Genomic DNA, 71256 nt, shown 5'->3' with positions numbered 1-71256 from the left:
TGCCGATCGTATCGAACGTCTCGTAAACATGACGGAGAGGGCTGCCAAACGGCGACCAGGGCACGCGGTTCGCCACTGACGGCCGAGGTGAAGATCGATACAGGTCAGATTGCAGCCGAGTTCGTAACACGTCGAGAGGGGACGTGACGATCGAGGTCACGATTCCGCCGCTCCTGAACCATGTCAGCTCTCTCTTGGTAAAATGGGTTTCGTGAGCTTACGCGCCGGCCAGGAGATGTACCCAAGGATCCGTTTGGCGGCTCTGAGAATTGATTGCTAAAGAGGACAATTGCGGAGGACTTTGCGACGCCGAATTCATCACCGCGGTTGGGGGATCAATGGTTCAAGAAAATCAGGAGGGCTCGTTGGCGCCACGAGCAAAGTGAGTTCGGCTAGGCAAAACAATTTTCCGACAAGTCACTGAAACATGTCCGACATGAACAGATGTCGTCAGTAGTTCGTACCGCTCGGACCTGAGATGGTAACCCTCATTAAAAAAACACACCCTCTAGGGTGAGAAAAAAGAGTAGTGCCCATCAGTTCCGTTCGCCCAACCCCTGGCCTCAATTCATCATTTCGTGCCGGTGCCTCTGCAAGAGGTGCAGGTGGTTTGACCACTTGCCCCACAGCTAAAGCAGGTGTATGGTTCGCTGCTAGTGGCCCCAGTCCCGCCGCAGTTCCCGCACCTCTCCTTTCCCGTTCCGTTGCAAGAGCTGCATTGTGCCATCGTGGCTGTACCTGCGAAACGATTAGTCCTCTCGTGAACGAAACGAAAGCGTGAACTCAAGTGTACGTTGCTGAGTCAATTGTGCCTTGCTGAATCTTCTTTAAAAGAGAAGATAGGTATTCGAAACCGGTGAAGCTGAATAGGATGACAGATCTCAACTCGTGTCGCCATGTTTATATATCTGCCGGAACTGAATGTTTCGCCTTTCGGGGCTTGAGGCGATTCTAACGAGTGCTAAAATCTGTGCGCTTTTCCATCGCGAAATCTATCTGTGCCTTGACTTTGCCTGGTGCTGCGGCTCGAACCCAGTACCGTACTGACACGTCACATGCATCCCATGCACCGTACTTAGACACCAGAGTGCGTGAACACCCTGGTGCAGCAGCAACGGGCAGCCGCACGTCGCATGCACTGCGGGTGTTCCAAACTGGGCACAGCCTGTCCTTAGGACTACGCACTCCAAGTGCTTAACAATTGCGCACCAGGGGTGCTCAGAACTGCGCACTCCACGTGCGTGAACTGCGCACCCCTGGTGCTCAGGACTGCGCACTCCTGGTGCCTTAAACTGCGCACCTCGGGACGGTGCGGGGAAGTGACCAAAGCAACAGTCGAATTCTTCACACTCGTTCAACCCAAGTGTACTGCAATTGTCAACATCATGGAAAGTTCCAGAGATCAATGCATCGTATGCTCAGAGCATTTTCAAAATCATGACGCGCTCCGCCAGCATACTCTGAAATTCCAGGTACGACAGAACGGCCACCTACCCGCTGTAATGTGCCGTCTAACTCGGACTACGCAGGTTGAGATCTCGAGATTGTTCGTCAGACTGCAAACACTACTCCTCCACCAGTGGCCGCACCACAGCTGTAGCGATGATGCACACGACACAAGCAACGTTGCTAGTGAATGTGAGACTTCAGATTTCACTGACGACCATTGGAATTGTCCGGATGAGGGCTGCTCGAAGTCTTTTGTACGAGAGCAAGAGCTCTCCCGCCACTATGGAATACGTGTGTAATCCCTTCTTCATTTACATAACCATGGTGACCAACGGTGACCAACCATACCTAGACTGTCCGTGCAGCGAGTATTGCCGTTATTGCAAGAGAACCTTTTCCCGTGCAAATCAGTTTTGGCAACACAAATGTGCGATGAAAGAGCCGACGCGAAGCAATAAAGACATCGTGTCGCAGAAAAAACGCTTGCGGACACTGTCCAAGCGGAAATTGCTTGCCGCCATCGCATCGCAGAAGCGGGCCAATGGTTCGCAGAAGCGGGCCAATGGTTCGCAGAAGCGGGCCAGTGACTCACACAGCACGAACTCGAGGCGCGTTAAAAGGTTGAAACGAGTGACAACTGGTGGCCAAAGTCTTCCTGTAGGCGAAGCCAAAGACCACGGAGGGACCTTGCTTGCGCCACCAAACTTCTGCGAGGTTGCAGAACCCAGCACCACCGGGACTCAACGTGGCGCCTACCAACCACTTGACCAAGCTCCAATTTGGCCTGATATTTCATACGGCACGAACCAAAATGCAGTCAGTAACCCAATGTACACTCCCCTCTGGCCACAGTCTCATATTCCTGCCAACGACTTGGCGACGATACTCGAACCCACTGGTGGTGTCATGCCTGAACTGGACCGCACGTCGATACCGGACCAGGCAATTCAGCAGCTGTTCACTGTCAGACCATCCCGTTTCGTGGACCATAACTCTCTTGAGTCTACCGATGAAGGCCCTCGGCCCTACGTCCCGGTATCTCCAAACCGTATGCGTTTGTAAATCCTTGTCGTATTTGAAAGGCAAGTCTGGGATGGAGGATTGCGCTGGATGCCTATCAGATAACGGTACAACAATGCAAACTGGGAGAAGGCGTACATTCCACCTTTATCCAACTGAATACGTATTGCGCTGCAGCCATTCCTCTTCAACGAAGCCTCTGCAATTTCGAGCAAACCATTGGAGGCTTGGACGCCCTTAAGCTCCTTAGTGTGAGATTTTGCATAAAACTCAGCACTCGATCCGGCACCCCATATGTACACGATTACGCGTCTGGTGGTCTCTGGCGCCGTCGAAAAGGCAAATATATGCCCAGGGTCGGCACTGAAAGGCAAACAGACTTGTGGATTTTCGTGGTCAAGGTACGGTTCGAGAATTAGTCGGATGCACTGTCTCCAGTCAGTAGTGCATGCTCTATCAGTCTTATTCACTTACCGAATTCGAAAGAAGCCGATCAAGAAATACTCCAAACCCGTCAGTGCTATTGAACTGGTCATTCTGATCCAGCGCGGCAAGTGCCTCTCCGGCCGCAGGGTCCTCCGCGTAATAGAGGCCATGCTGTTCAAAAAACTCATGCACATTAGTGTCTGTCACCGCCTCCGACACTGCATGAAGTCTCCAGGGCGTGACATGTTCTAGATTCTCCATGAGTCGCGATGTAAATCGTCGTAGGGAAGAAGAGGGGTTATCTTCAGGTTGGCTTGTCCTGTGGCGTGCATGGTCGAGTCAGCGAGGGGTCGAGGCGTTCCGGCAAAATGGGTGGTCGGAAATATATTTTTCCATACCCTTGCTGCACCTTGTGACACCGAGCGGGCCTAGCACCACAATAAATTGATGCCCGACACAGCATAATTTGCGCAACGAGCAGGCGTGGCCTTTCTCAACCTGACTTGATCCTAAATCCGGTACGACCTGGTTTCCTCCTCTTTCGCATACTCAAATAATATTGACACCACGTAGAAAACCGAAAAAGCAACTCACGCCCCATTCTTCTGAAGATGGCCGAGTGCACTGCTTGCAAAGGCACCGGCTACAACGATCAAGGTTTCATTTGCGGCCGGTGCAAAGGCAAGGGAGAGGTCTGAGGTCAACTTGCAGCCGAGGCTGTTGCTTAACGTGAAGTCGCCACATTCCACTGGCTGTGGCCGACAAGGATACCTGGTGGGAAACGGCTCGGTACCGAAGTGGCGTTGGTGCTCGCTTTTGCGCACCTGGGTGCGCAGTTGTCTCGGCGCCATGCCAAAATAACAACTTGACTGACGTTGATACCTGCACAGTTCTCGAATACATGCACAGTGGCGGATCCTAAATGTTGTCAGACGTACGGTGGGATACCGGCATAAACGGCGTCACGGTAGAAGAATGAGTGCGAGGGCAGTTGCCCAAGTGTATTATCGTGATGTGTTCTGTTCTCGTTCCAGAGCGATGAGGCACCATGGCCGCGTCATAGTGTCAATAGCGGGGAAATTGAGTCTGTCCAACCTTGCATGGAGGAACGAAGTCCGTCCAATCGGCGTCGCATCACATGCTTTAGACCCTGCGCAGGGTGAACCTCGCAATGCTCAGCGCATTTGCAAGTGCAGACGCACGGTAAAACCTCAATTGCACCACCATGAGTGCAGGTGCACACTCGATGCGGTGCACTCCAAATTAAGGTGCAAGACACCTTGCCGCACCAATTAACAGTAGGGACCTCGGGGATTGATCAGACATTCATCATTCATCTATGCTGATCGGCGATTTGCACGGTACTGCCTTTCTTGGTTGGCTGGTTGCCAACCAACCAAGTCATCACAAATGCTGCTCGCCCTTGCGGCGGCTCGCATGAGCAGCATGGAGTGGGCGGCATGCCGCGTGCGGGTATATCGACGTTCAAGCTTGAATCGATGACCGTGCAGCATGATGTGACATGTCCACAGCTCCTCAACCTTGGAAGAGAGTTAATATAAGTCCCTCGCCCTAACCAGGACGGAACTGTGTCCTGGTATGCTACCTATTCATCAGAACCATCAACAGTTCATTCCTACTTCCCTCTGTCTTGGTTTGGACACAGTGTCTTCCTCGCTTCAAGCCACCATCGTAGTTGGTTTCGCTTCGTCGTTGCAAAACACTAGTCACCAACGACAAAACCCGGTCCTTATCCAGCCTGGAGGTCGCGTCATTGTGAGGAATGGATTCAGATAAGTCCAATGAGGGCGTCGGAATGGCTCCAGCTTCACCAATCGGGCAGACAGTCCCCAATGGTCGTCTTGGATCGTCTGAGAGGTAAGCGTTGGAGATATGGGGCGCAACTGGGCAACTAGACCAACGGTCTGAATTGGACCTTGCTAAAGATGGGTCAGGTTTCCTCCTGCGCCGCTCCTCGAAAATGATCGTCGCACAGGGGCTACGCTGACATCTGCGCGGTTTGACGCCAACGAAATTGGCCACATGTCGGCACCACAACCCAACGACGTCCACGCGGTGGTCGAGGCAGCCGCTGGTAGATACACAATTCTTAACGGCGACCCTTCATCAGTGACGCAAAACAACGCAGGCGACGAATCCGCCCGGAGCTGTGGACACGTCACTTTTCTCTCTGAGATTCCAGCGAGTGACATAGGTAGGGAATACCTCGAAGGCCTTTTCGGGCGCAATGTAGCCAGGCCAACGTCTACCGATACTTCAAATTCACGCAACCAAAGGCATTTGCCAGCCGAAGTCCGTGTTAACGGCTATGCGATTGGAGCTGTCCATGATCTGGCCAACCCAGCATCCATTGATCCGTCAAACTCAGGCTGCCCAGCACAATCGCCGGTCGAAGTACTTGTTAACGGGCATTGGATTCGGGCGGTCGGAACTCCCGACCTAGAAGTTGAGCGCGGGTCCGATGAGCTGCTGGCCGGAATTCAATGGCCGCCCTTGGCTACGGATGCTCTCAATGCCGCCATGTTGGAGGAACTGCCGTCTCCACTTTCTTTCTATGGCCGTCAAGGATCCCCCGGTTCATCACATGGTGCTCAAGACATGGCCGCAGCAGCCGGCTTGTTGCAGAGTAGTGCGGTCGAGATACCCGACAGAGCAGCCTACGCCTTAGAGCAACAAACAAGCCGCGAACGAGCCGAAGAATATGTCGGAGAAGATCCGGAAGACTTAACCGAGTAGTTTAACTATATTGACTACTCAAAGCCCCGCTGTCATCTCGATCGGTTATGGCTCGGACCCATACGGGAGACCGCCTGGGCAATGTCCACACTCGAAGGGCCTCGTGGTAAATTTTACTGGGGCAAGTGTCCTCGGGTCAGGAATTCCGTGCGTCACCTTAAACAGGTACAGCCTGTAGGGAAGACACCAAAACCGGCCATCTTAATTTGCTGCTTTAAAAAGGTCCGCTACCTTTTGTGCGCGTCACAGGCCCAGACGCGGTGCCTTCGACGTCATTTTGCGGTTGCCTGAGCTTGCTTCATTTGCCTTATGCTAAGATCCGATCCGGCGAAGCTATAATAAAGCTCCAACACAAAGCGACCTGTCAACTTCACTATAACCCACCTAGTCTAGGAGTAGGTGCTACAGCCCATCTATTAGCAGTGAATTTTAACTGTCCTTCCCGCCTCATTCTGTCCGGGTCGGCATAGATCCGAGCCCCGACAGCGTCGCTAGTCATGCTAAACACGCGGAAAATTAGGTATACCGAGTTCTCCGTTGTGAGCTCAGTCATCTGGATTTCGTCAGTGCTAAACGAAGCGCTAAGGTTCGCACAATGCCGAAACATGACCTACGAAGTTATACTGCCGATCACTCATGAAAAATGGCACCGTACACGGCCCAAATGTACTCTTCACCTCGATATAGTAGTGCACGCCTTGCCGGTCTGTCCACGTACCTGCATCGAGATATTCGTTGTCGATCAGGAGGCGTGTGAATGCACCGTTTATGTCCCTGTATACGATGTCTGTGGTCTCGTCTTGAGCTGCACCAGTCCAAGGCTCAATGTTCGCATGGTCTGCGTGGCCAGCTGGACCCGTCACGAGCCGTCGCATTGTGCTTTGCCAGCACTGTGGTCCAAAATCTTCCAGAAGCGAACTCAATAGCTCATAAACGAATAACTCGCCCGCGGCTCCCACCTTACAGTCTCGCTCAATCGACGTCGCGGACTCACGCCTCAGCCAATCACCGTGTGTGTCCCCAGAAATAGCTTGTAGTGCTGGAACGGGCGGGATGGCGGGCGTTGACAGGCTAGCAACGCCGTACCGTGGCATGGCAGTGGCTCGAGCGCAGGCAACGATGTGTTGGAGTAGCTCGCGGTAGCAGTTGCTCCCACTCGTACCGATCGTGGAGGGAGGGCGATAGGGGGTCTCCCGGTGGCGATGGTGGTGGGACTGGATCTCGATGTATGTGTCGTGGATGAAGCTACTCTCATGGCCGTTGGGGACGCCGGTGTCGTGGGGCGCTCTGGACCCACTTGTGGAGGACGGCGCTGGTGTATTCATGGCAAACTCATTCGCGAGAGTCGATGATGACGTGGAGTAGCTGCGGCTCCTAATAGAGAAAGTGATCGATTCTTCCTGATGCTGCGGCCTGTTTGGTTCTTCGATGGCCGTACCAGTACGGCTTTGGTCAGTCTGCTCCAAAGCAACATCAGGCGTTTCGATGGCAAGGTCGATATCGACGATGCCCTGCATGTCAAGAATACGCTGCATTGCCGACGGCGATCTTGTCCCTAAAACGCCCGTGACAACTTTGACCATAGACTCGGCCATGCTGCCCTCGATCTGCAGCGTAGTGGGATCTGTTGCCATCCACTCCACAAGCTTTTCCGGGAGAGCTGAACCGAAGCAGACATCTTGCGATTCTTCGTCCCGTGGCACGTAAATGTTGAGGATATCGCCCTTGTCATCGATGTAGACCTCGCCCTGCTCCAACTCAACAGTGGTATGGAGGCCGTCCTGGGGCAGAATAAGCGTCGCGGAAATTCCATTGGTTTCCCATGTCTTAGCTTTCAACAGAAGAGCGTAGAATGTCTGAACTTGATCAGAGCTGCGGGCGCGAGGACTCCTGAGATGCGTCGCGATTCTGGTAAGGCAGTCAGTGACCTGGGGACACTCAGAGAGTCATACTGCCTACCGTGTCAGCGCGTGTGCTTTCCGTTTGATGTCCCGGACAGGGTCTGAAACCAGCCATGTTAACTCTGGATTTACAACAGAGTTGTGCCTGACAGCTTTCGACAAGTATCTGTCGCCCAGGTTCATCCATCTCAACAATGGTTCGAGCCTCACGATTTCGACAAGGGTAAAATCGAGCAACCTGACTCTATCTCGAAAGAGATTTTCAAGCGGTCGCCGGTCGACAATAGCGAATTCGACTTCGGCAGAAACAAGACGCACGTCACCACTTGCATACCTGACAGGCAGAATAGGCCTTTCGAGGAGCTTGGCTGGTGTTTGCGTTGGCTTGAGCTTCTCCGTCTCCAGAAGCGTGCAAAGGATGCCCAATGAACTCTTGACGTGCTCCAGTGTGACGTTGGCCCTGTCAGCTGTATATAGCTCGTCGTATATCATGTCAATGGTGACTCTAGACACCCCAAGTGCTGTCACGAAGAAATCTTCCAAGACATCATCGTAGTAGTTGTTCAAGGTGATCCTGTTTCGAATATCGGTCGCGGTGGACCAGAGACACTCGGAGGGCTTGACCCACAAATAATCACCATGGTTTTCTTGGACGAAGATCAGAGCCTCAGATTCAAAGGCGCCCCTGCTCATAGCCGTTAACGTGGTGACGTACTAGATGCAAATCTGATATCTCACCTCAAAGTCCTCAAGTTGATGTCCGTCGCAGCCCACTTGCCTCGATGTTGGTCAAGCCGTTCGTATTGCACACGGACGCGATCAAAGTCGCATCTGTCTGTATACTTTAGGTATCTCAACTCATCTACAAGGTGTTCCCAGCTGAAAGTCTCAACTGCAAGTGTGATGCCGAAAAATTGAGAGGGGGTGTTGAGATTTGCGTTGGTGAAAGCGGCCTGGTACGTAGCTAATAGCGGGTATTTGTCTTCGTAGTCGAGAGGTGCATCGAGTACGCATTGGTCTCTGGACACCCAGACCCCTTCGTTGTCTTCGAATTGCGGGATATATAACAAAAATTTAGAATCAAATAGACTCCTTTGGAATGTTAGCCAAAAGTGACGCCACAGTAAAGGTCGCAGAAGCTTACCGCACTGTTTGACGCGCCGCTGCTGGATCAGGAGCCTCTTCACACCTCGAATGAATCCTAGAGTATACGCCTACAACTCGTGATGCGTTCACCAGTTTACCTCCGCGGTGTGCTTTTTTCATGTAGATAACTATGTCCAGGTAGAAGTGAACGTTGTCGTCTCTGCCTACCCCAAGGCTCGAGCTGAGGAAATCCCAGTCACCAACTTTCACGTTGCTCGTCAGACTCTCACCCAACTCAAGGAATGGGAAACAGTCTTTGCCCAAGAAAGCACCAGACTTTTCTTGAAGGCTGGGAAGCGGCAAATAAGTGTCCCGTAGCGGTTTAAGCACTGCTGTGCCAGTAGCTCCTCCCTGGCACAGTGCGCAGCGGAAGGGGCGGGATGTGATGGTGGGCAGCAAGATGGTGTGAAGCAAGCGAGATGGTGAGAGGGTCAGCTAGGCGCCTATTCTGGCTACCAGGCAACGGCAAGCAAATGCGCAGCGACGCGACCAACACCGTGGCGCTGACGAGGCCTCAACCGCACGAAGAGAATGCCCCTGTTGAAGGGGCTACGTGAGCCACGGCGAGTGCTGACACTTTGCCATCGAAATCTAACGCACTCTTCACGGCGACCGTCTCGGCAGCTTGCTGGGCACGGAGGACACCGATCTACTACCCTCATAGTGGAGCAAGTCATCAGGTCGTCCTGTCAGCCTAGAACAAAGAAAGCACGTCCCGAGTCTCAATATCAGCTCACGTTCCAGCTTCTGCAGAAGCCGGATACCTGGAAAGCGCCTGCAACGATGGGATATAGTTTACCGGCGACTGGTCATCGGTGGGATAGGGGTTACTGGCCACTGAACCGTATGCGCCACGGCGGTTACCAGCGCCCCGTGAAAGGGTGTGACCAGCAGCCCCTCGCAACCAGAAACAAGCGCCTTCAGGTGACTGGTCCCCGTGAGGTACCGACAACACCTCCACATCAGTGGCTGGTAGCGCTGGGTCGCTGGCAACCGTAACATTTGCGTTTGCTGGCAACCGCGGCCACAGGCCTACTGTGGTTGCTGGCACTGAGTCGGCTGGGCGGTGGGGTGTTACCAGCGCCCGGGTGCAGCAGTCGACAGGTGGCTGATACCGCTAGCCCCTGTCAGCCCCTGAAGCCTGCGCCTTTCACCAGCCTCTGCAAGGGTGCTGGCAACCACGTTTATTTTAATGCGGTGCTCAAAGTGCTATCCCGGTGACTCTGCTCATCATCCTCTTCTTGACGCCAGAGACATCATTGAAGATGTGTCGCCAGTCATATGATACGCTGTAGAAAGACAAGGAGCGTATATTTTCCTACTTGGTCGCGCTTAGTGGCGTAGTTCATTGCCCCACGAAGGAAAGCAGCCACCAGCTTCTCCAAACCGCAGTGCACAACCCTAAGAAACGTCATACTGCGTGAGCATCCGAGTCACCAACAGAGCCATCCTTCGCGACCATCGCTTCAGCGGGGCATTGGAGTGAGGCTGGTCCATTCCTGTGACGCAGCAACACCTCGAGGCGGCGATGAAATATGCCTAGCCAAATGAGCGTCTTTGCCTTGCCAAATCAATGGAATCACTCCTGTGGTTGTGGTTTCTACTTCCGGCGCAAGGCCCCACTGCATCCCGTTGGATGTATTCAGCTTGGTGGCTTGCAACTGACGGTCCGGCGGCACAGATGCCAAACGACGAGGAACAGTACCCGCAGAAAATCGAAGGGCCTCGAGTCCAGCTTCTTCAACAGTCTGCTGCCAGATTGGCTTCTCCCCCGGATAACGTTGACTCTCGTTTGGTGTGGATGGGGTTCCAAGCAGAGACTCGCCGCTATCCGTCGACCAATTTGCAGGTGAACAAGGTGGAACTCGCAACGCTCCGCAGGACGAAGGCTCATGTGGGCCATTGCTCTCAGACGCTACGCTTCGTGTTGCGGGCGACGGCAGTTGGGAGGAACCATGGCACTCCTTATTGGAATGTGCTCTGGATATCGTCCGTGTTTGCTTGGCTCTCTTTTCGGTGAGTGAAGCCGCGACCCATTTCTCAGCGTGACGTAGGGCTGCCAAAGGTGACTGTCGGTGTTGTAGCAGAAAAGACATGATATGGGCCGGGCTGAATTCCAGCTCTGGTACTTTCAAGGTGAATTCTGCAGCCAGGTGGTTTATCCCGTCATCCTTTTCCGCGTCGCTGCTTGCTCCTCCATTGCCACGATATATAAATCGAAACAGCTGGGCAATCATGTTTGCATCGGCGAACTGAAACTCGGCCTTCTTGTCAACACGACCGGGACGAATGAGCGCGTCATCAAGGTTCCCGACGTGATTCGTTGTCATGATGAGAATCCGCCCTTCTTGTGATGCCACACCATCGAGTGTGTTTAAGAGGCCAGACATCGTAACCCCCTTTCGCGATATTGCCGACTCGTCTTCAGAATCGTCGCTGTCTGGGAACCGCTTCATCCCAATTGCGTCTATGTCCTCCAATAGGACGACGCATTTCTCTGGCAGCTCGGCAAAGAGGTCCTTCAGTTTCTGGTCGTTGACGCCGGGAACGTTGACGATGTAGATGTCGATTCCTAACTCCCCAGCCACGGAGTAACTGAAGCTGGATTTTCCTGGAACAGGCCTTGATGCCGCCCCATATGTAAAACCTACATACTAAGCTGGGGGTTGCTTTTTCTGGACATTCCAAGTGGGCTAACCCTAGCATTTTTATGGGGGTCATGGTAGGTACAGCACGAGCGAGTCGCAAGCCAGTCCCAATGTCTTGCAAACACCAATGACCAAAAGCAGCCGAAGGAAACGTGTCCTGTCACAATTCGATCTTCCTCACCGACTGCTCTGGATCTGACACGGAGGACTCTCCGCCTTGCACTCCTCCCGGCGTACCAATTGGGATGTTTTAGATGCTTCCTCATCTCTTCGCAAAGTCACGACTCACGACCGCTCCACTTTTTGTCAACGGACTCGATTGGGACGGCTCTAAAAGAAATACTGTGAGCAAGCAAATCGCTGAGCAAAGCACGCCAGTTTTACCTAGGTACAGTACCGTTGATGTCTCGCACTGTAAAGTAGCAGTCCTACACTATATTCTCATACACCTAACTAGAAGCCGCTTTCGGCTGGCCGTGCTTAAACTGCAGTGGATAACTCCATACAACGACTGTAAGCTTGAACAGCTGGTAATCCACAGTACACCGCCATGCAGGCGCCTTATTCTTCACATCTAGATTCCATGATACATCCACCGCCCATAGGATTCTCATCTGTAGGATCAAGACAATTAACCATCCAATTACAACGGTCTTGGCCACACTCGCCGTTACAATCCGGTATTGGTAACTGCCGCGTTGCAATAATTTGATTTCCTGCAACCATAGCCATAGCGGCTCCGGCGAAGACGATAAGGGCGTTTGAGGCTCTCATATTGGTTGTAGTGAGTTCAAAAGTAGATAAGAAAGGTGAAAATAGTAGAGAGCACAGTAACTACAAATATTATCTAGTTAATAAATACCATGTTGATGGAGGAGTAAGGATAACCTCTAGGCAGGATGGCACTGCTTTAATAGCCTTTATGTTGTGGATAATAGATTAATCATTGTGTCTCACCAGGGCTGCATTGGGATCTGCAAGTCTGAGTATCCTGGCTCTCCGAGGGTGGTCTTTGGCTACTCCAGTCTGAGATATAGGTTCATCATACATTTTCCGCCTCATTTAAAGCCCGACGAGGCGCCGATGGTACTTTCCACGACTTCGCTCGCCAACAACCATAGCGGAGCATAACAGACCCGAAGTAAGACACGGCACAGCAAGACACGGCACAGCAAGACACCGCACAGCAAGACACCGCAGCGCGAATATGACTCACGCCTCGATACCCATCCCCAACCCGCCAATCCCTGGCCCTGCCATGGTATCGGTCGATGCGCTTCAATCCTCCGTCAACGAATTCGCGAAAGAACATGGATTTGGTGTTGTCAGGCACAACGGTTCCGGCAGCCGAGTGCGGAAGACCAGATATGGGTTCCAGTGTGATCGATACGGCGAGCCATGCACATCAAGAGGCGCAGGTCTCCGCCAAAGGCGGTCGCGCAAGTACGGCTGTAAGTGGAAGATCATTGCGGAGGCCCTGGAACAGAACGACTACAGGTGGACGCTGCGGGCGTTTGCCGACCCTCAGCACAGCCAACACAACCACGACCGTACCATGAGTCTGTCAGCGCATCCAGTCCATCGGAGACTTACGGACTCTGTCAAGGCCACCATTGAAGCGACCAGCCGATGGGTGGGAATAAGGGCGCGTGATGTCCGTGGCATCGTTCAAGAAAAGCATTTCGGAACGCACTACACAAGAAAGAACATATACAACGCTAGGACACTCTTGCGCCGCGAAAAGCTTGGCGGATTGGTTCCGACAGCCGCCTTGATCAAGCTGTTTGACGAGAGAGGCGTTCCATATATCGTCAAGTGGTCGGAGACAGAGCCTGATCGCCTCGTTGGCCTCCTATTCGCCTTTCCGTATTGTCTCCGAATGTGGAAGCGCTTCCCGGAAATAATGAGCTTCGACAACTCGTACAATACAAACCGCTTCAAGCTACCGCTCTTCCTGGTAACGGGGCAAACGTGCCTGAAATCTGTCTACAACGCCGCATTCGGTTTGATCGATAACGAGCGTCGTGAGGGGTTCCAATTCCTCACTGAAGCGGTCAGAGAACTGACCGAGAGGCATGGGATTCCGCTACCAGACGTTGTGCCGCTTGGGAACCTCGACGCCCCTCGCATCAAGACCGCACTGAAGCATGCTGACATACACAACTGCTGGGCGAGACAAGCGTACCAAGAAGGCCGCTTCAAGGTGGCATATACACCCACAGCCGAAATGCTTGCCGATGGCCTCACGAAGGCATTACCAAGGCAGAGATTCGACCATTTTGTCAAGCAACTAGGCCTTGTTGACGTCAGGCACCTAGTCGATGCACCGCGAGACAAGGTGTCCCATACTGACTAAGAAGGGCAACGGGGAATCAGAGATCCTTGACAAGTGGGAGTGACGAAATCGATCTACAGATTAAATACAGTTCAATCTGGGGGGGTATGTTGCAAGAACGAGCCTCAGGTGTCAAGGCCAACAGCTGCGAATGGCTTCAGGCTGCACAAGTGCCGCCTGTAGGCACGACTCTGTTGCCTACAATGAGTCATGGCCATGGCCTCAATGACACAGGTATAAGAGCAACAGATTCGTGCCAGTATCAGATAGAGAATCAAGCATTCCTTTGCCCACGGTTTTCCTACCTAAGTGTGTGACAAACAATTTAACCCGCACCCGCCACCGCCTCCGATGATGATATTGAGGACTCGTAGAACGACTTTTACCCAGAGACAAAGTGCCGCGATTGTATTGCTGCCATGCAGATTCAAGGGCGCTCTGTACTTATTGGCACTTCCAACGGTTCTTCGGCGGGAACGTTGGTGAGTTAGGCAGGCAAAGTACAGCATTGCTCTGGTTGTGCGTGAAATCGTAGCCGGGGTTGCTGCACCACCCGATATTCCTGGGGCAATTGATATACGGGCCGAACCACTTTACTACGGGGGCCGTCTTCTGGGGGCCGTGTGGCTGAGTCTCCAAATCGGGTAGCTGAACATTCCAGCTGTTGTTCTTCAGCCACGCATTTATTCTTCGGCAGAGGTGCTATAGCGCTCTTGTATAATTGGACTTGCCGTAACATTGCGTATTGCAGAAGGTAAACTAGAGCCATCACGGCCCTTACGCGTGACGTCTATGGTAATCGCGTCCACCTGCAAAGATCTGGAGTTTGGTTCAGATCCGGCTGGCACACGGAAGGCCAGTCCCATGGACGGGCGATTTTCAGCATCCACCAGAACAAGGCCGTCTTCTGTCGTCGCCCTAATTACATTCGCACATGAATACAATCCCCGCGATTTTGCTCGCTTTCAGACCTTGATAGTACTGGGGGCGCTGCGACGGCAGGCTGCACCCTGGAACTCTGCCGTCTCCGTTTCTTCTGACGTTCCTGCCTCTCTTCATCAGAGATGGTTTCCCATTCTGACCGTCGTCTTCGTAAGCTAGGTTGCCTCCGGCAGCCAGCTTGTCGCACACCTGTCTGCTTGCCCGGCCCAAGGTTACGAGACTTGCGAGCGCGCTTTCTGCCTGGACTAGCCTTGCCCACTGCTGCTCGACTACGGCTGGACGGCCGAATTTCCATGCTATCTGGGACAGGCTGTGTCGCATTTTTCGGACGGCCTCGGAGACATGCTGCGATCTTAGGGTCGAGAATTCGGCGGTAGGGATTGTGCGAGGTTGGCTCTCTAAGGTGCCAACGAGGGTGAACGTCCATTTCGTCAAGACCGACCGTCTGACAGACCGACTGAGTCCGTCTGGCAGACCGCAGACCGACAGACCGGCCAAGCCGGTCGGTCTGGGATGGTCTGAGTCGGTCTGGGTGCCATAAATGGGGGCCGTCTTAGCGCCGCCATTGGTCCGCTACAGAGGACTATGGGGCATGGTTGCATTCCAACTACTGTACCGACGCGAAAATGGTGCTCATGAAAATACTCGAGGATTTCAGTGTTTCTCTAAAATGTAGCCTCCATCCAGACTTGTCCATTGCCCAGAGTCGTGGATTAGGCCCTGCGGACAGACTGCAGGCCGCGCGTTGCGGGCCAATTCCAGCGATCCGCCTGCGTTTCTGACTGGTTGGTGAGCCGCGTTCTGCGCCATAGCACCCTGTGCGCTACCCTACCCGGCATTAGTTGGGACACAAAGATAGGTTGTGAATTGTCAACGCCCTCTGAAGGCCAACTTGTGCTTCCTGATAGCTCAAATCTCGAATTTGCAGGCCGAAGACTTTGGTTTCAATTGCCGCAAACTGCGCGTGTCATGCACTTGACCATTCGTAGCTTAATCATGTACCAGCAGCGTCGCGCCAAATCGGCGAACTACATGTTGCCGCCTCGAGCTGCTCGGCATACCAAAGTCTTCGTTTCCACACAAGAGCCACACAGTTGTGTGATCCGCTCAATGGAGACTTTCGTATGATTCTCCTCAATTGGCAGCTACTATCCAAATTGCATTGTGCAATTGGCAGAATCTTGCATGATGTCGATCCAAGTGTTTGACAGCCAGCCCGTCTCATAGCACGGTAGAATCTCGAGATCGGACTGTCAGACCTAGACCGACTGGGCTGATGAAGCCAGACGGACCAAGACCGACAGACCGGGAGCCTCGACGAACCCAGACCGACAGACCGAAGGGTTCGGTCTGGATCGGTCGGTCTGTTATCCACACTGTCTCAAACTGCAGGATTACACTGCGACAGCGGTTCTGGTTGAGCCAGGCATTCCGTAAGGATCGCCCGTTTCACGCATGCTCTACCTACTCTACAATGCGGATCTCGTTGAAGAATGTAATACGCCCGAGGCAACGAAGTGAAAATAGCTGGTCTGGTGTCGGACTTGTCGCGTACCTAATTTCCAGGTTACTGTTAGGGATTAAAAGCGCACATAGTTGCCAGATTAACACGAGCACGTACAGCGCGGAAGAGCATCACAGTGTGTCTTACGTTTGGCTGCATGAGCTCGGTTGCATGGCCGGCATTAATAACCTCCCATAATCTTGGCTTGACCGCGTCTTCGAGCCAACGAGGGGAACTTGTAATCGCGTCTACGCGGCTGCAAATGCGGTGGTAACAGCAGACAAAGGCCGGTACAAGAACAGCGTATGTGGCAGCAGTTTCTTACCTACCGGTTTCTGCAGACGACCCACTCTCTGAAGATCAACGATAGGCAGTGATTGTCAACAGGAAGGAAGTAATCTTGGAGTATGCCATTTGAGATCGTTGTTCATACGGTTCACATTGACTTTGAAGACTATACAGCCAATGTGAGGATTGAAAACCGACCAGGACCCTATCTCTACCCTGGGTCTCTGCTATCCCAACTTGGCCACCCGGCGATTGTACCATGTGCCCAAGTACACGACTAGTGTGACTCGCTGTACACACCAGTATCGGAATCAGGAGAATGTTTACAATTGCCGTAGCCCATCTGAATACGCCACCCTTCCTTAAACTTCAGTTCGCCACTCGCATGGTCACAGCTATACTGTCCGCAGCCACAGGCTTGAGAAAGATGGTACTCGCCGTCGCCGGTGCGATGAAGTGGCTACACGCTTGTCAGTTTCCCATCGAGTAATTAGAAACGCAACTTTCAACCATAGGCAGAACTTACGTCTCCTACCCACTCCGCGATCGTTGCGCAACCAGGCGCAATATCATAGTCGTTGTCGTTACAGACCTGTGGACATGTTACCTCTGTCGCCCCCTTCATGGAGCAACTCTGCAAATCTTACATAAATGGCAGAAGTATTTCCGCAGGTAACTCTGTTGCATTTCTTGGCCTTTATCTTGCATTGGCCCTGCTTTTTAAGATCCTCCCAATATTCATGGAGGTTATCTGGATCAATGCCGCCCTTCAACAAGTATTAGTAATACCACCTTGGATTTCGCCTGCATGATAATCAGGTGTACGAACAATGTATTTGCCCTTATCCTTGAGTGCACATGAAGGATGGTCAACTGGGGTGGCTCCAACGGCTCTAGGCTCGTCTCGGGATTCCACAGCTGCATTTGGAAGAGCATTTGCCACGGCTAGAGTAACAATAAGGAGTGCGGTTGCGGTCTTCATGGTGAGAAATAAGCGTGTTGAGATAGCGTTTTGGAATCAACGTGCTGATGTATTTTTCTTGAGCCTGAATTCATGAGGATGAGCAACCAGCTCTGACATGCGGAAGGAGTGTCAGCTCTTATACCCGCTTGCCTTATAGACTGTTTCTGTTTATTGTTGAGTCCTGGAAGAGATATTGCAGACTTGTCGGTTGACATCAGCGCATCGTTGAACATAGTGACGTCGGGTACATTGTTGATCGTCGAGGATACTGTCAAAGCAGTCGCCAGGAGCCGCTAAAAGTTGTTCTAAGAAAGGAATACCGAATCGACTCAATACGTCATAAGTCAGCATGCTGTAGGCAAGCGTAAGCGCGGCATTCCCTTTAAGGTTGTGATTGACTACCAGTGGATATCTCTCCACTGTATGAGAGGGTCCATGGTGAGATTTCAGCGGGTCGGCGCCACGAAGGATCCTGCATCTGCGGTCAACTAAGGACCTAGAGCAGTATTTGTTGATCTACGTGTATGTTATACGTCACAACCCCACGTCAATCAGCCGCCAGGGAACTGCACGCAATCACGGTGCAGGCCTTTAAATGAAGCTGGCTGGCTGGCTCAGTGATTTTCGGTTTTTAGCTGTTCTCCAGCTGAAGAGAGCTCAGAGGTGGCTCCGCACCCCACACCGGCCAAAGACCGGTCGCCTGCCAGCCACTCCGAGTTCCAGGCTCTTTCCACGACGCATGGCGCCGGGGAGGTCCGTTGGATCCCCGGCCATGCCAACATTGCAGGCAACGAGCAGGCGGACGCTGTAGCGAAGGCGGCCACCTCCTTGCCCGAACCTGCAGATGCTCCCCAACACTCGCTCATTTGCGCATGACTGCCCGGCAGCAGTCCAGAGACGCTTTTGAAGCCTGGTGGGACGCCTCTGCACCCGACCAGTACAAGCCACTGCATCTCAAGCCTACCACCAGCTGCCCACCAGAGCTAGAGCTCCCACGACCACTGCTCCACCTACTGTATTAAGGGTATCTCGTGTTTTCCGGAAACACGCACTTTTCGTCCGAGCACAGTCAGGGGTACGGGTCGGGATGTGGCAGTCACCCTTGTCACTGATCCCCGGGACCCTGCACGGGACCATCCGGGATCAACCGGCTACTGTGCCACTAGATCCCCGAAATAGGCAACAAAATTGGGGTAATTGATTCATTGATTCCCCTGGCAGGGGCTGCCACTTCACATACCGTGCCTGTGGCAAAACTGTCCTTGACATATCGATGTTGTCGGTTGAGGATGGTTCTTGTCTTCGCCCTTCAAAGAGATACCCTGTCATATCTTGCCATGCCATGAACCCCGATGATGGCAAGTATTTCCTTTGCTGGGTCGACCCTGAGACCCGTGCGCTCATCTGCACTCGACACGAATGCAAACATGCGCTCTGCGTCAATGGCTCACGCGTCACAACACATTTGCGCGACAGGCACGGCATTACAACCACGGAACGGAGAGGCCTCACGGGAATCCTCAGATCTCTCCGGCTTTGCAATGCGGACGAAGCACCCCATCGCCGCGACGGTTCATGTAGGTTCCTCCCGGTCTCGTCCCTGAAGCTTCAATGACTTTATAGATTGAGTGGTTAGAACCCCATGTAGCATTTATCATCGTATTACGGGACACCAAGTCGTCCTTGAGCTGACGTTACGAAGCCTGGACGATGCCGACTTACGAGTCCTTGAGTACGGGCACCGCCTAGGTAGAAGTAATTGGGTACCCGGCCTTTGTGATAGTTGAATCCACTGGTCTTGAGAATAGCATTGCTCTCAGCTCTCGCCTCGGTCTAATCTAATATCGCTGTCTTCGTCCTCCCGCGAACCCGTTTCGAACGGATTTGCAGACCGACTTCGTTATTATTGCAGTTATCCTGTAAAGGGTTATCTAAGCTCGAGTGGCCCTGTCACGGAAGACATCGTCGGGTCAGTAGAACAGGCGTGAAAAGGCAGTTTGGTGATGTCGGCACGGACATTCGTGGCGGCGGCAGCAGGCGGCGATCGACAAGACATCTGTGACTGCCGGAAGTACGCGACATGACAGGTATCACGGTCTGACGCGTTGGGCGTCACAGCTGCCGACGGGACAAACTCTCGTCCACTGATCCCTTAGATGCGGCCAATTTACAAGGACTGCAATTGCTCATGGAGGCCCACGCAGCGCTTCTGCTCAGACATGTCAACGACGAGGCCATCAACCAGATAGATTCCTTGCCTATCAACGAGACGTCGCCGTGGCGATCTCGTGGCTTGACAAAGCCAAACCATCTCTCGTCGCTCGCGGCCCTACACAATGTCTACTCCTGGATGAGGGCTGCCTTGGAGAGCACCCACGCCTTGCATGAGAGACTTCACGTAGTTCAAGCGCCGGGATCTGCTTCAAATTGGACTGTTTCAAACCTTCGCACAGGTGTGTCTGACGGGAGACTCGCAGCTGAGAGGTCGGCCAATATCTCAGACATGCCAGCAAGTGAGACATTCCAGCAAGTAAGACACGCCAGCAAGTGAGACATATCAGCAAGTGACGAACGCAAGAACCTATGCCGAGCCGGCAGCCACCCCAAAAAAAGAAATCCCCCTTGGCTTGAGTGATGAAACTGCATAGAACTAAGGAGAGTTCGTCCACATCACGAGGCAACAGCTCTACTCGAGGGTCTACGTGCTTATACGTACTCGGAAATGAGGGGTAGTGATAAGCGAGTCTCCTGAAGACAAAAGGGAAAAGAATGTGAAGACGAGGGAAGAGGAACGAGGAAAGAGAAGCCGTGGACAATCGAGGAACTCGTCTATATGAGGAGGGTCTCTCTTCCCTCAGGATAGATTTCCTTTCCCTGAGTTCCCTCTGTCTATAGACTTTTACGAGAGCAAAAAGAAGAGTACCTGCGAAACGTATTCGACCTCTGTGCCTACCTAGTACCTACCTCGTTGAAACAGACCGCAACCAAGCACTAAATTCATATATTCAGGCAAAAATCGGCACTTTTTGATACACAACAAGGATATCGACTGTTGGGGCTAGTGAACCGCAAACATGGACATTGTCTTTGATCCAGACCCCGTGTTAACCCCGATCATGATCCTGACCGGGGGCCCGACGTCAACCGATCTCGCGGCTGTAGGGATTATTTCCCTGGTACGCTGGACTGGGGGCGGCATGTCGTTACTAGAGTACAACACGATGACGCCACACAAATGTACTAGGACTCCTGAACAGCGCGCCGAGATGTTGCGCGAGCGCGCCGAGGCGGACAACAACTGGTGCAATTGTGGCGGATACGGACCCTGCGCCTCCCGAGGGGGTGAGTTCCAAAACCCCGGATGCACAGGATATCCCATGATGCGGACAGCCGTCGTGGCCTGGCTCGATCACGTCAAGGACTGGCAGGTCGGGGGAATCTTGTCACACATCGCGATGGTGATGAAAAAAGGGAACAACAACTCTCGCACAGTCGCCACCGGCATTCGGGCATTCATCGACGACCCCGCGGTCCAAGAGGTAATGAGCGACATTGACAAGGGGCGGGTGCAGTTGGGCGCCAGAGCTCCGCTCGGTGTCCGGGGTCCCCTAGTTGGCATGTTGGGGATCGAATCCGAGGACGACATCGTCATGTCCGTCTACGATCTGTGCTGGGCGGCCGGGATCAGGCCGGTCTTGGTCGGGTTAGCCCTTGAGTGGTCTGCCCCCACCGGCAGCCGCATTGACGGCCGCAGAAGGGTGTATCCCGACCCAATCTCGGGACCGTTCCACCACCTGCTCTGCAAGCTGCAAACTGAGTACTATGACCGGAGCCCGAGCTCGTGGGGCCATCACGTACTCTTTTCACTGCTCACGGCAAACATATTCAACGCGGTAGAGCGTGCGGTCGCGCCCACGAAGACCATCTGGGACTGTTGGCGGCCCACGTTTGCCGACGCAGCCATGTTTAGGTCCTGGACGTCAGGGGCCGGGGCCGCTGGCGCGCCCGGTTGTCGCTCGACTGCGCGGGGAGGGGGGTCCTGTCTCAACCACCACGTCGAGTGCGGAGCGATGGCGATGCTCCGTGAGCCGCTGACGGATGGCGGCGTCAACGCCTCCAAGTCGGCCTTCGACGTGTGGCCCGCCCAGATACGTGATGCGGTCGCGCGACGGACGTGTTCCTACGCGCGCGACTGGGAACCAGCAACAGCCATCCGGGTGCGGTTGGCCGAGTCGTCGCACTACCACTCCCAAGGCGCCGAGGTAGAGTGCAAATGCGATACCTCGCCGCCCACCAGTGACGACGCGGAGAAATTCCTCCACGACGTGTGGTCCAGGTCGCTGTCCTGCACCGCGCCGAGGAGCGGGAGGGCAAGCGTGTTGAGGTCGACGTTCCCCGACCTCCCTGACTGGGACAAGGGAAGGTCTCCACTGGTGGTGGTGGTGGATGCACGGACAACACTGGGGCGCCATGAGCCTCACAGCGGGTGCGGAATCGAGCGCGTCAGCCCACCACATCCACCGCCGTAGCACACCAGATCCCCCAGCCCCCGCAGCCCTATGGACTCGGACGACACGGACTGACGGTTATAACTTATTACTCGTGCCACGCCCTGCTTATTTCGCGTTTGTTTCCAAAAGCCCTAAAAGCTGGCTGATGTGATCTTTCTTACCGATGTTTTCTTTGCGGACTGTTATTGGCAGCCTACTAGCATGGGAATAATTTGAGGACCTTGACGTACCCGCGCCGCACATAGTGGACTTTACCCACGTATCGTTGCCTCCACAGGCCACAGCCCACGTCGGCAGCGACGCGGGTCACGCTACGATATGATACGATTATAATTTAACGTCCGGGAGCTACAGTTTGGGGCTGAATACGCTTCCAGCTGGCGTACGGTGTGACTGTAAGGGGAACACGGCCCAACGAGCTAATGGTACTTCAAAATACTCGCTGAACCGTGCCAGTCCCTTAACTCCGCGGAGATGCGATTGTAAGACATTGTCCCGGATTTGCACCTCCTTGAAAGTGGGTACAACCCAAGAATATTTACCTATGGACTGGCTGAAAGGTAAGACAAGCCCGGCATATTGCTTGGCCTTCACTCCTCTACCCATAACGTAGGCCGCTATCTTAATGTACTAATTGTCCCCTAATTGGAGACAGCGGAACCTGTATGGAACAGTTTGAAGCAACATGGGTGGTGTTTCTGCCTGAGGACACGTCCAAATTTCCCCGAACCCCCCGAAGGGACCACCTGCTCCACTTAAGACGTGATTGTCCCCCTCCCCCCCCCCCGGCGGCCAAAACCGCTGCGCGACGCAAAAACCACTCCGGACTGCTGAATCATAAGTTCAAGACTTCGAATAGGCCTCAGCTCCCCCAGTTAATATATATGGTGGGGAACATCAGGCCATTTTACGTCATTGACACATCGCCTTCGTCGGCATTCGAACTTCCCTAGTTGCTGTACAACCCAGTAGCCATGACACAGCGCCGTCGCAAGCAGGAAGCTCGGTTCATCCACCGGACGCTGCGGAAGATACGAGACGACCAGTACGAAAGCCAGCTTTATTGGCAGCTGCTTACGCTTGTACGTATGCGCAGCAGCCCCGTACAACCATGCTTACAGACCTTAGCTCAAAGAATCTTCCCGTTGCGTTTTCACCGTTGCGGCCGGCTACACCCCGACAGCAGGCGACTCACATGTCCCGCACCTCCAACAACCCACCAAACAGGAGCTTGAGGAGATAAGTCTGGGAATTGCCGCGATGGAATGGTCTCTGCGTCAGGTACAAGGTATTAGTGATATGAGCAGTTCAGCGTAGGCATAGGAAACCATGGGATCAAGAGCTCTTGCTAGAGAATAGCTTCCATATCAGTGAGACTAATTTGTCACTGTTCCATCTGGGACTCATGTGGTACAGTCATCTATGTGCAGCACCATCAAATTTCCTTCTCTCGGTTAGCCTGAGCACTCGAGCGTGAAGCCGAGACCATATCGCATAGGAAATATTGCCTGCAGCCAGTTACCCCTTCCCGGCAGTAAGTACGGGGTTCCCTGCTTGCTGTCTCGATCCATATTCCAAAGCGGAAACGTTGGCAAACGATGTTAGGACAGCGGCTATTGATTCGTTGCTGACTGGGCAGATCCGTCCGTAATGATTGAGAGATTGGGACTTGGGACACTAAAGTCCACCCTGGTCGGATTCCGGCGGCCTAGTTGGACTGTGTCCTGGTGGAGGCTAGGATGTCCAGGTCGACTGGCGACGTCAAGCTATTGCAACGTCGTCCTTGAAACCCATCCCACTATCATAAAATATGCGAATTCAGAGACGGCAATTCCCCCCCAAAACTCCCCCTCAGGCGTGATCATATTCTCCCGCAGGCTGTGGCGGCTGCAGCTACAGCTGCATGGCCCCTCGGCAGTGGACCTCCCATTATCACCGTAAAGCCAGTCGCAAGGTGGCCGCGAAGCTGACCGCCATGGGAACGCCGCAGTGCCTGTGATTGGCGAGACTCACAAGGAAACGGCCTGGTGAGGGTGCCGGCAAGTAAAAAGCAAGGTGAAAGGCCAGTATCGTATCCGATGCGGGAAGGGCAGCAGCAGCAATGTAAGTCTGCAACGCCACGGCGTAAGGCAATGAAGACTGGCTGGACAGAGTCTTCGCCGGTGCGGACAAACCTGTCCAGCAAGCCAGAGAGGACCCTGCCGGGCTTCAGGGGGCCGGAGATGCCGGCCAGAACCCTGGCGAAGGGCCCGACGGCTCCGTTGGTTCACATAAGGCTTGCTTAACGCGCATAGGATAGTCTGTACAAAACAAAGGGTCACCGTATGGGGAGCATGCTGCCATTGAGCGCCTTCCGCTGCTGTGGCTTTCCACTCGTAGATGTCACAGTGAAGGCATCATGAACGCTCGATCACGTAGACCGTTCATGGTATCACCGCTTTTTCATGGTGGGAATAACTTCACGCAACTCTGCTTCTGCCTGCCATGTCTCAGATGCCTACGACCAACAGCATCAACCAGTACAGGTATAAATTGCCAACCACAGTCGCTCGTTAAAAGTCTTTCGTCTCAAAGTTGGTACGAGGTACAATAGTCAGAAAGTGGCGTAGCCAGGCTGGTTCTACCAGTACCTATTGAAGTTCGGTCGCAATGGCGGACAACGCTTGTCATTGCGGACCCCACGCACAATCACTCACGTCAAAGTTCCGGCTCAAAGTCCAAAGTTTTGGATCAAAGTTTTGGATCAAAGTTCTAAGTCAAAGTTCAAAGTTCCTGACCGCCAGCACTGCTGCGCCTGTCAGCAAGGCCTTTTAAAACCGGAAAAGGATGCCTTTGCGAGTCCAAAAGTTGTGGCCATAGACATGGTTTCAATACTGTACTGTACAGTAAGTACTGTATCGGCAATTGTTTCTCGGCCTCGATGCCTTGGTTCTAGAAAGGCTAGCGTTGCGTTAAAGCGCGATGCCGGCGAAATCTCACCAGTGGCGTCTATCAGCTTACACGAAAACTCGGCTGCCCAACGACCGAGGGCAAAGTCAATGCAAAGGGGCAAAATCCGGCAACAACATGGTAGCTCAGGTCACCTGCATTACTTCGTCAGATTCCGGCTTTGTGCCACGCAAGGGAAGGCAGGTCTCAACAGTGGCTATGGCTCCGCCGCGGGGCGCCATCAAAGGAGAAGGCCATTACACACTCCGGACATGGTGCCAACTCCGACGCGATGTTGGATTTGGCTCTGCAAGCCGCGCGTGGAGGCTGACCAAATTGGTGTGCAGCGAAGTGGTGTGCTCAGCAAAGTGGTGTGGTTCTTGTGCGACGAGGGTGTCGTGGGAAGAGGGTGTCGTGGGAAGAGGGTGTCGTGGGAAGAGGGTGTCGTGGGAAGAGGGTGTCGTGGGAAGAGGGTGTCGTGGGAAGAGGGTGTTGCCAGGGTCCGAGAAGGTGGTGTTGTCGAGAGGTGGTGTCGCCAGGGGACAAAAGAGGGTGTCCAGGAGTATGTGTCAACAGGGGACATCGAAGTGGTATTATCACAAAAGGATGTCGGGAGGCGGCGAGAAGAAGGTGTCGCCAGAAGTGGGTGTCGCCAGAGGTGTCGCCAGGGAAAGGGAAAGGGTAGTGTCTCCAGGGACCAGAAGAGGGCATTGTCACAGATGGTGTCGCCAAGGGACGAAAATCACAAGGTGGTGTCGCCAGGAGAAGGCGGTGTCGCCAGCAGCCTGGACGCGAGTGTTGCCACAAGGTTGTGTCTGCAGGATGAGAAGAGGGTGTTGTCAAAGTGTAGCCAAAACTGGGTGTTGCCAGGGCCTCACAGGAGGGCGTCGGCGACGATGCTGGTCGACAGAAGGAAATACATTGCCACCGACGGAGTCGGAGCAAACATGTACAAGCAGGCCATTTCGGAGTGCAAAACTGTTCACAGGAATTGGCGCATGAATGACACGTCTAACCAACCCACGGTCATGAATGCTGTCCACATCTTCGAAGCCTTGTTGACATCAATTTTGCAGGCCTTCTGTGCGTCCGTCTTACGGAACTCTTTGCCAATACGCAGGCACTCCAGCCTCCGCTGAAAGATGCGGCGCTTGCTCGTGAGATATGTCGCACAATCGAGGCGAAGGGTAGAGGCCAGCGTGATTTCTTCCGGATGCAGTAGGTAGCCATGCGGGTCGTCTCCTAGGTCAAGTGGCCGACCATTCCAGTCCACCTTCAGACAGTTGGTCCGGTGGCAGAGCGTGTTGAGTGACGGGCTATAGTCGGGCAGAGCCGTGAAGTCTTTGTCTTCGCGACTAGCTGGGCCTATCTGGCATGGCTCTGCCATTGAGCCAAGGTCGCACGAACATAAAGTGAACTCGGTAGATGTCTGAACTTGTCCAGCGACTTCTCGCATTCGTTGTTCAACAACCGCCGCTTGTTCCAGTCTGCCATATTGGACTTAGCCATGACCTGGCCTCGCTTGGGTCGGGCGCGCCGATCGGATTCGAGGAGAGCTCGGTTTCTTCGCAACCAACCTTTACGGTCAGCGGTGAAGAGTTTCATGATACGTGATCGAAAGCGGAGAGTACACGCATGATCGACCGAGGCAACTAAGACGGTTGTAGTTCTCCCGGATCGTGCTTTGATATTCGCCTTCAAGTTGTGCCAATAGTTGGGTTCCTTGTCCGTGTGAATGGGATCGTGCATGCTCTGAGCCGAGGCGGCCTTCGACATTGAGGTCCTACAGACAAGGCTGCTGGAGGCGCTAACAATGCTTGGTCAGCCCTGGATGGCCGCAGGGGATGATTGTAACGTGCTCACCTGATGCTCTGTTGACGACAGCTTGTTCTCGACCGGAGACCACAAGACGACTCGCATAGCTGTACATAACTCTCACCCTTTCTCTTTGATGTGTCCATCACGGGTGCAGGCCGAGCAGTCGTACCACTTTTCCAATTGTCTCAGGAAGGAGTGACGACTTGGTCCCTAAGATGAAGGGAGAGAAGCGGGAGGATGCACTTCACTGTCGCTGCCTAGACAATACCATTCGAGAGCGACTCTGGCTTTTATTGTATTGTGATGATCGGTCAATGACCTTTGGTGCATGCTTATCATAGCGCTGGAACGACTAAAATACAATGCAGGACCGATTGCTTTCAGGATGCCTCAGTCTACAGTACCGCACTGCAGGAGGAGTCTTCTCGGGCTGAGACGTCGTTCATGCTACGGCACGGGGCTACTGGATAGCCCTGTGATCCGAAAATGGAGAAATGAAACGTTTAGTGAGATCCGGAGGTACAGTATAGTATTAGGCAGCAACTGCCGAGCACTGGAACCATTTCTGGATCACTCTCTCGTGTATCGAGCTATCGTTCTGAGCGACACCTTCTTCTCATCGTCTGCGCAGGCTTCCAGAATGAGTGAGTGAAGCATGAAGCCTTGCAGGATGTGTGGTGTATTGCTCGTAGGTCGTATGGTGTGAAGCATGCAGGATCAAACGACGTGTGGTGTGAAGTATGTTGGCTAGCATAACGTATGGTGTGAAGCATGAAGGCTTGTAGGATGTGTGTTGTGAAGCTTGCAGAACGTATGGTGTGAAGCGTGAAGGCTTGTAGGACGTGTGGTGTAGAGCTTGCAGGATGTGTGGTGTGAAGCATGCAGGCTTGCAGGACATGTGGCGTGAAGCAAAATCGGCTTTCGGGACGAGAGGTGTGAAGCTCGCAGGTCAAGGGGTGTGAAGCGCGTAGGCTTGCAGGACGAAAGGCTGCAGGACTTGCACTGTGAAGCTCGAAAGGCGTGTGGTCCAAAGTTGCCCCCGCTGCTCGCCGGCCTTTCCAGCTCATGCCCATATCGCAACTTCGTGATGAGGACATCCCCGCGTCCAGGTTCTGGCGAAACTGCCGGAGGTCACCGCGGACAACGAATCAATGCGGGCTTGTACAGTACTGTAACGCGGCGACAGCGTGTACATTATGCGTAGGGGCGATGCACCTTTGCTTGCGGACCCGGACCAGAGCTCTCCGAGCCCGAGTGCGCTTGATCTCCGCATCTTCCCAGTTCGACTCCCATGGCCACCTCACCGCCCCGCGCGACTTGAAGCTGCCTTGCGCACTGGGGTCCATTCATGGCAGCAGTCAATTAATGAGATTCATCCTGAGGAGCTTAAAGCTTCGTTGAAGCTGAACAGCCCCGTGCAGCTCTGGTACAGTACACAAAGGAAAACTGCTGGTTTAGGCAGTGGCGGCTGCCTAGCAGGCAGCCGCAGCTACACTGGGCTGACCCGCTATTCGACAGTTACACGGCTTGTGGCTGCCTTCTGTGCGACAAGAGCGCAGACCGCAGCTCCTCCAACGCGACGACATCAATCGCACCCATTAAAATCCGTGGCGGAGCCAGTGGTTGTCCGCCACGGCATGGTTCGCTGGAGTCTATGAGCCGTGTTTCAATTATGCAACTAACTCCGTCCGTGTTCGCCCGTGGCAGAGCCAGCTGTCCGCCACGGCATGGTTCGCTGGAGTCTATGAGCCGTGTTTCAAATATGCAATTAACTCCGACCGTGTCTCCTGTCAGCTCTGACTTACGCAGCCAAAAATCTCTGTCAGCTGTGTTTCTCGTAAGTAGTCTCTGCCGTGTCTTGTCAGCTCTGTCTTAAGCACCAGGATTCAGATTTCGTCATTTATTTCGCCGGGAGCTGTGCCCTCTGGGGGTGTGCAGGGTAATCTGCTTCTTTCTTCTGCAACAGTTGTACGTAGTGAACGAACGGAGGTCATGCCCCGTCAAACCTAGGACACGTCAGCCTTAAGCCCGCGCCCGATGTCTGTCTCGTATCAAAAGTTGTGCTCAGTATGCTTTTTGCTGACGCTACCTCCTAACAAAGGAGAAGATCTCTCCAGGACCGAGATTCCAGCTTTACTGCTCGAACCCTGGAGACCCAGCATGTGACCTCTCCTATAAAACACGGTCCCTCCGCGAATGTATGCACTCACACTGTATATCGAGACAAGGCTGAACCCGGACAAAGTGCGTCGGAATACAGCAGTCCCCAATGCATTTGGGTGCAGAATCATCCAATTCAAATCGCCTTTTTGAAGGACAGGAATTGGGAGACTCACAGAAAAAATCCCTGTTGAAGCGTAACTGGGTACCCAAGATGGACGCCCCGCCACCGACGCAACGAGTGGAGGAATTGGTGATGAAACACTCATTTCCACGGCCCCAGGAAGGTCCTTCAAGTATCACAACGTCGACGTTGGCCTATGCCGCCTGGGCCATCATAGCCGGGCGCATGATTCGCTCCACAGATGTCATGTTAGGCGTCTCGGTGCTTCACCCAGCTACGGACGACACGAAAACCATGGCAGCGGCTACTGCAACAATCACGGCACTCCCAATCAGCATCAATTTGGCAGGCAACCAGGGAATTTCCAGTTTCCTTTGGAAGGTACAACGGGATGTCACGGAAACGATGCCTACCGAACGCATCACTCACCATTTCTTCAAGGAGCCACTCGGCAATGGCAAAGTCTATACGTCTCATAAAATGCTCCTCATGTCGCCTGAGTGCGACCCTACACAGGACTTGGACGATAACCAAGTCCTGCAAACCGACTTCTACCCTGTTGTGCTCGAGATGAATGTCGGCACAGATAAGATCACGGCAGCGGCAAGATTCAACCCCAAAAGGATGGAGCCGCAGCAGACGCTACAACTGCTTGAAAGACTCGAACTCGTCATGTACCAGCTCGGAGATGCAAACTCTGAACTGAAGTTGGCAGACATTGTCCTTTACACCCCGACAGAGCTTGAAACAATATGGACATGGAATAAAACTGTTCCGATACCAATTACGCGATGTGTCCACCACATGGTTGAGGAAATGGTCCAAGCTCAACCCGACGCGCCAGCTGTATACGCATGGGACGGCGTGTTGACTTACCGGGAGCTGAGTCAACTTGCAACTAAGCTAGCATGCCAGCTCGTTGAAGCAGGGGTTGGAAAAGACGTTCTGGTACCGTTATGCTTCGAAAAGTCAATGTGGGCGCCGGTCGCCATGATGGGAGTACTTAAAGCAGGCAGCGGGTTCGTGCTGCTGGATCCAACCCTTCCAGACAAACGATTGCGAACAATGTTGGAGCAGACAGACTCTGGCATACTGCTATCATCCGTTGCTAGCGCGGGCTTAAGCTCACAGCTGGCGCGGAGGGTTATCCAAGTTGGCCCGAATTTGTCCGCGGCTCCTTATCACACCTTCCACCAAGGGTCCGACGAACAACAATCTTCAGCACCCATGTTTGCAGTTTTTACGTCTGGTAGTTCTGGGACTCCCAAAGGCGTTGTCCTGACACACGAAAACTTTTGTTCCAGCCTGAAGTACCAGCTAGAGCTTTTCGGTTTCACCAGCGGCTCCAGGGTCTTCGATTTCGCTTCATATGCCTTCGACATTGCAGTCCACAATGCGTTCGCCACGTTCGTATCCGGAGGATGCCTGTGTATCCCCTCCGAGAACGATCGTAAAGAAAACCTGATCGAGGTCATGGCAGACATGCGAGCTACAATGGTTGATGTGACCCCGACGATCGCGGGACTGTTAGATCCAACAGCGCTGCCAGATCTAAAAACCATCATTCTTGCTGGGGAGCCGGTTTCAGCGAAAGACGTCGAGCGATGGTGGGGCAAAGCCCACGTGATCAACGCCTATGGGCCAGCGGAGTGCCATATCAGTGTTCTCAACGCTGCCGCAATGTGCCCAGAGGATGCTACCCGAATTGGAACCGGGGCTGGACTAGTGACTTGGGTTGTGAATCCCGACGACCACGATGAGCTCCTACCACCGGGGTTCATTGGTGAGCTGCTGCTTGAGGGTCCCCTCGTTGGCCGCGGCTATCTGAACGACATGGCCAAGACGGCAGCTGCATTCATCAATGACCCACAGTGGTTACTGCGAGGCTCCGTGTACCATCCCGGACGACGTGGTCGCCTCTACAAGACGGGAGACCTGGTACGTTATCATCCTGACGGGAGTCTTTCATTTGTAGGTCGAAAAGATACACAGGTCAAGATCCGTGGACAGCGCGTCGAGCTTGGAGAAATCGAAACCCACTTGCAGGCGTATCTGGAGCAGCCGGGACCAGTAGTTACAGAAGTTATCGTGGATCAACAACAGGACCGCAGGCCGACACTGGTCGCGTTTGTCCAAACTGATGATGACAGGCGCGATGCCAACACGCCACCAGATTTCGATCCCAGGATCCTTCCCATTGCCACGCAGGCGAAGGAAGAGATGCTGAAGCGACTACCCAATTATATGGTGCCGACACTCCTGCTGTCAGTAAATGCGTTCCCTGTGACAGCAACTGGAAAGATCGATCGCAACGAACTGCGCAAAATTGGAGCACAATTTATTGCAGGATCAGAACAACCGATGGATCTCTCTCTGCAAACATCCACGGTCACGGATTGTGGCACTCTGATATACGAGTCGGAACAGCCGGCGTATGCACTGGCCCAGAAGGTGTGCTCTATGCTCCCAGCATGTTTGCAGTTTGGACGCAGGACGGAACCAATTGGCGACCTGAAGCGCGGTTGCTTGGCGTTTAACAACGCGCTCTTGCACGCTACAGGTCTCGACTCGGTCAACATTATGACTCTCGTACACTTCATTTCCGACAACTTCCAAGTGAGAATTGGTTTAGACCTTCTGCTGGACAAATCGACAACTATACGGAGCCTGGCTCGCCTTGTGTCGGACGGCAACACTGACACGAAAAGCCCCAAAGTTGACATCATTGCTGAGATAGCACGCCATGACTCGAGGATCGCCAAACATCAGCAGAAAATCCTTGATTCGGCGGAGGTAGGCTATTGCACCAACATCGAAACCCCTCTCAATCTAGGCTCCCGAATAACTGCCTTGCTCACTGGCGCGAACGGCTACGTTGGCACACAGATTCTGCGCCAGCTGCTGGAACATGGTCGTGTCGGCCATGTGATTGCACTTGTGCGCGGTGAGAGCGCTGACGATGCCCGGAGACGCACCGTTGAGGCGGCCAGGAGGGCTCTTTGGTGGACCGACTTACACGCTGAGAAGCTCGAAGTATGGTGCGGCGATCTGTCATTGCCACGTCTAGGACTTGACCAAAAGAACTGGACCCGTCTGCGAGATCGAACAACTGTCGATGTTGTTGTGCATAATGGCGCTGCAGTGCACTTCACCAAGAGCTACGACGCATTGGAAACCATCAATGTCGGTTCGACTGTGGAACTGCTGCTACTCACTTTAACATCGCCGTATGCCAGATTCGTTTACGTTTCTAGCCGCCAGAAATTCGACACTCAAGTCGAAAACGACGAAGATCTGGCCAAGAAACTCTCAGAAACCGGCGCCATACCGTACAGCCAGACTAAGCTTGTCGCTGAGACTCTGGTTCATCGAGCCTCGTTGCGCAATTCCACCGCATCAAGTCGCATCCACATCATAAGCCCTGGTTTTATCATCGGTACCCCTACAGAAGGGGTTGCAAATGCCGATGATTACATATGGCGAGTAGTGGCAGCTTGCCTTAGGGTCGGCGCTTACAACAGCGAAGAGGCGGACGAGTGGCTGCCCCTATCTGACGCAACGACCACAGCAGCAGCGATTGTCGGCGCAGCAGTAAATCCCGATTTACTGCCCGATACCGTCACACCGATAATGGATGGTATGACATGGGGAGGTATCTGGGCCATCATCGGAGGTTTGGGGTATGAGCTCAAGGCCCTTGGCGCTACGGACTGGCTCGCTGCCGTCCATCGAGACTTGGACGAGGCCATGGAAACACATCCATTATGGCCGGTGTCGCACTTGCTCATTAACGCACACGAACAAAGCGACAGCCAGGCAGTACAACGTTGGCCCAAGAATGGCGATACGCCTATCCGTTTGAGGGTAGCTGTTAGGCGGAACATCGAGTACCTGGCCAGGGTCGGATTTCTTCCTCCCACTACATGCACGTCCCTTGCCCAGCAAGCCAGTAGGGTCCAAAAATTAGGGGCTTTTTGCCGGTCAAGGCAAATTCAGAGCGAACACACCGTCGAAACCTCATCACGGCTCGCTGAAAAGCTCGATGCATCGCAGCGGGGATATGTGTCCAAGCTGGCATGGTCTCATGCCGGTGAGGTTTCCAACGACTTTCGATCGGACACTTCCACCAAGCCTACGCTACCGATGCTGGAGGCTATCATTAATACAACGCTTGGCGACGACGACATGGAAGAAGATCATACGACAAATATGTTTCAGGAGTATGTTGCCGGCTTGGTTGGACACGAAGCTTCACTTCTCGTTATATCAGGGACAATGGGAAATCAGGTCGCTCTCCGAAGTGCTCTTACTACGCCGCCTTACTCTGTCCTTGCCGACCATCGAGGACACATCGTGACACTCGAAGGCGGAGGCGCCTCCGTTGTCTGTGGCGCCCTGATTAAAACCGTTGTCCCGTCGAACGGTCACCATCTTACCTTGGAAGACATCAAGAAGAACAGCACCACGACCACTACAGTGTATGATTGCCCTACCAGGGTGATAAGTTTGGAAAACACGCTCGGAGGAACCATTATGCCACTTTCCGAGATGCGTGCAATCTCAAAGTGGGCTCGCGCTCAGAATCCACCGATTCACATGCATCTGGACGGGGCTCGTATCTGGGAAGTGGTCGCCTCAGGAGCCTGCACTCTTCGAGAGATCGGGCAATGTTTCGATAGTATGCAGCTGTGCTTATCCAAAGGAATTGGAGCGCCCATCGGCAGCGTCGTAACTGGAAGCGGCACTTTTATCAGGCGAGCAAAATGGAGCAGGAAGCTGTTTGGCGGTTGCACGCGAGCTTCTGGTGTGATTGCCGCGCCAGCGAAGGCAGCCATCGAGGATGTTTTTTTTGGTGGCAAGTTAAAAGCCGCACAAGATATGGCGACTACTGCCTCGTCTCTGTGGGAAGACCTTGGTGGCAAGCTTCAAATGCCCACAGAGACAAACATGGTCTGGCTTGATCTCGAAGCATCGGGACTGACACCATCAGGATTCTACTCCATGGCTTGGAAATATAACATCAAGCTTATGGATCTCATGGAAGGGCGCATTGTCTTCCACTATCAGATAGCTGAAGATGCATTTGCTCGACTCTGCGACTTCTTCAGGGCTGCGTTAAAAGGATCACGACAACCACCCCAGCGAGGGTAACGTGATCTGGTGCCCGCCGACCTGCAGAATCTCATGCGAGCACAACTCGGCACTCTGGGCAATGGACAAATCTGGATGGAGGCTACATACTAGAGAAACACTGAAATCCTCGAGTATTTTCATGAGCACCATTTTCGCGTCGGTACAGTGGTTGGAATGCAACCATGCCCCATAGTCCTCTGTAGCGGACCAATGGCGGCGCTAAGACGGCCCCCATTTACGGCACCCAGACCGACTCAGACCATCCCAGACCGACCGGCTTGGCCGGTCTGACGGTCTGACGAGAATGGCCGGTCTGTCGGTCTGCGGTCTGCCAGACGGACTCAGTCGGTCTGTCAGACGGTCGGTCTGTTATCCACACTGGATGAGATCATTGACCTTATGAACGAATTCGTTTTCAGCAACCTTCTCCAGCGGGGCACCAAGACTTGGCAACGTGGAAGCTACGAGTCAACGATCGACCTGGTCTTGGCCTCGGAGGAGTTGGCTGGCGCGGTGGTGAAATGCACTCCGCTCAGCACAGAACACGGGTCGGACCACCGGGCTATTGAGACTGTCTTCGACATCTCAGTTTCGCCCATTCAAACGAGAAAGTCTCTTGAGTCACTCTAGCTTGGATACTACTTCATATGTGGTTGTGCATTGGCTGGAGATTTCGTAATTATATCAACGCGGACGTGGACGCCGCGACTGATCTTACCGTATACCACTGGTCCGACAAGTCGACGGTACTCCTTACCTGTAGATAGCGATACTAACAATAACCATTTGTCCTTTCTCTATCTACGTGTGCAAACAAGATCCATTATCACCGAGATCTATCATCACCTGGAGACCTAACCTGGGAGGATGGTTGAAGACCTAAGCGGCACGGCTGGCTGCAACGTCGCCGCTCGCCTCGGAGACAAGCCCACAGACCACTATCATCACCACTCAAATGGACAGAGGGCGAAACGCGCCTCGCTTGTATGCGTGAGATTGTCAAGACGTCTCGCAGAGAACGATGCTACCTGGCTAGCCCTTGCAAAGAAGTCAGTCGCTGCCCGATCCCGCCCTAAATACGCCGATCCTGCCCAAGGCCAGGTCCATTTCGAGAATCCCACACACCTGAGCGGTGTGATCTGACATCAGCTGGTGCGGCGCTCCGGGGATTCCAAGCTCGGGAATGATCCCCTGGGGTCTGACTCCTTTCCCACCTGCTCCGAGCACTCCACTCCCTCGAGCTTTGTGTGTCGTCCTTGGCAACACGGCTTCCACCGCGGGCAGACCAGGGTTTGGGCTGAGGAGCTTCATCGTCAGTAGTCGCCTGGGGGCTTCGCGTACCCCAGCCCCGCTGATGGCCGGAAGTATCATGGCCAGCTGCTGCATTGCTGCCGTCCCTTGCTTCTACAGCTCGCTGGCCCCACTCTCTCGGTCGGAGAAAGGAGTCGCCCTCCAAATTAGCATCTCGGCGACCAGCAACGCGCTCATCCCAGTCTCGTACACGACTAGAAGCGACTGGTTCCTCGCCCGCCGCTTCTCTTGGATTCCATGTGCGAGGCTCGTTCCTGTGAGACTTCCCCCGGGCGGGGTCCTGTGTGCCACCAGGAATGTCGGCCCCCTGATCCTCCCCGCCACCAGGGTCCGAGACCCGGCCTGCTCCGCCGGGCCCTCGTCGATTCCACGGGCCGCGCCCGCCATACTCTCCCCTTGGATCAGAGCCGTGGTCTCGTACGGCCCATGACCTTCGGCCGATCTTGTCACCATTGTCACGATTGGGGTTTCTTCGACTGTTCCATGTCCTGTTACCACTCACTCCAAAGGCATCGCATTGGATACCATCCGCGCTCGCCCAACAATCCTGTCCATGCTGTCTGGTTGGGCAGTACTCAAACGCAAAGCAATCCCCAGCCGCCAGAATACAGCGGTCGCCACTGTAGACTTCGCCATCTCTGCAATGAGGTCGAGCATCGGAAACACATTCTTGCGAAGCTGTGTCGAATCTTGCGCCGTCTGGGCAACGGGGCCTCTCTGAGCTGATGCACTTCCTTCCATTGAATGAAAAGCCGCGTTGACACTGGGGATCGATTGGTGACATACAGTTGCCATCATCGAGGAACGTCCCCGGCGGACACTTAGGATTGTAACTGACACAGGTAGTCCCGTTGAATGCGAAGCCAGGCGCGCACTTGGGTCCCTCGACAGAGATACATTGGCCATGTTCCATGATGTATCCCAGCGGACATTCCTCCTCGTGAGCCGAAACGCAAGCCCCCCTGACGAGTACGAAGTCGTGCGGACATCGCGGAGCATTCAATGACTCACATCCGGTTTCGCCGATAATGAAGCCTTTCGGGCATCTAGCAGTGCCAACGACGCAAGCTCCATTGCGAAGGATCGACGGCGATGGACAAGTTGGAAGCACGCGGGTTAGACAGTCTCCTGCCTTATTGAGGACGGATCCCTCGGGGCATTGGGGAACTTCTTCCCTTGAAATGCACTGAACACCGTTGAAAGAGGCTTCGCCATGGCATATGGGTTTCTTTCCGCTGACACAATCGTCTATGTCGCGCGTGCCCTGGTCGCAGCGAGGCTTGTCATGTGACACACACTCTTTCCCATTCCAACTGTAGGGACCCAGGCAGGTTGGTTCGGCGTCGACCACGCAGCTGTCCAGACGTAGGGATGAGCCCTTGGGACAAACGGGACCGGTTCGCACTATACACTCATCCCCATGGACGATGGCGTCGCCCGGACACCGCGGCTTTTCAGGCGTGATGCATACATCTCCTTTCCGGTGGGTGCTCCGTGGGCACTTGGGAGGTTGGCCGCTTACGCAGCGGGTTGCGTCTAGCTTGAAGCCCGGTGGGCATTCCGGTAGGGGATTCGAATGATTGACACAGTACCCGTTGACGGGTGGCTTCTTGTCAGGGCAGATTTTCTCTTGAGCCTCTGTGCTGCAAACCTGCCCATCCCATGCCATGCCCGTGGGACAACAACGAGAAGTGCCGGTGATGTGGTCGACGGAGAGGGCATAGGGTCCCTTGCAGGACGGTTCCTTGGCAAGAACGCACCGTTGATTTAGGACAGTCGTGCCATCAGGGCACTGAGGCTTGCTTCTTGTGATGCAAGAGGTTGATGCAGAATGGTAGACGAAATCTTGGGGGCAAGACGGCTTCTGACGCAGGACGCATTGCTTGTTCTGGAGAGCTGCCCCCTCGGTGCAGGATGGCAGACTGTGTGCAATACATCGTTTCTTGGAAGCATCAAAACCGGACCCATCAGGACATGCAGGCAGTTCGTTGCTGACGCAAGAGCCTTGACTGACACGGGCGCCATTCGTGCAAGTGGGCCCTTTGTTGAGGGCGCACGTCCTGCCGTTGAAATGCTCCCCATCAGGACAGGCTGGAGGCGTCTCTGACCTACAGACCTGTCCGTCGACGATGTACCCATTCGCACACGTAGGACCGCGCTCGTCGATGCAATGACCCCCTTTCAGGGCTGTTCCTGGAGGGCACTTGGCCTCATGTTGCGCCTCGCAGTAGCCGTCCTTGAAGAATGCATCGTGATCGCAGATTGGTTTGGCACGCTGCACACACTTGTCACCGACCATTTCAGTGCCATAGGCACAGGCAGGAGTGTTCAGGACGCATTTGTTGCCATCGAATCCGGTGCCGGAAGGGCAACACTTTGACTTGCCGCTGACTTGATCAAGGGTTGGGACAATGTCGTCAATCGAGAACGTGAAAGACGCCCGTGAAGGAGTGAGGTTGTTCTGGTTGCGACTGGACCAGCCTGCCCGCTCGGCAAGACAGACCGTCGCGTAGACCAGCAAGACAGACGCTGGAATAAGCATCGTCCTGGAAGCTTGAGAGTTCTGAGAAGGCCAGTGGAAAGTTTGTGAGAAAATACCCAGGAAGATCGAGTCAATGATTTTAATGAGTACCCAACGCCTGCCAGCGCGTTCCTTTTTATACCTGAACACATCTGTGCCGGCCGACCTCAGCGGCGGTCCTTCCCATTTGCGCCGATGCGCCAGTTGAGTGTAGGTATTAGTCCTGGTCTGGCATGACGACTAGTCCAGACTCACAGGTCGACGTTTCTTGCCCGCTTCTGAGTCACTCAGTGGACAGATGGCCACTTCTTAACGGTCAAGTGACACAGCATGTGCGCCAGACCTCGACAGCAGAGAGTAGTGGATGGATTACACCGCCAAGAGAACTGCCGTGTCTGAAGTTCTATGGACTTGGTAGGCCGCATGATACTGCAAAGCGCGTGTTACCCCGGCGTAGCTGACTGATCGGCGTTTGGGTTGTAAGCTGCACGTTGTTTTACTGAAGATGCTTGGCTCGGCCACCGGTGTAGCTTCGCGGCTTCTACTGCGTGGCACTGAGGAGATTCATGCACTGAATCTCTGGTTTCATGCGTTTTCAGTCTGGGATTGATGAGCCGCTGCCGATTCTAGACTCGAAGTGCGTACGCAAAGTAGCCATAATAGCGACAGTGGTGATCAGTGCTTACTCTTCGGCAGAAAGGCCAAACCTTGTCTAGGATCAGCTGACAACTTTGGATCATCATTACCGTTTCAATTCTTCCCCGTCCGTGCCAACACAGTGGCGATGGCTCTAGCAGGAGAGGGGTCGGGGTCAGGCAGCGGGACGCGACCGTGACGATAGCTGCAGCCTCAAGTGCCACTGCTTGACCGGATCGCGAACTCCAATCGGACAGCATATCCTATAAGACACGGACGTTGCGGGGTAGGAGGACAGCGATACGGTCCGCACATGTGTCCAATGAGAGGTGCCGAAATATGAACTACGGAGCTGTGAAATACTGTCTTGCTTGCGAGCCGTCCCGCACCTAATTGTATGAAACAGGCGGCTCGAAGAGACCTAAAGTCAAGACTGTGAACGCCTGCAGTCGCTGTTTCACTCGGTCGTAGCTTCGATCTGTGCCGAGGGACAACTGTCATGGCTTCACCGCAGGCTTCGCTCTGACGCGTGAGGAGGCTTACTGCGCAGGATCGGCTATGACCGATGCCTGAATTTGGATTATGTTAAGTCACAAGGGAGCCCATGCCACGCCGACTACTTAAAGAGTTCAAAACCCCGAAAGGCAAAGCGCGGGCCCAAGCCTTCACACCCTGCAATCTTACTTTCCTAAGTAACTACCATATACATCCTTAGCGCTCACAGTGGTGTGAGTTCTGTCCCTTAGCCATATTCACTGTGCCGACTAGGACACCATGAGGCTCGCACCGGTGGTCATTCTCCTCGTAGGCGCCGTCGGCGCCGTCAAAGTCTCCCCAGATGAGGAAAAGGACTGGCAGCGATGCATGAACACTTTCATGGACACAATAGACGAAGGAGATGACGGGTCCAAGGCCGCCTGCAAGCTTTGGGACTGCCTGCACGTCCAGGCCACCAAGTACAGCCGCGGTGGCGGCATCACATTGGTCTCGAATGCCATCAGCCCGGCATGCTGGCCCATCCGTTTCTGGCCGGTAATTCTCCAAACCCATCGTTTCCCAATGCGACTTTAAGAGCTAGTATGCTGACGTGAACTCTCTAGTTCAAATCAGGCACCGCCCCCAAGGTCACACCCCAAGAGGAGAAGGACTGGCAGTCATGCACAAACAAACTGCTAGACCAATTTGACGCGGGCCATGATGGCTCCAACGTCGCGTGCACGATGTGGTCGTGCCTTCACACCCAGGCCTCTAAGAACGATAGAGGCGGCATCATCACGACCCTCTCCCACGTTCTGGACCCGATTTGCTGGGCGGAAAAGGCAAATCCTGTAAGTTTGCGCGTACGGACAACAGAACATTGTTAACTTGAGCAGTTTCCTGAACTATAGGCGTCCATCCGGTGATAGGGGCTAGCGAGAATGGTGATATGCGCCGAGTCTCGTCTACTGGACGCGAACCATGCTGTCATGCTTCAATATGGTGCCCGGGTCTCGATACGGGTTTTCTGCCCAGGCAGTTTTCCCCATATCCTAGTGCGAATGCAAGACCATGCCGTCTCGTCTAAGTTCTTGTATCATCGTCAGCAATAAATGTGCACGTTTGTCACAAGGTGACTGCCCGATGCCACCGGGGTCGATGCTAGGCTTGATCAGATCCGCAAGAAACTACTGAATATACACGCAGCGTGACAGTCCTTCCGCCACACCCTCTGCCCCACATAGGTTCGCCCAGGCGTCCTTCTCTATGTTGTCGTCACATGTCTGAAACAAAATATGTGACAGCGGTGAACCTCGGGGATAGCCCGCTTGGGGTAGCTCCTGCCTCTGTGACGTATGTCTGTTCACTACGATGCATGCCGTCCGCAGAAGGCACCGATCCATCTTACCAACCGCTCGGGTATCCCTCGGGCCCGTAGCCGCTCTGGTAGTCGTTCCTTGTACACCCCGTAGTAGGCGCCTTTCACGTCGAAGCTAATCAGGCTGAGCACTTTGCCCATCCACTAGGCCTTATATACCTGCTTTCGCAGGAGCATCAGCGCCTGGTCGGCCGACAGTCGTTTCCTCGCCCCGAAGTTGTTGGCAGGAAGAAGCGGGTAGGCCTCTACTGCGTAGTTGATGCGTTCCGCGACCACTGCTTCCAAGATCTTCCCTAGGGTCGACAAGAGCGAGATATGCCGCCACGCCTTGGCTACTGTTAGTTTCCTTTCTCTGGCTTCATTAGCAGGATGATCTTTGTTCTGTACGCCAGTGACGCCACTAATGAGGCACGACCCCATCTCGAATCGACGAAACGAAAAGAGCCCACACTCGTTACTTAACGACGTGCCAAAGCTGTTTCCACACAAATGCTGGTAGGTTGTCCTACCCAGACGCTTTCCACAGCTTTGCCGTCATGACCTTTTCCTTGATCTCTGCCAGGGTCAACTCAGGCATAACACTGGTGGTCGCTGTGGTAGATCCCAGTCGGCTTCTCTCCTCGCCGGTAGTGGCAGAAAGAACGTGACAAACCGCTCTTCTGTCTGCTCTGCCTTGCCTCCCGTCGTAGAGCTACCTGCTCGCCTCAGAGGCGGCTCCTTGCCGTCGGCCCTGTCCTTGCCAGGTTTGAGATACTTCGCCGCCTTCCAGATATTCACGTCCTCGGCAACAAACTCGTCCCAGTGTGATGTATTTTGCTTCCTGATGGCGTCATGGTAGTCTTTGTCGGCTTCTTTGACTCGTTGCTCCAAGTCTGGCCGAGCCGAACCGGCTGAGATCTTAGAGACCTGGCGGGGTCTATGCTGTCAGAATCTGTGAGTCATTTTGATGGCATGCCAATACTCACCGAGGCGAAGCGTATGGAGCGAAAAGACCGCGAGAGGTGGCGATCCACGTACGAGGTGACACAAAAGATTAGAGCAGAGCTAGACGTAGCAGACATAGCACGGCGCACGAGTAAGAGACTGCTGACACCGAATATCACATGAGTGGGTTGTGTACTGGAATGGCGAGCTCACGTCTTGACGGCTTGCTTGCAATTACCCCGTTCCCCGCAAAACGCACAAGGTGTTCCGGCCGGTTTATGGTTCCATGTAGCTATTGTATATTTGGGCAACCACATATTGTTGTCTATGTCGGGGTTCGCTGGCTGCCTGCTGAGGTAAAATCACTACCGCCTGTGCTATGCGCTTAAGCGTTAGGGTTGCAAGCAAGAAAAGCATCACCCCTTGTGAAATAAATGGTGAAATCTCCATTCTTGCAATCGCGAAGGCACCTTCTGTATGTCTCGCAGACTTCGTAAATCAGCGTCTGGTACTATGTTGTGACAGGCATTGAGGGCGGCGAAATTACTTTGCCATTCGCTCTGGGCCGACACCGCGAGAGTGAGGGCGAACAATGAGAGGGTTTGGTACATGTGCATGGTGCCCTTGGAGCCTACGGTGGCCGTTAGCTTGCGGCATGGTAAGATTGGAGGGCCAGGGCTGATGTACTGTGGGTCAAAATAGGTGGCGCGAGCGAGGCGGCGTCGATGAGTGTGATAATAGGGAGGATATGACAGCGATGCAGAGACCAGACGGCACGTCCTTCATATGTAGATGATGTTCGTCTGAATGTGGGCGGCCATGGCCCGGAGAGGCCGCCCGCTTACCCATTGGCTACGTTTTTGTGTTGTGGAGTATTCCTGCGATTATGGCAGGGGATGTCCTTTTGTCTCAGACAGAAGCTCCGACACGGGTCATCGACGGAGCCCCGGCGGGGGGGGGGGGGGTGTCTTGTCAGTTGAGCAAAAGGCGAGAAGGCAATGTGGGTGGAAGTAATTGCATCGTGATTGGCACAGAAGAGGAATGTGTAACGGGACAGTGTCGCACAGAGAGCCAGTTGCACAACATCTGCACTCAGTATATTCGTCCGCGGAAGCCGATGCTATAATCCGTGTATTAAGGTCGAGCGCCTGCATGCGTTGTGCTTTGGCTTCGTTGAGGTCAAAGCTCAAACACTGGTTGCATATATTTGCACACCAGCTTCAATTACATGGATTTTGCACCACAAAGCAAATATTTCCTTTGTGTATAAAGAGCAGCGCACTGTCGTGCGCTTACAGATAGCTCTTCAAGATAATTCTCATCAATTAGTACGATGCCAACTGTGATCCCTGTGGAGCCAATTGTCTGACAGACAGATATGAGGGTTAGGTTCTGTCTGCAGCTGGGAAATGCGCAGATAATTCAACGATTGGGATTGCTGGAGGGCAACTAGCGACCTATCGCAGCCTTCGGATTCAATGTAGGCTCCCTCAAATTTGAATCATTATGGGAGTCGGAGCGGGCCCAAGTCTGACCGTGCCACTCGCCCTTGGTCGATAGGTATTTGTCAGACGATCGTGTCCAATGCGCCTCATCGACCGCTGCTGCATCTGAAACGCCACGCTTGCATCCATGTCGAGGTTCGAGCGGTTTCTGTTCAACGGCGTTGCCACACTGATGCCAGTTTCCCACGGGATCTGATTTACAAAGCTCTGGACCATAAGTGCAAAGCGAGGTCAACCCTCGGATTTGCTAGCCAGAATTCTCTTCTTTTACTCTAGGATATTAAGGGTCTCAAAGTTTTAACTGTTTTATGACGTGTCAGTTGCCACATCCTTAAGTGCAACGGTCTCAACTGAGTGTGTTGACAACTAGCTGAGCGACTGCAACGGGTATCATCAAGCTAAGGAGAAAGGAAAGAAAGAAGGAAAACAAGAGAAAGTTGCAGAAAGGAATACGAGCTTTTGAGCGGAGCTCAGAGGCTCGTGTGGGTCCAGGTCGAGAGCGAATGCCGAGACCCACACGGGCACAGCCCGTTACATGTTGCGCTGCGGAATGAGACACGACTGAGCAAGACAGCTAAAAGCAAAAAGAAGGTCCGGCCTGCCTATCAATTGCCCATGGATTATGACTCATGTTTGAAATTGATTCTCATTTATGACTGAGACTTGCATCGGTCGGTGAGCAGGAACAGGCCATCTCAGCTTGAAACAACTCACCATACTGGGCATTGACTTATTTGGCTCTCACAATGTTCTGGGACCGAGCTTAAATACGCTGAGGCACGACGCTGATACTATCGTCCAAAACTTTCCACCGCTCCACCAAGATCCCCAGCAGACTGTCAGCATGAACATCAAAACAATCCTCTTCGCAGCTCTCGCTGGAACAGCCATCGCAGTAAGTCATGAAAACAAGCATTTGTCGCGGCTAGTGCCGGCGCGCTGATTCATTGGTACCTCGTCTTCCGTGGGTTCCATGTATATCCGTGCAGTCCAGCTGATCACTTACGGTCTTATTACTGCAGAACTATGACGGTGTAAGTACGCTTGGTATAATACAAGTCGTGAGCAACCTTGCCGTTTCATCGCGGCTAACCCCCGCAGTTCCGTAATTGTGCCGTGGATTGCTCTGGCGACGCCTTCGAAATAGCCAGTTGCATCGTGCGTATCCCACCACACTGGATGTTTGGTCCATTGGTGATAGACTAACATTGCCAATTTTAACAGACGAACTGCGCTGAACAGGTAAACAGACGACTCTTGTTGGAGAAGAATCCATTTTGTATCTCTCATGCTTACCTCGAGACGTGCCAGAATTAACTAGTGGCCGGACTTATGCCAGCCACAGCCCGTGATACATACACTGCGCTGCCTCGACAATTATCGACCACCTCACCGTTGTATCACAAGTAGAGATTATCATAGGATATTCCCGCATTCTATTTCACAAAGCTTCGTCTAATTAAGTCAAGCCTTTGGTCCTGTTTCCGTAAGACTATCGCCGAATGCGCATTTTACTCGAACTCGTTGACACAGTCAAGCAAGGTCTTGTGTCAATGTCAAGCCGCTCATTCACGTAGCACATTAACAGCACTCAGTGTTGCTAATAGTACAAACAATACGTATATTGGCAATATGGGACCCCTCGCAATATTATTGTATTGTCAAGAGTGCTATATTGTATTACGCGATATGGGGCAGAGCCATATTGTATTGCGCAACATGAGGTTGGTCCATATTGTATCATATTGTCAAAGACTCGACATATTGCCAATATATATCGTATATTGCACGTGACGATATAATTCAATAACCCACATGAAAGGTACCGTTACTTTATTCACTAGCAATATGCAGCCTAAGCCATGACTTCAAACATGTAACGGTCTCAACTTAGTGTGTTGACAACTAGCTGAGCGACTGCAACGAGCATCCTAAAGCTAAGGAGAAAGGAAAGGAAGAAAAGAAAAGAAGTGAAAGTTGCAGAAAGAAACACGAGCTTTTGAGCGGAGCTCCGAAGCTGGTGTGGATCCCGGTCGAGAGCGGAGCCGAGACCCACACGGGCCCAGCCGTTACAAAACATTCTAGCGCTTCAATCACATCCCTCCCCAGTCGATTTCGACGATCCTTGATGATGATCTTCGCCCCAGAGAAGAGCCGTTCAGGCTCGGCAGACATTTCAGGAATTGATAGTATATCCACGGCCATTTTTCTCAAGTTGGGGTAATTTTTCCGCTGTGTGCCACAGTCACTAAGTATCGGACTCGCCGCTGCGACATGCACATGACAAGTCAATGAAGCAGTGGCCATGCTACGAATTCTACCTCTGCCGCTGGCCAAACCTACACCCGTTCTGCGCAGAAGTCGATGCTCGGCAGTCTAGTGGTGACATGAGACCACACGAGGCCTCAAGTCTAAGAACACATTCCACATGGATGATTGAGAGCGGGTGAGTGAGGAAGCAATAAACACACTGGATTGTAGCGTGATAAACGGGATCTCACAGCCTTGGAGAACAACAGTCGCGCAAAAGACTCGAAGCCCCTCAGCTGCGCCACGCGGTTGTGCGTCGCCTGGTGAGGTAAGACCGGCGCCCGGGGCCAACACGCAGGGCCACGGAATGAATGCTACCGGTTGCGTACCATCAGGCCAGGTGGGGCGATCGTGCCCACGCGGCTGCCAACCCTGCTTTTCTCGGTCTGAGGGTCAATGCTCAGGGGGCAGACGGGAACTGGATTTCCTCGCGCGCCTTCGCAGTGCTCTAAGATCAATCTACGATGATAGAATGGACGATGTCTACAAGGAGACAGAATGCTCATGTCAAGCACGTTTTCGAACGGATGATGCACTGGACTGTCACCTGGAAGAATGCAAGGTTGGCACCTGACGACTCGATCACAAGCAAAGCTGACTGAAATGCAGTCTCAAGAGCGCTACCACCTCGCCGAGGCCGAAAGGTGCCGCCGACACGCAAGAGCGACAGACGATGGCTCCCAGGACGCTTTAGATAACGTATCACTGGCTGTGGGCAGAAGGCGAAATAAGCAGTCTCACCTCCCGCGTATTTGTCCCCACCCACATTGTGAGAAACAGCCAGCCTTTTGGTCCAGACAAGCACTTCGCCGACATTTCTTAGTTCGTATGTCCATTGTCCCCTCTACAATGTGGCTCGGAACTGACAACATAGCAGATATTGACGAAGGGCCTGAAGATTGTGTGGCTTGTCACGAGGTTTTCAGACGCCCCAGCGAAATCGTCCGACATATTGAACAAGCCAATGACAAGATACATAACAATTTGTGTAAAAGAAAGGCCGACTATCTACGAAATACCTGTGTGGATTTGAAAGTTCGCGCTGATGACGAGCTAGATGCTTGGGAAAATTCCGCGGGTAAAGGAAACAAAAGATGGCTTTCAAGCACGACAATCCCTCATATGTCAAGATATCAGCAACGGCGCATGCGCAGTTACTGCTCGCAAAGATGGGATCATCATAAATTGGCGAAGATCGCTGAAAGTCTTCTTCGAGAGGCAAAGGCTGTATCGAGTGAGAGTCCCAAAGACTAGTGTCGCGGTGCCGTGTGTGGCCTGCAGCCGTTGGCCATGGTGCGCAGAGGCGCATGATTCGGACCGCTGGGGACTGGAGAGCTTGTCCAGCTGACTAGGGCCGATTTTTGTTCCTACGGATAGCGGGTGTGCCGGGTCCCGCAGATTCTTCGGGGTTATCTCAAAGACCCTCTGTCGTTGGTAACCAAGGGGATCGTGGGCGGCGGCCGCTCTTGACTAGAACAACATGAGCCTCAACAGTGGAGTTAGTGAGCTATTCCTTCTGCGATCTTCGAATTGGGGTTCTTTTCTAACCATCTGCCACAGGAGAGCCAGTTGAAGCTGATAGTTTCTTGCCAGAGTGGCACGTCATTCATTAAAGGTAATAGATACGCAGGCCGAACCACTTCACTACTGGGGCCGTCCTCGGGGGGCCGTGTGGCTAACCCTCCAAATCGGGCAGTCGAACATTCCATTGTCACTGCCATGCATCTTGTGCCTCTTCCAAGAGATGGCTGGTCGTCGTTCCTGTGCGTTCTCCCAGCCATCCGTATAAGTCACTAAAACACGACGGTATTCCAATCGCATGGCCGTCCGTATCGTAGCAATTAACTTCGCTGTCGCCAGCGAAGTAAGGAGCCTTCCACAGTAGACGCCATTTCAGAGACCGCAGCAGCAGCGACACGACAAACGCGGCGCCCTCCCACTGTGCTTTGTTTGGTCCCGAGCCTCACGACGGTGACGGCGACTAGAACGCCCTGTACAATCTATTGCGACATGGCCTGAGAACTATTTTACCAGTGTTCCCAAACCACATGGCAACCGCGGAATCGACGAGCCCTCAGCTCACTGATCCCGCGAGGTGTCGGGGTAGTGATATCAATGTATACATATCTAGTTGCACTTTACAAGCCGAAGTAGAGCTGCAATGGCGTATGCTGTCAATATCAAGCCGCTCATTCACATAGGACGTTAACAACCCCTGCTGCCTGCCATCGGTGGCGATAGCTTCAGGCAACCCGGCTTCTGCCTGCCATGTCTCAGATGCCTGCATCAATTGGGTCAGTATAAGTTACCAACCTCAAGTCAATCATTAGATAGAAATGCAAGAGTCTTTTGTTGCCCAATTCGCTGGGGACCTTCAGCCCGGTCGTCAGTTAGTCATGCACACGTGCAGTGCGACAGGTGTCGTCAATTCCCGCACCCCGGACGCGGTAGTAGGTAGTCGACAAAATGGCCACTGGGGAACTGACTCGCCCTTTCCCCACTAGAAAGAAGGCTGGTTCTGCCTTTCAGTGTCATTGCCGGTTGCAATCTTTCCAGCTGGACAAGTGGCCGCAACAGACGTGGTTTTGCCCCGCGGGGGCATCGCATCCATTATCCGCTACGGCAGCTTGTTGTCGTGAACCATTCTGGCCTTGGGTCTCTTACGATCTTAAGAGCCACAAAGGCGTAATGGGCGAGCCCATGTCCATATACGACTACCTCCATCACCACTCCGTCTTGGACCAGTTTTTCCTGGACACATCATAACGAACGCCGTATTCTCGTCTCTACTGTACCTGGGCCATACTGTACCGGCCCTGGCAATAACTGTACTTGGATAAACGGTCCACAAGATGGCGTGGATACCGTAAGTCCGTAAGTCCCTTAATGCAAACGTGCAGTAACGGCTAAGTGCTCACCATTGTGACGTTGCTGTCCCTACTTTGCACTTGCGTCCACATGCGTGTTCCTCGGAATCGCGTGGTCACCTTCGGACGCGGCAGCAGCTTCCGCACTAGATCTCCCCATGCTGCATCAGGTCCTGTGGCCCCCATAACGTCTTGCATAGGAATGGACACACGTCCACGTAACGACGCCGGATAAAGTGACATGACCTGTAGCAGCTAACGACAAGCAGAGACTGGATGACAGGAAGCGACGGACACGGCAGTACAAAATGCGAGCAGACGACGTCAGGAAACCGACTATAGCTGCGATGTAGCGTGCACCCGAAGAATGTGCCAATACCACGACTGCTACGGTGATCTACTTGTCAAGCTTTAGACAATGTCCGTCGTTGCCATAGTCGACAGTTAGACGGCACAAACCCCTGCGACTGCGTCTCGGCACAGGCTCCACATCAGCGAGCGGCATGTCTGGAATTAGATGACGCCGTCCACATGAAGGAATTGAACCAGTACCCATGGCATCTTGTCCATCTTCGACTCCGGATTGGTGACCTTCGCCCGGATCTGAATGTCGAGGGCCCCGGCGGACGATGCGGCCGCCGCCATTCCGCAGAACTGGTCGTCACCATGCAACCACGTTGAGAAACTGACAAGTACTGCCACACGAAGTGGTTTCCCACACTTCGCAATGATCTGCACGGCAAGCTCTGGCTGCCGCTACGTAACAATGCCGAGAAACATACATATACTGTAGCTGCCAACACGACGCAGAAGAATTGGTCGGCGTACGTCCCTGCCCTTGGTCTGCATGTCAGGCATCGGACGAAGCGGTTCCCCGCCGCCGCATCCACTTACATGTTCCACGTCACTGATAGACCACGTCAGGGAGCGGGCGAAGTGAGATGCAAGCAAACGGCGCGCCAAGGGGCCTTGTGGGTATTACCACTACAGCTACACCGGTGGCAAATGTTCCATCGTACGTGGGGAGATATAGTACCATTAGCTAGGCATCATGTCACGCATACAGTAGCATCTCTTCCTCGCGGTTATTAACCTGTTCGACAAGTTGCCCCCACCAGGCGACCCGATTACATATGGTCAGCTCGTCAGCAACCTCACTAGGAGGCAGTTTTATCTTCACATCGATCCAGCGCCAGATAGTTGGAGGGCCTATACAGAGAAGGGACACGTGGAAGCCAGGTTCGATCCATAGGGAAACTTGGCAGCTTGACATTACAAGAGAGTTCAACAATACAGAGACGGTACGTCATTGTGTCAACTACTATCTTCATGTCCTCGAGGGAGCTCGAATGTGTGCGGCCATCATTCTAGGCCCCATCTCCTAGTGTCGTCCACGAGAACCAAAATCTGCACAAGTTTGACAGCTTCATCCACTGGCAACTCAGGAGAGATAGCTTGCTCATGCTGGCCGTATATGACACAAGGGGGGCCGAATCCCACGTTTTGTCTCTATCAAAGTTTCTCGCATGAGACATTGATGTGATCCTGTATCATCGTAAAGGCCTGTTGCCAGCTCCTGGATCTGCCTTGTCCACAAGTGCGAGGACTCTCACTCCCGGCATACCTGCCACAGGCCACCGTCTTGCAAGCGGCGTGCCTGGTGCGTCCATGTTGACGAAGCCTGGGTGGGCCTTGGAGTCTGGCGCCTGGCGCCTGCGAATCCGTTGCGGGGTTGTTGTGGCCTGGTCCTCCATCCAATGGCACGACCAAGTCCGACCCACTTCTGCGGTCCAACACTCGTCCACCGTCCAACACTCGGCCACATCCGACCCTGTTCCACGGCGAAACGCCCTCAGATCCTCGGTTTTGCCAACACGACTGACTGCACCTGCCTGGACTCTGCTTCTGACCAGAGTCTGATAGATTTACATCCAAAATGTCTCTGTCTCTTGTGCTCCTAAACCGACAAGGGTACTTCACTCGAATGCCTTTCGCCATGTCCACACCGAATTTTGATATCGTCTTGGAGTCAGCTCAGCGACTACGTCCAGTTGAGCTGTTTACACATCCATATATAGTTGAACTTGTGGGTGCTGGCTTCGACAAGCCGGCGAATACTGCGTACTACACTCTGCGCTTCCCGCGAGTCTTGAAGATCCACGACGATCGGTCGTTCGGAGATACGACTAGCTTCAAAGAACTGCAGGAGATGGCCCAAAACTGCTTAGCGATGCCCGACAAGTCGCAGAGAGAAGAAAAACATTGGCGTGAAAGGTTATGTGGCCGGCAGCAAATTGACGAAGAATGAAGTATCCTTCTAGCACAATAATTTATTGAGAGAGATAGGACAGCCCGGGAGTACAGCGGCTACATTGGTGGCATCTAGGTCGCGCTCTGGGCGTCGAACATCTCACCGTTCGGGAGGCGCCAGGCCCTTCCTGCTCCAGTGCATGCTCGTGAATTTTGATCACATTTCTTTATTCGCGGCCACGAACCACTGCATAGACATTATCCCCTCGGGGACCTTCCAGAACAGGAGAGCATGTGACGCGAGAAGAGACGACGTCGAAGCCAGGTATTTAACCGAACACGGCCTACGGGATGATAGAACCGCAAACCAAGCAGTTCACGTTTTCAGTCCAGGTACGGTCGCCACCGGACACATCCGACCTCAGGTCACGAACCACCCATACTGTTGGGACCACTCTGAAGATCCAGCCTCGCTTCGAAAAGGGCCTCGTAGGCACGGCGTGTTATGCATTGCGGTGTCTCCCGGCGCCAAATCTCGTGGGACCATTGCTAATGCTGTATATCACGCCCAGAGAGAATCCCCGAAAGACCCACACCTTGAATCCGAACATCTGGCACTACATGATAGTCCGGTGTTAAGTTTGGACTTCGCCGCCGTAGTCGTTGCAACCAAGATGCACGTAAATCTTCGCCCCAGCCAGCCTACGCTCTAATAGACAGGGATTCGACGCCCTGCCATGGCTGCTCTGCGACCTAGGGCAGCCGACGACACAGCGCGTGCAACAACGAGGTACCCGACGAGGTAGATAAGCAGCCTGGGAAGGCCTTGGATGCTATTGCGATGCCGGCCAAGTGGCGTGCGCGAATAGATACCCTTGGAAGTGCTGGCTGCATGACTTGATGCTTGTCTTATCAACTTCACACTGGTACGCTAAATTTATTCAAAGCTCTTCCCTACCCTTCCGTTTTGTACAGTACCGCACCTGAACCGAACCTTTGGATCGCCCTGGATATCGTTCAATGTGCCGTCGATGGTCCACGAGAGCTAAAACACTTCCTCCAAAACTTTTTCTCTCCTCGACCCGACTCCCATGGCGTCTCCACCCGACATCCGCTGCGGCCAGACCGCATGCGCAGCACGTACTCATATGTACGTTCGCTCCACCCGCCGTTCGTTTCACGTTTCGACTGACAACCACCTGCCTTGGACGAAGCGTTCAGGAGCGCGACCAGACCGGGACAGCCATCGCCTCCTGGACTGGCCATGAGGAAAATTGTAACAAAATAACAGCTGGCCATAGCCAACTTCCCCACAACACCTACCCGCTTTGCAATCTCGACCATGTCATAGCCCGCTTAGCCCGGGCGCCGACCATTGGAATATCATCATGATCTCGTCCGGACAGGTGATGCTGATGGTTTCAACCTTTTGGTCACCCACTCCGCAGCTGACTCCTTCAGATAATCCTGGATCAGTCGGCACTCGCAGCTGCCATGCTCCATCAACATGTTCTTGAGAAGATACGTCTCTGCCATCAGCTCGGATAACGCCTCTGATAGCCTGCGGTGCTCCTGTTCTAGGTCGTCGTGCCTTGATTTCAGCTTGTCCTCCTCTTGCCGCCTCCGCGAGCGGCACTTGTCGGCAGCATACGGTTCTTTTCGCGGACACGGACCGTCCTTGGGTCATCCCCACCAGAAGTCTCGGTTTCGCTCTTGGTGCTGGTCCGGCGCTTGGACCCTGTGGTGAGGTCGGCCGTCGATATGGCAGCGGTGGTAGAGGCAGGCCGAGCCTTTCGTGGGCGGCCACGCTTCTTGACTGTGCTTGGTTTGGTCTTGGGCGATAGCGACTCGGGGGATGCGGTGGTGAAGAAGGCCACGTCTCCCGACAGGTTACTGTTGATGCCATCGGACGATGGATTGCTCATGGAACTGCTGGTCATTCGGAAATAGAAGGGATCAGGAAACTGCATGCCACTGTTGCAGCAGTCGTTTGTGGCACTGGCGTGCAGGTCGGCCATGGTGCCGTCTATACAGCTCATGGATAGATCGTTTCCGAAAGTGTCGGTAGACGCCGGAAGACTCTCTGGCTCCTTCATAACTAAACAACTATCTAACGGAGGCGCGCCGTGTCAATATCAAGCCGCTCATTCACGTAGACCGTTACCAGCACTGCTGCCTACTATCAGTGGCGATAGCTTCAGGCAACCTGGCTTCTGCCTGTCGTGTCTCAGATGCCTGCCTCAATCGGCACAGGTATAAAATACCGACTACAGTCAATCGTTAGATAGAAGAATCAAGAGTCTTTTGTTGCCCAATTCGCTGGGGACCTTCTACTCGGTCGTCAGTTAGTCATGCACACGTGCAGTGCGACAGGTGCTTTTGACCTGCGACCCCTCGACAGCGAAAGGTCACTCGCATCCAGCCAGCTCGACAGCCAATGGGGCGGCGTGTCGCACTGCACGTGTGCATGACTAACTGACGACCGAGTAGAAGGTCCCCAGCGAATTGGGCAACAAAAGACTCTTGATTCTTCTATCTAACGATTGACTGTAGTCGGTATTTTATACCTGTGCCGATTGAGGCAGGCATCTGAGACACGACAGGCAGAAGCCAGGTTGCCTGAATGTCGCACATAGAGCAAGCTTCATATTGCATAACATCTGCACTGAGAATATTTGCCCGCGGAAGCCGATGCTATAATCCGTGTGTTAAGGTCGAGCGCCTGCACGCGTTGTGCTTTGACTTCGGTTGAGGTCAAAGCTCAAACACTGGTTGCATATATTTGCACACCAGCTTCAATTACAGGGACTTTGCACCACAAAGCAAATATTTCCTTTGTGTATAAAGAGCAGCGCACTGTCGTGCGCTTGCAGATAGCTCTTCAAGATAATTCTCATCAATTACACGATGCCAACTGTGATCCCTGTGGAGCCAATTGTCTGACACTGAAGCTATCGCCACCGATAGTAGGCAGCAGTGCTGGTAACGGTCTACGTGAATGAGCGGCTTGATATTGACAGCACCTGAGACCATGACTATTGAGTACATATCGAAGTACTTGACGAAGCGCAGTCTACTTGTGAGGATTATGACAGATATCCCGCTTGTACGGGTTGGGTTGGTGAGCTTATACACGCCGACACTCAAACCAGGCGGAGAAAGATCCCGTGCTGGTCAGCCATGACGTATGCACAGAGGGGAATCTCGAAGAGCCGTACTGGAACGGCGGAGTGTTATCGAGCCATCGAAACGAGATCTGAGCAGCACGGTGCAGAAGGTGCTCGATTGAGTGATCCTGGGTGGTCGAAGGTGCTGGGGCCAGTCGCCCGGTACTTTGGGCGAGAAACCCGTCCGGGGGAAGCCGCGACGGGTTGCCGGGAAGGGTGATGCAAACTCGAGACGAGTTTGGCAACGATTGGAACCAGCCTTTCAGCATTGGCGGTCGCGGTCTATACGGAAGGGCTCCGGGCAAGGTGATGGAGAAACATCCCGCAGCGCCGTCCGGGACTGGTGGGGTACAGCCAGCGTTGCCAGCTATGGGGCAGACAACACTTTGCGGCGCCGACGGACCGTTTGCTCCGTCCCAGGTGAGCAGAACCAACACGGGGTCCGTACCCCTACGGAGTGCTACCCGGGGCAAGACGGTTCGCTTGGGCCGTCAGCAAAACGAAGAACAAGCCACTCCTGACGCAAAAGACATCAGGCCCGTTCAGATTGTTTCAGCGGGGAGTTTGAAGCAGAGTGCCCGTCTCATTGCGACGTTCTGTTCAACGTCCACACGGTAAGTTGAAGCTTTCCCACACACCTCGAGCACACGCTAAACAATTCTCGAGCCGAGGATAGGCACCATGGCGAGTGATCGATCGGTGTATGAAAACCAAGCTCCGAGCGGCAACCACCAACCACCGCCAGGGCGGCAGGACATCAGCCTGTGCAATGCTTGCGGTATGACACAAAGGCGCCTAGGCCATCGACGCGGCGCCGGAGTTTGAGGGTTTCCCAGCAATCCCTCCTCGCTCGCCCGCTTGGCCTGCAATTGTCCTGTCCCGCTGCGACGCCTCAGCCACAGCATCACGATGGAGTTAGCGAGTGGCTGGTGCTCCCCCTTCGGTGCCGTTGCCATTGCGTCACCGTGAGATGCCCTATGCCGCGCGATGATGGCCGGGGGCCACAGTGACGCGCGTTGGCGCAGTTTCGCGCGCCATCCACTTCGCTTCAAGCTGAGCCAGTGTGGCTTGTCCTTGGAAAAACCGGGCTGCCGGGCTGCCGGGCGTGGGAGGAATAGACGGTAATCTGACGTTTGCGCTCCGATGCCACGACATGTTTGTGTCCGTGGATGGATGGGGACCCCCAAAAACTTGTTTGCCGTCGCCGGCATGTGGACATATAAATCGGTGAGCGGCGGGCGTGGCGGCCCGAACGAAGTGTGCACGAATAAAGAGTGTGAATCAATACTCTAATGACAAAAGTTTGAATCGCCAATCATGCCGATCACAAAGAACAAGGAGGCCGAGACCCAGGCCCCGACCCTGGCCGAGGAGAAGCAGCCCCAAGTCTGTAAGTTGGCCCTGCCAATGTCTCGGCCCATCCCGTAAAGTCTAGACTCTAACCCCCCATTTCAGCCGCCCCCGAGACCGCGGGCGCCGACCCGAAGGCCGTGCCCCGGTCCGCCGCCGCCGGCGTCGTCAACAAGAAGGGCGAGATCGTCGACGAGTCGGACAAGGCCATCGGCAAGCTCTCCGACTCCAAGGATCTGCAGAGTCTGGTCGGCAGCTGCGTGACCGCTGAGGGAGACGTCATCAACGAGTCGGGCGACGTCCTCGTAAAGGCCTCGCTCGACAGCGAGTACACCACCCAGGCCACCGAGGAGGCCAAGGAGACCACCGGCGGCTGGAACGTCCTCGGCAAGGCCAAGGGCGCCGCCCAGACCGTGAGCAGTGTACGCAGACCCGTCAAGACTGCCTTCGCCCTCAACAGGGACCTCGCTAACGCGTACAATCAGCTCTCCGGCGGCAAGGGTGGCGATAATGCTGAGAAGAAGAAGCCGTCGAGCGGCGGCGACGACGACACCCCGTCCGAGTCTGCCAAGGACGACGCCAGCAAGGCCACGGAGCCCGTCAAGGACGACGCCGGCAAGACAGCAGAGTCCGTCGACGACAAGGTGCCTCCCCCCGTCCAGCTCCAAGACAAGGAGGCCCCCCCAGCTGACGCCGCGTCCGCTGGCAAAAAGACCAAGGAGGAGAAGGAGACCGTCCATGGAGATGATACCCCCGCCGAGAAGGTCGGCCAGGACGACCTGACCGAGCAGGCCCCCAAGCCCATCGACGGGTCCGCAGAGGGCACTACCGAGGACGCCTCGAAGGTTGCAGGCGACAAGACCGAGCAGGCCAAGGACACCGCGGAGGAGGCAAAGGATACCACTGAAGACACGGCTGAGCAGGCAAAAGACACTGCAGAGGACACGGCGGACAAGGCCAAGGAGCCCACAGACGAGGCCCAGGAGGCTGGCAAGGACATCACGGACAAGGGCGAGGACGCTGGCAAGGACGCTGGAGACGTTCCCGAGGGTGACAAGCCCGGCGACGACCTCCCGGAGGGAGAGGGCGCCAAGGATGCCGCTGAGGGCGTCGGCGAGCAGGCCGAAGGCGTCACCAAGGAAGGTGAGGAGGCCGGCGAAGCTGCCCAAGACAAGGTCGGCGAGGCCGGCGAGGAAGCCGCTGAGAAGGCCGAGGAGGCCGGAGAGGAAGCCGGCGAAAAGGCCGAGGAGGCTGCCGAGGAGGCGCCCATCGACTTCTCCGTCCTCAAGGGCACCAAGGTCAACAAGGCCGGCAACCTCGTCGACGACAAGGGCGACATCATCGGACGACTGTCCGAGGGCGACGCCAAGAAGCTTCAGGGCAAGACGGCCGACGAAGATGGCAACATCTGGAACGATTCGGGCAAGATCGTCGGCAAGGCGGAGCCCATCCCTGACAGCGAGCGCGAGAGCTCGAACAAGTCGTTCGCGCCCTTCCAGAACTTCCCCGACGCCGTCGTCGAGGCCGACGGGCGCGTCACCTCCGAGGGCCGCCAGGTCGGCACTGTCGTCGAGGGCGACCCCAAGCGCCTCAAGGGCAGCAAGGTGGACGAGGACGGCGACATCCTCGACCGCCGCGGCAACGTGGTCGGCAAGGCCGAGGCCTGGGACGAGCCCGAGGAGGAGCCCGAGCAGGTCGTCGACCGCTCGCTGCTGGCCGGCAAGCGCGTCAACAAGGCCGGCAACGTGGTCGACTCCAACGGCACCGTCTTCGGCCGCGTCATCGAGGGCAACGTCGCCTCGCTCGTCGGCCGCATGTGCGACAAGGAGGGTAACATCATGAGCGAGTCGGGCGACAAGATCGGCAAGGCCGAGCTGGTGCCCGAGGGCGAGCGCGAGGGCTCCAAGGAGGGGCCGTTTGCCGAGCTCAAGGGCTGCACCGTCGCCAAGGACGGCAAGGTCGTGACCTCGTCGGGCGAGGTCGTCGGGCGGCTGACGTCTGGCGACCCCAAGACGCTGTACGGGCGCTCCGTCGACGAGGACGGCGATGTCGTCGACAAGAACGGTAACGTGGTGGGCAAGGCCGAGCGCTGGGAGGAGCCCGAGGTCGAGAAGCGCCGCGACCCCCTCGCGGGCCGCAAGGTCAACCGCGAGGGCAACGTGCTCGATGACGACGGCCACATCATCGGCAAGCTGACGAGCGGCGATATCAGCATCTGCTCCGGCAAGGAGGTCGACGACGACGGCGACGTGGTCAACTCCAAGGGCAACACCGTCGGCCACGTCACGCTGCTCGAGGACATCCCCGGCGAGTCCGAGGAGGACAAGCAGAAGCGAGAGCAGGCCGAGAAGGATCAGAAGCTGGCGGGCCAGCTCGCCGGCGCCATCGAGCAGTCGCTCGAGAAGATCCGCCCCATCCTGAGCCTGATCACCAGCAAGGTCGACGCGGCTGAGAAGACGGACAAGGAGGACCTCGACGAGGAGCAGCTGGTGCGCGAGGTCAAGCCGCTCATCGAGGAGGGCGGCAAGATCCTGACCGAGACCAACGGCATGATCCGCGGCATGGACCCGGACGGCCGCATCCAACGCCAGGCCAAGTACAAGTCGGCGACCAAGGACGCCAGCCCGGAGGAGCACCACCTGGCCGACGTGCTCAAGGAGGTATGTATTCTCTTCGCCACTAATGATCGACGACGTGTGCCGCTGCTCGCAGTTGGCATGCGCTCGCTCGAGTGTCTTTCTATGCAGATCACCGCTAACACACCACGTCACAGCTCACCGGAACCGTCACCCAGACCATCGACAACGCCAAGCGCAAGATCGACGGCATGCCCCACGCCAAGAAGGAGCTCAACCCCCTCTGGGGCCTGCTCTCGGAGCCGCTCTTCCAGATCCTCGCCGCCGTCGGCCTGCTGCTCAACGGCGTGCTGGGCCTTGTCGGCAAGCTCCTGAGCCCCCTGGGCCTTGGCGGGCTCGTCCACGGCCTGCTCGGCGGCCTGGGGCTCAACAAGATCCTCGAGGGGCTCGGCCTCGGCAGCGCCCTCAACGCCCTGACCGGGAAGAAGGACAAGCCCAAGCAATGATTTGCTGGGTGTTTGACGTCGCTCGACATGGTCGCCGTCGCCGTCTGCCCCGTCGAGGCTGGAACAGCGTTTGTGTTAACGAGTGGTTAAGTTATATGTATCGTATTTGGGGAACTTGAATTGTACTCCGTATTAATCGTTTGATTGGCCCCTAGTAATCGCCTCTACCCGCAAATACATTCGGACTCAGAACTGGATGGCACTCGGAGCGCCAGACAGGGTATTTTGACGGTCCAGGACACTCCGTCTTTGCGTTACCCAAATTACATCCGCACGTGGATACAATCCCCGCGGTTATACGTACTACCAGAACTTGACAGAACTGAGGGTGCTGCAATGCCAGGTTGCATCTGGGAGCTCTGCCGTCTCCGCGAGCGAGGAGTCTCGCTTACTCTACCATTCGCACCTCTTCTACGTACCGGTGCTGACTAAATGACTGGAAGACGGGCCAAGAGTGTCTCTTGTCTCCAAGTCTCCCCTATAAACCAAACTTATATGCAGTGTTGAAGCGGTGCTTCAACAGATATAGGGGAGTTACAGAGGAAGGAGGTGTCGTACGATGACACAAAACTCGCATAATACTCGTCACGACATAGCGCATATCAACAGTGTCATTTTCATCCACTCCGTACCAGTCGATTATCGCCCGATCAAGCTCAATGGTGTGGGTCCTCGATGTTGCACTGGTGCTGCTATATACTCGATTAACAGTGGAAATCTCAAACCCGTTGATCCATCCGGAAAGGCGATTTTCAAATTATCTCGTCATCAAACTGGCTAATCCTCGTCCCAGTGTCATGGACGATGTATCCCCTGGGGTTTCGGCCTGGAGCGGGTCCCACTGGAGCTGATACTCGTACCTGCCTCTCAGAGCTGGACACACCCGAGAAATTGGTGCGCGCTTGGATGGGCGTCTGGAACGACATTGTTGGTAGGCAGGAGTGCTCTCCAGGGAGCTCCGGCGCTCTCCAGCGGGGCCACAGTTACCACTAGCCGTTCCGGGGTGGTGGTCGTGGGTGGTCTCTTGGACTCGGTGGTGGGGGAGTTCGTACGTAGTCTCGGACCACATGTGGTGCGGGGATCCTGGCACGAACCACCCTCCTCATCTCACCAATCTCAAAATGACGCAAGCCTGGCCCTTCGACCGCGCTGGAACATGGAGCAAAGAGCCTTAACATGCTCTGCTTGAACCGCCCGGTTTCTTCCTAGACTCCAATCCGCACGCAACGCTCATTCAATCACACATACTCTCAGCCCTCTGGCTGTAGGTGTCGGTCGTGGCGACTTGTCCGCTCATCGACTACTCGCGCTGCTGCAATGCCCGGTCCTGAACTGATGTGTTGACGCACACATTTTACAGTACTGTACAGCACTTCAAATTATTGTCCTTACCGGAGCCGTGACAGCCCGCACTTGCTGTAATCTCGTACAATGTTCCATCTCCGGCCAAGTACAGCATAGGGACTTGTGAATGTGGCCGTCTCTGCCGTGGTGTGGGAGGCTGTGAGCAATCGGCCATATCCCGTGCCCTAGGCTCCATAATCCCCGGCCAAGGAGAAGCATGAATCGGCCCCATGCACAACTGTCCGGTAGAGACTTTTCATTCCACACCGGCGTTGCCATAGAGCTGGGGCGAGTTGTGGCATTGTGCAAGCACGCGCCCAGTTCTGTATGGACATGGAGTAAGTGGACAGTCGACCAGACCCAGACGCCGCTTTCTGGGCGTCGTTGAGCGGTGTCTCCCGCTACCTTGTCTTCCGGTTCCTGACAAGCAGACCACACCATTGAAGTGTGGTCAGGTGTGGTCAATCTGGCTCGCGCAATCAGAAAGAAGAATATGGGTATAGGGCTGCATCCAGATGAGGTGGCAGCGTGACACTTCGTGGCATGCGTAAAGAGCGTTGTCCAACTCGTGTCATGCTGCTCGCTGATTTGGTTTCGCGTATGGTGTGCCAGGGCCATGTGCTGTGCGACGCTGCGGGTACGCCGTCCAGATTTCGACATGCAGATTACTCTTTCAGGAGCATACGATTGTCCTGTTCTTCACGTGGTGGTTACCCACCGACCGATTGCTTTTTGGCGCGCCTTTGCTTGCATCTCACTTCGTCCGCTCCCTGACGTGTTCGATCAGTGACGTGGAACATTAAGCGGATGCGGCGGCCGGGACCCGCTTCGTCCGATGCCTGACATGCAGACCACCAAGGGCAGGGAGGTGCGCCGACCAATTCTTCTGCGTCGGGTTGGCAGCTACAGTACATGTCGGTTTCTGGAAATTGTTTCGTACCGGCAGCCAGAGCTTGCCGTGCAGATCATTGCGAAGTTAGGGGAAGTCACTTCGTCAGTTCTTGCGTCGCGTGGGGCAGCTACAGTACATGTCAGCTTCGCAACGTGGTTGCATGGTGACGGCCATTCCCGTCGTGCAGATCATTGCGGGGTGGATGTGGCCGCATCGTCCACCTGGGCCATCAACATTCAGACCCGGACGAAGGCCGCCATGCAGGGCGCGAAGACGGACAAGGGTGCTGGTTCGTCCAATTCCTTCATGTGGACGGTGTCGTCTGGTTCTAGACATGCCGCTCGCTGATGGAGCCTGTGCCGAGACGCAGTCGCAGGGGTTTGTGCCGTCTAACTGTCGACTATGGCAGTGGCGGGCATGGTGCAAAGCTTGACAAGCAGATCACCGTAGCACACGCGGTCTTGCCACATTCTTCGGGTACACGCTACGTCGCAGCTAAAGTCGGTTTCCTGACGTTGTCTGGTGGCATCTCCTGCTGCCGCGTTCGAGCTGCCGCGTCCGTCACTTCCTGCCGTCCAGTCTCTGCTTGTCGTCGGCTGCTACAGGTCAAGTCACTTTCTCGACGTCATTGCGTGGAGGTGTGTCCATTTCTATGCAAGACGTTATGGGGCCACAGGGCCTGATTCTGGATGTGCAGATCTAGTTCGATAAGCTGCTGCCGCGTCTGATAGTGACTACGCGATTCGGAGGAACACGCATGTGGACGCAAGTCCAGAGTAGGGCCAGCAACGTCACAATGGTGAGCACTTAGCAGTTACTGTACATTTGCATTACGGATTTACGGTAACCACACCATGTTCTGGGCCTGTTCGTTTACCCAGTTACAGTTATTGCCACGGCCGGTATGGCCCAGGTACTGTAAAGACGAGGATACGGCGTTCTTTTGATGTGTCCAGAAGCTGGTCTAAGACGGGGTGGTGATGGAGGTAGTCGTATGTGGACATAGCCTCGCCCATGACGTCTTTGCGGCTCTTATGAACGTAAGAGAACCAAGGCCAGAATAGTTCGCGGCAACAAGCCGCGATAGCGGCAAATGGATGCGATGGCCCTCGCGGCAAAATCACGCCTGTTGCGGCCACTTGTCCAGCTGGAGAGAATGCAACCGGAAATGACACTGAAAGGCAAAGGCAGAAACCAGCCTTCTTTTTAGTGGGCAAAGGGTTACAGTAGGGTCCGTATTGAGTGTCACTGTTTTTACTCAATGTAAATTTACAATGCGTCCAATGTTGGCTGAAAGTGGGGTCGTGTCGGCTTCTGTTTGAGCCCCTCTTGTTTCCTCGCCAATTGCCCTTAGACTTACAACAGCTAGAAATGCGTCGTGCCAGACGAAGAGAGACCAAAGAAACTCAGGATGACATGGACTGGCCTTGCAAACAGCCATAAGAGCTCCGCAAGATAGCATAACTCAAATCCGGCGAATTGCCGACCAAAAGTTGAGGGAGTCCATGGGTACAGATACATCCAGCTTCGGCGGAGGAAAAAACCAGCCCCACCAACAGCCCAAACACACAGGCTTTGCTCTCCGATTTTATTGATCGGAAAAGGGACACTCAAAACGGACCCTCCTGTACAGTTCCCCAGTGTCCGTCTCGTCGGCTACCTACTGCCGGGTCCGGTGTGCGGGAATAGCACCCCATGGCGGCAAAAGGTGAAGTTCCGTGACCTCATCCACACCCCCCAGAAACTCATCCCCGGAGCTAAAGCTGGCCCTGATATTCCCATTTCTGGAAGCCATGCTGGAAGGCCACAAGCTCTCTGCGTACCTGCATCGTCCAGTTCCTGATGAGGTTCTGATGACGTACAGAAGGAGGTCATGCAAGGCCACAACTGACCACCCGAAGCGGCCGGGGAGGGGGTGGTCATAGCGGACCCAACTTGGCAGGAAGTGGACAATCACCCCTCATTCTCCTGTCACCCCCACACCAGAACCGGTCATGGCAGGCCACAAAGCTGCATCGGCCAATTCCCGACGATCCGTATCGTTTACGAAACGATCATTCAAGGCCACTTGTGGCCGTCTGTAGGCGTGGGTTGGGCAACCGCCCCTGCACCCACAGCAAACCTCACCCCACCACCCGGACTTCCATCTTTGGCAGCCATGCTTGATAACCGCAAAGCTCCCTGCGCTGCTCGTCGTCTGGTTCCTGAAGATTTCCCAGCTTTGCGAGACGCTCATGCAAGGCCAATACCTGAAACCCGCAGCCATGAAGGGGAAGCGGGAGAATAGCGGCCCTATGGCGGCAACAAGCGGACAACCCGCCAGTGATGACCCGTTTCTAGCCCAGGTGCTTCCACATCCTCTTCCGGAAGTCACGCTTGAAGGCCACCACTTCCTCGCTAATATTGTAAGCGGTCTCACGTCGAGAATTCGGATATCGGCAATGCTGGCACCGTGATGGCAAGCACGTACAAACCGATCGACTTCCTGCAAAGCCGGGCTCCCCGTGCCATTCCTTCGAAGTCGAGAATATCATGGCTGTTGCGGGGCTCAACCATCAGAACCGCAATATTGAGGGTACGTTTCTGCCAATCTGCAAGCGTTGGCGGCCGCTCCTGCCGGGGCTTCCATCAGTCCAGATGCAACAAGATCCGCTGCCTAGACACTCAGAATATCATGCCAAGAACGTGTGATGATAGAGGAAGGCGCCGAACGCCTGCCGATACGATACGATACGATACGATAATTATTTAACGTCCGGGAGCTATAGTAATAGCTGGAAGCCCCTATTGGGGCAAAGGACGTGCTAGGCTGCTGATTCTAATGTACAAAGATGCTGCTGGATCAGGTTGTATGGCGGCTGGTTTCTTGCCTGTTGTCTAGGTTAGCAGCCAAAACTGGCTTGTTGCCTGAGGCGCCTGCGACTGACAACTCTCCCCTGTAAAAATTCTTCGCGTTTTCGAGCTGTTAGCAGCCTGATTGTGCGGGGTAATTTTTGCAGGCCACCCGCCACGCTTTCGCCTCTGGGGTCCTACCGGGACCCTAACTCTTCGGAGGGAGGCATGATTGAAGACCTTAGGAGAGTTCATCTTCAACCGCACGAAGGCGTGGTCCTGCTTGACCGCACGTACCTTCAGAACCAAGGTGCGTGCGGTTCCCAGCAGCTAGCTGCGGTCGGTTTTTCTCCTTGAAGGCAAGCCGCTCGTCGGCCTCTGATCCCTTCGGAAGGTTTTTCCCTCCCGCTGCGCCTGGGCCGTTTCTGCCACCTGGTTCCTGGGGTGCAGACCGCGGCAGCGGTGTCGGCCGAGGTGCAAGAGAATTCTGGCTAGCAAAACCGAGGGTTGACCTCGCCTTGCACTCGTGGTCCTGAGCTTTGTAAAGACGGTCATTGCTCACCGAGGCCGCGAGGACGGGCAGCGCCTGGATCCCGCTGACGGGGAAGGGCCTCGCATTTTAGCGCCACAGAGCCGAAGCTATGCTGGATGGACGCTATTTACGGTGGTCTTCAGGCCTATGTGAGGAGCCGCGTCCTGGTAGCAAGGCCCGTCGCAACGCGGATTGATGGAGAATCCCAAGGGACCGAATAAGTCTACAGCCGGTGGCCTATGTTAGGAGAGTATGCAGTACTGTGAATTGCGCCTAGCTCAGCACGTCTTTTGTCCCGATAGGGAATACCCGCAAGACGTTAAATGAACACACACACACACACACACACACACACACACACACACACACGCGCCTGCGACTGATTCCCCGCCGCCCCACCATCCCCGACGCGTCCTCATTTCAAAACAAACACCATCTATCATCTCACCGGCTCAAAGGCGCTCTTTCGTCGGAGCCTCGCACCCGTCCGCGGGATGTGGTGGTGCAAGCGACTTTCTGTCGCAGTCTATGCTCATCTTTCTGATGAGCCTGGGAAGGCTTTTCCTCACCGGCTGCGTCTCGCAGCCGGAGTGGAGGGCCTCGGCCGAGTGAGGGGCGTGGCAGCGCCATTCGCTCGACCGCGACCAGCAATCGAAAAACACAAAACAAAAACAAAACGAAAAATGAAAGCGAATGACAATCGCCTAATGGCGCGGACAGATCCTTTGGAAGAAGGAGCTTTCCGACGTCATCTCGACGAAGGCTTTGAAGCCCTTGCCTACTGCACGACGTATCGCTTCGGCCGGTGAGGGTGCGAGCCTCATCCGGAGCCGTGGCGGTATCTTCCTGCAGTAGAATGGGTGCTCTGGCGCTTTGCGTCGTCCGCATGAGCAGTCAAGACATGCGTCGTCATGATTGAAACGCTCGTGGTAGTCGGCAAAGTCTCCGTGGCGAGATCTCGCCGCGAGGACACTGTGGAGCGTTGCCACTGGGGAGCATGAGTTCTGGTGGGCAGCTTGTGGTCACCTCGAGGTGCAGAGGCCTGTACGACTCTGGGGCTTCGGTCGTCCACCATGCTTTGAAGGCATCTCTAGGCTGCTGTCGGGCCAGTCGGCGCAGGTGCGCCAGTGATGGTACGGCTCCGGGCGGCTCAGGCAGCAGGCAACCAGCTTTCGCGAGGCCGTCGGCCTCCTCATTGCCTGGTATGCCGGCATGTCCTGGGATCCAGCGGACCTCGACGTCTCCGTGTGCTTTCGCCAGGTCCTGGAACTTGGTAAATGCGTCCTGCGAGGAGTCGGCTGGGTTCCCGCGCAAGCAGGTGGCCACTGCAAGGTTGTCGGTGCATACTACGATGCTTGTCGTCGTGTTGGTGGCAGCGGCTATGGCGGCTTGTAGGCCCTCCAGGGCCCCGACTGCCTCTGCGTCGAACACCTCGGCGGGCCTTAGTCGGCCGGAGCCGTTGGTTATGGGTTGCTCGTTCCGATGGACCGTAAATCCGTAACCTACGGCCCCGCTCGGCAATTGCGATCCGTCGGAGTATACGATGAGTTTTCCGGTCGCGGCGCTTTTGAGCCATTCGAGGAATCCGTCGGCAGTTTCGGCTTTCGGTGCGGTCTGGAGCGGGCTGGCTTCAGAATCGGAGTATTGTCGCGGTAGCAGGACCGGGCGGGCGCAGTCCGGTAGGAGTGCGTCGGTACGCTCGAGTCTGGTCTTCTGTCTCCGTCGCTCGACGAGAAACTTGCGTTTGATCGAGCTGTGGTATGCCCGGGCGGGCTTCGGGGAGGTCCTCGCCACGAGAGGGTGTCGTACGTCCAAGGACTTCAGGCGCGCCGAGAAACGGATCCTTTGAGACTCGAGCAGGATGGACGCGGGTGGAATACCAGCTTCTCGATGGAGGGCAGGGATGGGCGTGGTCTTCCAGATGGGGAGAGCTGCTCGGATGGCGTGTCGCAGAACCGCGTCGAAGCGATCGACGAGGTGCTTGATCTGCGTGGACACAAGGCGGGTCGCGTTCCCGGTGCTAGGGGCCATTTGTCCGGGATACCATGCTTCTACTCCGTAGAACAAGGTCGGTTCGATACAAGCCTTGATGGCTCTTCGGACGGCGCTGGGGAGGGGCCCTTGTCTGGTGTTTGCGAGGGCCTTAAGATGGTTTGCTATCCGCCGGGCTTTGGCTGTCCACTCGTCGACGTGGGTTTTGAACGACAGCTTTCGGTCAAGCCAGAGGCCCAGCCAGCGCATCGAGTCGACCGGGACGATCTCTGTGTCATTTTGGAATATTGACGGCCGGGCGGGGTCCTTCTTGCGGGAGAAGTGCATTATCTCGGTCTTGTCAGGGTCGAATGTGACGCCATTCGAGGCGCCCCACGCCAGGAGCTCCCGCATGTCTCGAGATGCGAGAGCAGTCGTTTCTTCTAGCGAGCACCCTACCCGTAGCATTGCTGTATCATCTGCGTATCCAAAGCGACCGCTAGAATTTCCCAAGCGGTAGATTGGGGCGATATACAGTGCAAAAAGGATGGGAGACGCGGGAGATCCTTGGGCCAGGCCACATTCGAGCGGGGACGGCGGCGTTGTGATATCCTGGAACCGTACGGCTGCTGAGCGGGCTTGCATGAAGGAGGCGGCCCATTTCACAAGGTTCAGTGGCCAGCCTTGTTGACGCAGACGCAGTATGAGCCTGTTGCGCATGACGGTGTCGAAGGCGCCCTGTACGTCCATAGTGACCAATGTGGCGACCATACCGCGTGACAGAGTTACTTCGATATCGTGTATGAGGGCGGCGACCAGGTCTACTGCTGATCGTTTTGGGAGCGCACCAATCTGTTGGGGCTGCAGGACGCCATAATGGATCGAGGCCCAGGCAAGCCGGCGAGCAATGAGCTTCTCAAGCCCTTTGCCGAGGCAGGACAGCAAAGATATCGGTCTCCAGGCGCGGGGCTTGGAGAGGTCCCGTTTGCCGGGCTTCTCAATCATGACGACTTCTGCTTCCTTGAATCTCCGAGGGTGATAGCCTATCGTGAGGCAGCCTTGGTACAGGCGCTGGACGTGTTTGCCGATGACAGGCCATGCCGTCTGAAGTAGGCGCACCGTGATGTTGTCGGCTCCGGGTGAGGTATTGCCTGTGCGGAGCAAGGAGTCTTGGACCTCTTCGATCGGTACATCTGCTTGGATTGGAATGTGCGTGGTAACATCCACGGGTATCCATGGGTCGGAAATATCGTCGGCGGCCGTCCTCCGCTCAAGGGTGGCCTGTCGCAGAGCTTCGGCCTTGCCAGTCTGAGTCTCGACGATCGTCTCGCCCACTTGCAGCGGTGGGGGGCGGAACACGCCTGGACTTTTCAGCCAGCGCGTGACTTTGAAGATATCCTTGCCCTCCTGGACTCCGTTGATGAGATTGCGCCAGTACGTCCTTTTGGCTCTTCGGACAACGGCTCTTAGTTCGCGGCGGGCGGTTTGTACCTCGTAATTGAAGCCCAGGGGGAAGGCGCGCCTCACACACCGGAGCTCGGCCACGGCGGCTATGCACTCCTCGTTCCACCAAGGAGCTCCTGACGACCGCCGCTGGGATTGTCTGCCCGCGGCACGGGCGGCTGTTTGCATCAGGTCGATGATCGCATTCGCGAGCAAGTCGAGGTCGCCCGGGGTCGATGCGGCAGCAGGGATGGTCGCGATCCCGGCTTCTATGTTTTCTATGTAGCGCTTCAACTCGTCGTCCGTGGCTAGCAGGATCTTGCCCTTGGGTAGCTTTGCTGGTGTCAGGGCGGGAAGAGAAATGCTTAGGGTGAAGTGGTCGGAGCTTGTCGCCAGGTGGTCTTCTACAGACGCCTGGGCGAGAGCAATGTTTGAGAAGGCGAGGTCGATCGTATTGCCATGGGCATTGGTTGGGGTGTCAATCGGGTTGAGGAGCGAGAGCTCGTTCTCGGAGGCCCAGGACGCAATGCTGTTGCCATGACCGTGAGAGTGGCCGAGCTGCCACATATGATGCCGCGCGTTGAAGTCGCCTGCGATGATACACTGGCTGGGTATCGACCATGCAAACAGAATTTCAAGGGCAGTGTCAACATGCGGCTCCCGATAGATGTTCACCACCGTTACGCCGTTGGCCGCAAGCCAAAGGATGTCTCTCGAGAGAGCGGGACGTTGCTGGTCGGCTAAGAGTCTGGAGCCCCGGCGAATATATGTCATGACGCGCGGTCGGGTGTCGTTGCCTTCCCAGGTACTGACCGGTGAGTAGGTGTCGTAGGCAGGGTGTGTCTTGGTAAGGCAGCGGGAGTCGCGGACTTGCGTCCAGGGCTCCTGTAGTAGTATGACCTCATATCGTTCCGCGTCGGCGAGCGCGAGCGCGCAGTCGTGCGAGGGGCCATTCTTGCCAACATTGGCTTGGAAGACCCGGAAGAGCCGCTTATCACGATGTTGTCGTCTAGGTCGTCTATTCATAGAGGCGGGTCTGGGGAGGCAAGGCGGCGCTTCTTTGGTGAAATGGCTGGCTGGGGGCTGGAGGTGCGGACCTCAGGAGCCGGAGTTCCGAGGAGGCACGTAGAGGAGAGCGACGGCGTGGGCGTGGAGACCGAGGGAACTGGGCTCAGCGAGGATCTCACCGATGGTGAGGGGCTTGCGGGTGGTGCTAGGCCATTCCCAACGTACTCGTTCGGTTCTTCAGACATCTCGATGCTCTGTCTCACGGGCGGAGAATTACTTCTTTCGCTGCGTACCGACGAGGCTCGACGGAGTACCGGATCGGCGGAGTTCATGGGCGTAGCTGAAGTGGGTTTGATGGGGCTGGCCGATGCTGCAGTGTTTTGCCTGCCGTTGGAGGAGCTTTCAGTGCTTGGAGTCGGCGATGCTTGACTGTTGGAGGCAGCGGGTGTCTCGCTAGGGCGTGGTGCAACATTTTGCATCGTAGGCTCCGGTGTGCTTGCGTCGCTTGTCGTCGGTGTGCTCCGGCTGGACGGGGAGGTAGTGTCACTCGCTGTCGCTGAGTCGGATTCGAGGCTCGTGGACTGATCCCGCGGTGGAGATGCTGGTTTCGCTGTAAACTGCTTGAACAGTCGTTTGCCCATGATTTGGACAAGTTTCTTCTCGGGCCTATTGAGGCTGTGGAATGCTCCGTTCACCTTCTTGGGGCGAGCCGGGCACTGGGGAAAGTCAACCGCGTGCGGCCCGTGGCAGTTGGCGCATTGCTGTGTGGCTGTACAGGTGTCCTGGGCGTGGCCAGTCTTGCCGCAGTTCTTGCAGCGTGCCTGGCGTCCGCAGCTGTAGCGTGAATGGTAGTCCCAGCAATTATCACATTGCTTCGGCGGGATGGTCTTGACGATGAGTCTCGCATAGCTCGTCGTGTCGAAAAGGCGCCAGTAGTGTTTGACCTCCTTGGCAAAGGATATGATGAGGGTCCGGGTCGGGCGCTGATCCGAGTCCTGCTTCGCAGTTATCACCCTCTCCGGGGTTTGGCCAGTTTGCGTGGCGACCTCGTCTCGGATCGCCTTCTCGTCGTCGATGGCTTCGCCAAAGATGTTATTGAAGCGGCGTGGGCAGCCTTGGACCGCATACGTGTACCACACCTGTCGCTTTTCAACGATCTGTGCGGAGATGTCAGGACCCCACTCGGCCTGTCGTTCAGTCAGAAGATCCCTGGTTGCCAAGTCAGCGGCGCGGATGGCCCATCCGGTTTTGCAAGGGTGGGCTTCCGGGATACGGCTCCGGGCGATGCCGAGCTTGTCGGCGATGTGGGTCCGGACGGCGAAACTTCGAGATATGTCGGCGGTCTGACCGGCGCCGAGGCGGGCGAAGACCCGGAAGTCGTCTGTCGGTGGGGGCAGCGGTTTGCGTTGCCCCTGACGACGCGGGGGCAACTGTTGATGCCATTGATTCTGCGGAGCTGCGCTGACAGGGTCTGCGGTGGTCCCCGCAGCAGCTGGGGCTGGACGTCTGGCGCCGACGGCAGCTGCGTAGGAGGGCTTCGTCGGAGGGAGGTTGGTGTGCGTGCCGGCAAGTACGTCGGTCCAGTACTGCAGGAAGCTGCTGGAAAACTTCTGGGCGAATTGAAGTGCGGGTCCAGAAGTGAACTGTTTCGCCGTGTCGTCGAATGAGGAGCAGAAGGCCCTGAACACGGCTAGTTTGGCGCTATACACCTCGTTCTGGGCGACAACGAGCTTGTCGGCGGCGTTGGCGATTGAGACGGGGCCGTCGCCGGGCTGCAGGTCGGCTTCGCTAGAGTCGAAATGGACATCGCGCTGAGCTCCTTCCGTGGCTGCAGCGTAGGAGACCGCGTGAAGCGGTGATGACGGCGTGTGTGCCGACCGTGGCGCAGAGCGCGAGACGCCAATCTCGCCCTCACGGGTGGCGGGGCTGTTGCGCAGAAGTGCGACACGCGCTCCTCTGGCTAAGCCGGAGGGGGTCCTGGGACCCAGATCGAAAGGAACATGATAATGAGGCGGGCTGGACGAGGCTGATGCCATCGCCGCCGCCGCCGCCGGCTGCGCAGAGCGCAGGATGGGCGGATTACGGTGTACTTGTTAAGGAATAAGGTGTGTATTGGGCTACTTTCTTAACAGTTGCATGCCAAGAAAGTAAAAATGCAGGGAAGGATGAACTGGCCGAACGCCTGCCAGATTTCTAGTCAGTTGGTCCAGGGTAGCAGCCGATGGCAGCTGACTCAGGCGCCAACGGCAATCATTTCGGCCGCCCAGCAGTTTCGCCAGCATCTCATTCAGAACAAAGCACCAAGGCAGCTCCCCGACTCCTCGAAGTTCCGATTGTGCTGCACTCCGAACGCAAAGGTCTGACCAGTGTTGCGCCCCACTTTGGGCGTGAAGCGGCTGCGGACTCCGTCGCCCGACCCGGGGGGGGGGGGGGGAGTTCGCGCCCGCCCCGGATCGGAGCTCCCTGCATGGTACTACCGTTTGATCGCGCTCACCATCGATGAGGACCGCGAAGTATACCCGGAAGACTTCGACGCGGATCTTTCAGACATCGACGAGGTAGACGGAAACAGCGAGCGGGATAGCGACGCGATGGACGCCAATTGTGAATGCGGCCTCGAGGGTCCAGAATGCGAGTGTCGGCTATATCCCGCCGCGGCAGATACCTCGTCCGCGTGGTCGTATGACGGGTCTGATGCGGATTTCTACTATGAACTGAGGGACGACTGCGAAGAGAGGAAGCGGGACATCTGATCTGGTGCCGAAGGAGAATTTGGCCTTGACAGTGCCTGCAATACGTCCAGTACAACAAGCCCCTCTGTACTACGTGCAACAGAGACTCCAAGAGCGTCAGGGAGCTGCTTCCATCCTTCTGTGTCCTCCTCTGCTGCGGGAATATGCTGGGGGCTTGCCGCATTCTTGCCGTGGCTGTGGAGTTGTTCACTAGTCAACATGAATTGACACAAAGTAAAACAGGACCGGCTCGGATACCGTCACCAGTGAGGTGCCTATGGGACTTGCAGGCCATCGCATGCCAAGTGTACAGGTGATAGCAAGGGTTGGAAAATAGTAGTCATGCGTGTACATCTGGTCCGTCAACCTCAACCTGGCGTCGCGTTTACCTCTGTCAAGGGTTTGCCTTCCTTCTCGGTGCAGGATGATGGCACCAGATAGTACATCTCCTATCTTGCGCCACCGACAACGAGCATCGACAACCGGAGCATCTCTTTCGACACGGCCCGCGACATTGGCAACTAAGAGTCTTTCGCAAGAGCTCCGTGATCTCGTCGAACTTAGCGTGATCGGCCACGGACTGATTCTTGGCCAGGAGCAGGTCGCGTAGGTGCTCCCATCCGCTGAGCAACTGGAGAGGAATTGCTTCGTTCGTAACCTCAGGGTGTGT

At 55.0% G+C, this 71256-nt stretch overlaps 4 protein-coding genes across 4 annotated transcripts; 2 read left to right on the top strand and 2 right to left on the bottom strand.

Annotated features, from left to right (window-relative positions):
- Positions 1–6282: 6282 nt before the first annotated feature.
- Positions 6283–8246, bottom strand: PLICBS_004113 (uncharacterized protein; the record flags this gene model as incomplete). Its single annotated transcript, XM_065600416.1, has 4 exons — positions 6283–6323; positions 6371–6457; positions 6815–7560; positions 7888–8246. The coding sequence occupies 4 exons, from the start codon at positions 8244–8246 to the stop codon at positions 6283–6285; spliced, it is 1233 nt and encodes a 410-aa protein (XP_065456488.1).
- Positions 8247–29326: 21080 nt separating this feature from the next.
- On the top strand, positions 29327–32516 carry PLICBS_004112 (putative NRPS-like protein biosynthetic cluster; the record flags this gene model as incomplete). Its single annotated transcript, XM_065600415.1, has 3 exons — positions 29327–30859; positions 30914–32284; positions 32490–32516. The coding sequence occupies 3 exons, from the start codon at positions 29327–29329 to the stop codon at positions 32514–32516; spliced, it is 2931 nt and encodes a 976-aa protein (XP_065456487.1).
- Positions 32517–51831: 19315 nt separating this feature from the next.
- Positions 51832–52251, bottom strand: PLICBS_004111 (uncharacterized protein; the record flags this gene model as incomplete). Its single annotated transcript, XM_065600414.1, has 1 exon — positions 51832–52251. One exon carries the CDS (start codon positions 52249–52251, stop codon positions 51832–51834), a length of 420 nt encoding a protein of 139 aa, XP_065456486.1.
- Positions 52252–54717: 2466 nt separating this feature from the next.
- On the top strand, positions 54718–57832 carry PLICBS_004110 (uncharacterized protein; the record flags this gene model as incomplete). The annotated part of the gene is made up of 3 exons (XM_065600413.1): positions 54718–54790; positions 54856–57410; positions 57524–57832. 3 exons carry the CDS (start codon positions 54718–54720, stop codon positions 57830–57832), a joined length of 2937 nt encoding a protein of 978 aa, XP_065456485.1.
- Positions 57833–71256: the final 13424 nt, after the last annotated feature.

This window comes from Purpureocillium lilacinum, assembly GCF_023168085.1.
Source record: "Purpureocillium lilacinum CBS 284.36 DNA, scaffold_3, whole genome shotgun sequence".
Taxonomy (NCBI): Eukaryota; Fungi; Ascomycota; class Sordariomycetes; order Hypocreales; family Ophiocordycipitaceae; genus Purpureocillium; species Purpureocillium lilacinum.
This window is presented reverse-complemented; position numbering and strand designations above follow the sequence as displayed.